This window comes from Panthera leo, chromosome C2 (genome assembly GCF_018350215.1).
Source record: "Panthera leo isolate Ple1 chromosome C2, P.leo_Ple1_pat1.1, whole genome shotgun sequence".
Taxonomy (NCBI): domain Eukaryota; kingdom Metazoa; phylum Chordata; class Mammalia; order Carnivora; family Felidae; genus Panthera; species Panthera leo.
In genome coordinates this window covers 99,936,989-100,009,077 of record NC_056687.1, presented here as the reverse complement: position 1 = coordinate 100,009,077, position 72,089 = coordinate 99,936,989, and the positions used below count along the sequence as shown (strand labels likewise).

The window sequence follows — 72,089 nt, the reverse complement described above, 5'->3', positions numbered from 1 at the left end:
GTAGATTCCAAGAATTTATTTATCTTGAATAACTAAAACATTGATACCTTTGATCATCGTCTCATTTTCTCCTGCTGTGGCCCCTGGTAACCACATTGTACTCTCAGTTTCTGAGTTTGACTACTTTAGATTTCACATATTAGTGATATCATGCAGTACTTGTCTTTTTGTGTCTGGCTTATTTCACTTAGCATGATGTCCTCCAGGTCCATCCATGTTGTCATAAATGGCAGATTTCCTTTTATAAGGATGAAAAATATTCCATATAAATATATATCCATATAAATATATAAATATAAATTTAAATGTGTCCATGTAAATATAAATATATACCTTAAATAAATATGTATCTGTATAAATATAATATATAAATAATATATATATCTTAAATATATATATATATATATCCATATAAAGATGCTTTAAAGATTACATTTTTATCTCTTCATCCTAGACGGACACTTAAGTTGTTTCCATATCTTGGCTCTTGTGAAAATGCTGCAGTGAACATAAGAGTGCTCTTAAGATTCTCCTGAAGATCAAGGATCTCTTCAAGATTTTGATTTCAATTCTTTTAGATAAATACTCAGAAGTGGAATTGTTGGATCATGTGATAGTTCTACTTTCAAAATGAACTACTTATATTTATAAACTTCTGTACTATTTTCCTATAATTGATTTAACAGTTTACATTCCCACACCAGAATTGTATGATTTTGTTATATATTTTTATAGTAACCTCTTATTAGATAATATGGCTTACAAATATGTTTTCCTATATTCTGTAGGTTGCCTCTTCTTTTGTTGGTAGTTTCCTTTGCTGTGAAGAAATTTTTTAGTTTGGTGTAATCCCACTTTATTTTTTATTATATTGACGTGATTTAGTGTTATGTCCAAAAAAAATACTGCCAAGACCAGTGTCAAGGAGCTGTTTCTCTGTGTTTTCTTCTCAAGGTTCTACTGTTTCAGCTCTTACATTTAAATCTTTAATCCATTGGAGTTGATTTCTGTCTATGGTAAGATATGGGTCCACTTTCATTCTTTTGCATATAGATGTCCAGCTTTCCCAATACCATTTATTGAAAAGAGAGTACTTTCCCATTTTGTATTCATGGAGCCCTTGTGAAAGATCAATTAGCTATATATGTTCATTTTATTCCTGAGGTCTCTATTTTGTTCCATAGATCTATATGTCTGTTTTTATACCAATGCAATACTGTTTGGCTTCATAAGGTTTGTAATATAATTTGAAATCAAGAAATGTGATGTATCTGGCTGTGTCCTTTCTTAAGATTGCTTTGGCTATTCAGGGTGTTAGTGATTCCGAATTTTAAGATTTTTTTTCTATTTCTCTGAAAAGTGTCTTTGGAATTTTGATAGGGACTGAATAATCTGTAGATCACTTTGGATACTATAGACATTGTAGCAATATTAATTTTTCAATCCATGAACATGAGATAGCTTTCCATTATTTGTGTCTTCTTCAAATTCCTTCATCAATAGTTCATAGTTTTCAATGTACAGATATCTCACTTCCTCAGTTAAATTTATTCTTTTTTTTAAATATGAAATTTATTGTCAAATTGGTTTCCATACAACACCCAGTTGACAAAGCAGGAAAGAATATCCAATGGAAAAAAGACAGTCTATTTAACAAATGGTGCTGGGAGAACTGGACAGCAACATGCAGAAGAATGAAACTAGACCACTTTCTTACACCATTCACAAAAATAAACTCAAAATGGATGAAGGACGTGAATGTGAGACAAGAAACCATCAAAACTCTAGAGGAGAAAGAGTAAAAAACCTCTCTGACCTCAACCACAGCAATTTCTTACTTGACACATCTCCAAAGGCAAGGGAATTAAAAGCAAAAATAAATTTATTCTTAAATATTTTTTTCTTTTGATACTATTATAAATGCAGTTGTATCTTAATTTCTTTTTTGAACATTTGTTGTTAAGGCATAGAAATGTGACTGACATTTGTGTGTTAATTCTGTATCCTGCAAATTTATGGAACTTGTTTATTAGTTCTAACAGTTTCTAGAGGAGTCTTTGGGGTTTGCTATATATAAAATCATGTCCTCTGCAAAAACAGATAATTTTGCATCTTAATATCTAATTTAGATGGCTTTGATTTCTTTTTCTTGTCTAATTGCTCTGGCTAGAACTTTGAGTACTATGCTGAATAAGAGCAGCAAGAGTGGTCATCCTTATCTCTTTCATGATCTTAGGGAGAAAGCATTCTACTTTTTCCCGTTGAGTATGATGTTAGCTGTGGGCTTGTCATATATGGCCTTTATTATGTGAGTTATATTCCTATCTCAAACTTGTTGAAAGTTTTTACCAATAACAAATGTTGAATTTTGTCAAATGCTCTGCATCTATTGAGACAACCGTATGACTTTTATCCTTCATTCTGTTAATGTAATGTACCACATTTATTGCTTTAGAAATGATGAACCATCCTTGTTTCTTAGGGATAAATCTTACTTGATCAAGATTTGTGATCTTTTTAATGTGCTGTTGATTTCAATTTGCTAGCGTTTTTTGAGGATTTTTGGATATATATCAGTAATACTGGCTTGTAATATTCTTTTTCTCTTTTCTTTTGTTTTCCTTTTCTTTTCTTTGTTTTGCTTTGCTTTGCTTTGCTTTGCTTTCCCTTGAATGGCTTTGGTATCAGGATAATGCTGGTCTTATAAAATGAGTTTGGGAGTGTTCTTGCCTTTCCTCCCCCTTTTGCATGCTGCCCCAAATAATAGAGGCATTCTGTTTCCTTCTGTGTCCTGGGTGGGAAAGACAGAATTGGTGTGTGCATGTGCAATAAGAATGCAACATAACTTCTACCCTCTTTTAAGTATTAAATACAGTATTATTACTTATAGGAACTATGCTATCTAATATAATTGTACCTTCTGCCCAGTGGCCCACAAGGCCGGAGAAGCCAGGTACTCACATAACATTCACTTCCCCCTGTGGGAGAAATCACTGGTCAAGAGGGTCTCTCTTGCTATTTAGCTGCTCTACATTCAGGGAGGGGTAACAGATAAAATGAAACTTTTTTTTTTACCTTCTCCCCGCATCTATCCTTGGATGTTTTGCTCGACTGAAGTGCTTGACTCTCTCAACTGGACTCTTATACTTCCATAAAGTTATTCTTGTCTATGGGTAACTTTTCAAATCAGTGTTTCTGTAGGGGGTTGAGGACTGAAACTTCCTAATACACTCTCTTGGTGACATCACTCTGAGCCTTTCTGTGGTTTATATATTGTATCAATGATTATTTATCTTTAAAAAATAATTATTTAAGGACACTTGGATGGCTCAGTCAGTTGGATGTCCACCTCTTGATATAGGCTCAGGTCATGATCTCAGATTCGTAGGATTGAGTCCTACATCAGGCTCTGTGCTGAGTGCGAAGCCTGTTTGAGATTTTCTCTCTCCCTGTCTCTCAAAATAAACATTTAAAAAATATTTATTTAAACTGCAATATGATTCTTGTTCTGTTGGAATTACATTTCCACATAATTTTAATTTTTTTTTTTCCAAACCAGTTTCAAGCTGCCTGAGGACAGGACCATTGTTTATTATTCCTCACAATGCCAAATAGCCTAAGATGGTGCTATGCCTAATAAAATATTCAAAATATGTTAATCTGATTTGATTTATGAACACTAAAATGAGTGTAGGTAGGATTGAAAAGCATAAGCACAAGGGTTATATTTTTTTCTTTACATTTCAAGTTTTTATTTAAATTTTAGTTAGTTAACATACATATAGCATAATATTGTTTTCAGGAACAGAATTTAGTGATCCATCACTTACATATAACACCCAGTGCTCAACACGAAAAGAGCCCTACATAGATTAAGTTTATGTTTTCTTTGTAAGTAATAATGGCATAATATAGCTCTCAAGAGTTTTTTATATAATTGTGCTATCAAAAATAACTAATAGTGAATGATTACGCATTTCATCCAGGAAAAAGTGGAAACAGTGAAATGGTGGAGATGATGCAATGGTGTGTTATTTGAAAATGTTGATAAAATTAAACAAAAGTTATTTTTTTTTAATTTTCTTTATAACTCTCTGTGCAGAAAAATCTTTTTATCACAGAAATTGACTTTCAAATGAACTATGTCTTCAGACCAAGTTTGATCAGTTATTGATGATACTTGATCCCCTTTTCATAAACCTGCTGCAGTGATTCAGGTCTTTTCAATCTCAGTTTTATTAGTTTTTTCTCTACTACCCTACTTCTCACCACTACTATGTTAAGTCATTGTTCAAAAGAATGATCACAACTGAAGTTACCTAATCTAAAGCAGATTTAGACTGTTAATCAGAGTCTGCTATAATTTATAAACACTCCTTGTTTCCAGAAATCCATCTTCATTTGCAAGTCCCCACAGCTATGGCTGTACAGTCTATTATCATCTATAGTATGCAAAGCCAGAATGTGATTACACATATAAGATGGGAACTGCTGAAAACCCAACCCACTAGTTATTTTCTAGTAAAGGCATATTAGTATGATACACATATAGCACCACAATGTATACTGTTATGTATCTAGTAATTAATTTCTTAGTGACTCACAAAATATTTATGGTCTTTTTTTACTTATGACAAAATCTTCAGTTTTCCCAAGAGCTATTCTAATTTAGGCAGATATTTAAATAGAATCACTTCATTATGCTTGTTTTTTCAGTTGTCTTGGGAACAATGTAATAACACTAGTAGGATGTTTTCTTCAGAAATGAAAAAGAAAACATTTGGAGATGTTTAAGCTGTGTAAATATCAAATTTGGAGACAATATAATCGATTGTGAGTAACATCCATGCACTAAGTGATAGACAAATACATAGATATATAGATACAAATATCTATATCTGGTGAATTTCATTATTGTGAATATACTGGGTTTCTAGTAAATAGTTTTAACTGCGGAAATGAATACTCTGATTGGAATGTATCAATTATTATCTGCATTGCATATGCTGCATAGTAGCAGCATTTTTAAAGAAGTCCCTAAATACCCAAGACAATGAAGCATCTATTCTAATAGATCTCTTAACGTAACGGTTTGCTTAGTGCACTGCCTGGATAACTTGCCTTAATTTCCTTGCCTGGATCAGTGTTAATGGTGTTTCAGTTTTGCTCTCAGAAAATCAAGTGTTATGCCCTGATATATCAGAAATGAAATGGTAATTCTTTATAGAAAAATGAGAAGGGGGTAGAAAACATGCCAGCTATACTTCTTCTGAGTAATATAACTTCAGATTTTTGCCTTCACAGAGGTATCCCCTTTAAGAAGATGATTGCAAAATCTGATCTGGTCTCATCTGATAGTTTTGTTCTTTGGTTTTCCCCCAGAACTGTGATCTGTAAATTCTCAGAAGATACTGAAGCACCCTGAATATGCTTACTTCTCAAGACACAAGGTAATTTAAAACCTTATAATATATAGACTTAAAAATGTCAAAATGTATGTATCTGCTGGGGTTTGGTCCTAAGACAACCCTTCTTTCTTATCAACTTTGCCCCTCTAGGTGATCTAACCAGTCCCATAGCTTCTACTGTTAATGTCTAGCAAACAGTCTTTATCTCTCATCTTGTCTTCAAATTTATATAAATGAATGTTTTTCTGATTTCTCCACTTAGGTCTCAAAACATAATTTCCTCTCATCTACCTGTTTTCCTCCCATCCTCCTCCTCCAGTCTTTCTCATATCAATAAATAGCATCACATCCACTCTGTTGATTAGACCAACCTAGGAATTATCATTAATTGTCTTTTTCTCGGCTCCCATACCATACTCATCCGCAAATCCTGTTGTTTCTTTCCAAAATACATCTCATTTGCATTGCTACTACCCTACTCCAAGAAATCTTCGCTCATCTGGGCTAATGCAATAGTCTATTTAATGGTTTGTCTGGTTCTACTTTTGCTCCCTAATTAGCCATTCTCCACACAGCAGACAGTGTGATCTTTTAAAATTCATGGCACCCTTCTGCTCAAAATCCTCCAATAGCTCCTCACTGCACTTAGAATAAAATCCAAGCTCCATACAAGTCTCTATATGATATGATCACTGCCTCTGTCTCCAGTCTTTCTGTTCATCTCTCTCTTTTCCTGATTGACATTGCTCTAACCACACTAGGATGCTGTAAGTTCCAGGAAAACACCAACTTATTCCCACTCTTGAAGTTTGCATCTGCTTCTCCCTTGATGCTTTGCATTTGCATTTCCCTTTGCTTGGAGCTCTCTGCCCTCTAATTTTTCATGCTTGGCTTCCTGTTTTCATTCAGTTCTCAGCTGAAATGTCATCTTCTCAGAGACCTTCCCTGAAAATCAATCTAAAGAACTACCTCAGTTCCTCTGTTTCATCCACTGTTTTATTTTGTATGTAGTAGTCATTGCCACCTGAATTTATCTTTCTTGTATATTTAATTTCTCTCTTCCATTTTGAACTGTGACCTTTCTATACTTCTATCACTTTATCTCCAACCCCTAGAAGAGTAATTGGAACATACTGGGTATGTATCCAGGGAGGGTAAGGACACACGACAGAGAAAGACAAAGAGAGATAGTTTATGTACAAAATGATATTGAAGTGCTTGACATTTAACCCACATTTCCCTTTAAACTGGTTTGGATAAATTCTAATCTATAGGATTCTTAGACAAAAAAGATTCTTTGGACAAATTAGTTTGGAAGATTCCATTAGAGATTTAAAAAAAAAATTAGTCCATTACTCTATAAGTTTTACAATAAGGAATCTTATTTAATTATATTTGATCAAATGAATCCTAAAGTTAGTTGGCTCTGGAAAGTGATTCCTGCCCTCCCCACCCCACTGCTTTTGACATAGTGACCTTTGGAACTGCTGATCTAAATCAAGACAGTGTCCCACTTAGAAGAGAATTAAGGTAACAATAGGGTAATATCTTTTTTTAAGGTGTTTAAAAAAAAGCCTCAGTGAGTAAGAAAGATATATTTGTTTTTGAGAATTTTGTAGGAATTAAAAATGGCTACATTGAGAGAAGAGACAAAAATATGCTAAAGAGAAAATTTAGTTAACAGCAGTTAAGTAAATTTAGGAATTCCACTTTCTGGGGCACCTGGGTGGCTCAGTTGGTTAAGTGTCATGATCTTAACCATGGTCTTCAGCTTAGGTCATGATCTCGTGGTTTGTGGGTTTGAACCCTGCGTTGGGGTCTGTGCTGACAGCACAGAGCCTGAAGCCTGCTTCACATTCTGTGTTTCCTTTTCTCTCTGTCTCTTTCTCTCTCTAGTTCTCTCTCTCTCAAAAATAAATAAACATTACAGAATTTAAAAAAAAAGAAACCATACACATACACCATATACAAAAATAAATTCAAAATGGATGAAAGACCTAAATGTGAGACAGAATACCATCAAAATCGTACAGGAGAAAACAGGCAACAAACTCTTTAGCCTCAGCTGCAGCAACGTCTTACTTGACATGTCTCTGGAGGCAAGGGAAACAAAGGCAAAAATGAACTATTGGGACCTCATCAAGATAAAAAGCTTCTGCACAGCAAAGGAAACAACCAACAAAACTAAAAGGCAACTGATGGAATGGGAGAAGATATTTGCAAATGACATATTAGATAAGGGTTAGTATCCAAAATCTATACAGAATTTATCAAAACTCAACACCCAAAAAACAAATAATCTAGTGAAGAAATGGGCAGAAGACATGAATAGACAGTTTTCCAAAAGAAGACATCCACATGCACTAACAGACACATGAAAAGATGCTCAATATCACTCATCATCAAGGAAATACAAATTAAAAGCACAACGGGTGCCAACTCACACCTGTCAGAATGGATAAAATTAACAAGTCAGGAAACAACTTGTTACTACTAACAGATGTTAGTAAGGATGCAGAAAAGGAGAATCCTTTTGCATTGTTGGTGGGAATGCAAACTGGTACAGCCACTCTGGAAAACAGTATGGACGTTCCTCAAAAATTTTAAAATAGAACTACCCTGCAACCCAACAATTGCACTAACAGGAATGTATCCAAAGGATATAAAAATGCTGATTCAAAGGGTCATATGCACCCCGATATTTTTAGCAGTGCTATCAACAATAGCCAAATTATGGAAAGAGCCCCCAAATATCCTTCAATGGATGAATAGATAAACAGAATATTACTCAGCGATGAAAAAAAATGGAATCTTGCCATTTGCAACAATGTGGCTGGAACTAGAGGGTATTATGCTGAGCAAAATAAGTCAGCCAGAGAAAGACAGATATTATTGTATGATTTCATTCATATGTGGAATTTAAGAAACACAACAGATGAACATAAGAAAGGGAAGGAAAAATAAGATAAAAACAGAAAGGGAGGCAAACCATAAGAGACTCCTAAAAACAGGGAATAAGCTGAGGGTTGACGGAGGGGAGGTGGGTTGGGGGTTGGGCTAAATGGGTAAGGAGGGCACTTGTTGGGTTGAGCACTGGGTGCTATATGTAAGTGATGAATCACTGGGTTCTACTCCTAAAACCAATACTACACTGTATGTTAGCTAACTTGAATTTAAATAAATAAATTTAAAATAAATAAATCCATAAAATAACAGTAGCAAAAATTAAAAAGAAAAAATGGACAATTAAAAATAGTTTCAGATGTAGAAGAATAATATTGGGAAATTTTGAGCAGAATGTAGTCAGATTTCTAAAAAGTGTAATTATCAAACTTGTTCTTTACAAAGTCTATAAAAGATGGGATAACATAAACATGAATATCCTGGTTCTAGTTAAGGAAAGTGATGTAAAACCAGACGTTCAAAGTTAAATCAAGAAAGATTAGGGAGATTAAATTGAGAGGAATAAGCCTGTGAAATTTATAATTAACCACAATGTAGAGGGATAGTTTTTAACAGCTGTTCTTTAAAAAATCCTGTTTTTAGCTCCATAAAACTTTACCTTATGGCTGTAGTGTTTTGAACTTTCATCACATATTTATACTTTGCTTTAAAGCTTATGAAGAGCAAATATGAAAGTTTGTCATAGATAGGGGATATATTATAACTCCTAAATGAAAAAAAATGTGTATTTGAATTCTAAGATCTTTATATACCTATCCACAAAATCACTGTTATGTTTTTAAACCTCATTCCTGGAAACACTGCAGATGTCAGATCAATTTAGAAGCCAAAGAGTACCTCTGGGAATGATATGGCAGCAACTGAAATAGTGTTTGGCCAAATTAAGCCTGTATGCCAAGGATGCCAAAAATCACAGTAACCTGGCAGGTAGATAGCTATTATTTAACTGTATGATCATTATTGGTTTCTCTACTGAAAAACTGTTGGCTGTTTATGCAGTGAAATGGAGCCCATGATTTAGGCAGAGTATCTCTCTGCTTTGATGTCAGTAGTAGCTGGTTGGGGATTGCACCCAATCACAAAATCGAATTTCTCAATCAAACTTTTGGGGACAAACAGAAAAAAAATAGCTTTTAACAAATTATATTATGACTCACTTAGAAACAGAAATGAGGGAATATCAATGTAGAGATTATTTTTTGCTATAGATTCTTAAAAATTTTTTTAACAGTTATTTATTATTGAGAGACAGAGAGAGAGAGAGACAGAGCATGAGCAGCGGAGGGGCCGAGAGACGGGGAGACACAGAATCCGAAGCAGGCTCCAGGCTCTGAGCTGTCAGCACAGAGCCCTATGGAGGGCTCAAACTCACAAACTGCGAGATCATGACCTGAGTGGAAGTCGGACGCTGAACCGAGGGAGCCAGCCAGGTGCCCCTGCTATAGATTCTTAATATTCAAAATGGTATTCATATTCTGCACTACTTCTATATTTCTTTCTCTCTGGTACAAACAGACTGGCCTGATCTTAGTTTGGTGCAGAGCTTTTCAACTTAAGTGTTTATTTTGTAAGGGAACTAATAAGATAATTATTTTTTTAAATAACTTTCTCTATATGTTCATAGTTCCTGGATCCCTGCTCTCTCAACTGAGTGCTGGTCATAGTCTCATGCTGCTTGGAAAGAACTTCATTTTCATAGTTCTTAAAATCCCAAATTGGCAAAAGTTGCCCAAGTACCTTGCAATGTAGCATGTGTTTTTAAATTTAGGAAATTAAAACTTCATTTTTGTAAGGTTGAAATGTAATGAAACAGTCTCATTAAACATATCCATTATGTAGTGGAAAGAACATTCAATTTGACCCCTGTGTACCTGGATGACTCAGTCGGTTAAGTGTCTGCCTTTTGGTTTCAGCTCAGGTCATGATCTCACAGTTTTGTAGTTCGAGCCCTGTTTCGGGCTCTGCCACCCTGCAGAGCCTGCTTGGGATTCTCTCTCTCTCCTTCTCTCTTTGCCCCCCATCCCCGGCTCTGACCCACACTATTTCTGCCTCTCTCAAAATAAATAAATAACCTTTAAAAAAATTTGACCCCTGTGTGTGATCTGCCTCTTCCAGGTAGAGTGTATTTGGTCAAGTCACTTCTCCTAAATTTACTTCTTTGGTTAATGATGTGAGTGTAATAACACCTGACTCTGAAATAGTGTTGTTTGTAACAAAATGCAAAGAATTATCATTATTATCATCTTCATCACCACCTATTTACATCGTTATGATTATTACAAAATTTAATGGGGTCCACGGAACATTTCAGAACTTCCACACTCACAAACATGTACAAATCTGAACCTACTATTTATGGGGTTAGAAGGCAGAATTCAGAATTAATGCACAATCAAATGCCAAATATAATTTTGAGTATTTTTTATCTTTTCTATACTTGTACTTGTCAAAATTTCTAAATTGCTGTCTTAGACAAATAAACGATACAGAAATATAAATTAGAAAATGTAAATGTTTAACTCAAGTAAAAGAAATTATTAGGTGCTTCTTCTGTTTCATGTCCAAGTTCAAATCACAGAAGAGGCTTTGGGCAATCACAAATAAATTGATGCTTTATTTATGTGCAAATTTAACTTCCCACATTGTATTATAAGTGATGAAGTTATGTCAGTTGTAGAAAGTGGCAAAGAGATTACATTTGCTAGAGTTCTTATAAAAGAATGACACAAAATACATTGTAATATAATATAAAAATTAGTTTAGATATGCAAAACTTTATGCCCTTTATGTCACATATGCTGGACAATGATAATCTAATGGAAAATTAGATTATTAGATTAGTAAACTAGAAAATTAGATTATTAGAGATGACTGGGTGGCTTAGTCAGCTAAGCATCTTACTCTTGATTTCAGCTCAAGTCATGATCTCACAGTCGTGAGATAAAACCCCGTGTCAGGCTCTGTGCTGGGTGTGGAGCCTCCTTAAGCTTTTCTCTCCCTCTCCTTCTGCTTCTCTCCCACCCACATGCAAGCACTCTCTTTGTCTCAAAAAAGAAAAGAAAAAGAAAATTAGATTATCAAAGAATCCAGAAATTCTTTCATTAAATACACAAGCACAAGTGTTCTTGACAGATTGAATCATCAATATTGTTGAGAGCTAACTTTCATATCTAAGAAGCAAAAGGAGAAAAAAACACACATCTGGGCAAATAAATATATCTGAATATTTAATCATTCTTTATCATTTTAGTTGGTGCATGATATCTTTTCTGAGTTTCGCAATGGTTTTATGTGTTTTTGTATAGCCATAAGAAACACATACCATGCTAAAATATAAATGAGTTTAAATAGGCTGTGAATAGTCTAATCATTCATTTATCCATCCATCCACTGAAGAAACAAAGATATCTGAGTATCTGTTTTTAATTGACATTGCCAATTAAAAACTAAATGTTACAGCTTGGCAGAGTTAAAAATAGTGTTTAAAATCTAGTATGATAAGTGCTACTACACGCACATGCACATGCACACACACACACACTCAACATGTATAGTGTTGGACAAATAAAAGTGTAATTTCAAATTTGCAACATGGACAGGGAAGGCTTTACAGAGGAAAAATCATCTGAACTAGGTTTAAGCCTACCAAGGGATTTTTAGGCACTTAAAAGACAATTGTTTACTTCAGGAGGGAGAAAAAAATCAGGAGCAATGGCAGAGAAGTTAGCATATAGCCTGAGTTGAATGAGGTGGGACTACATAAATGATGAAAACAAAGGCAGAAGCTAAATCATAGAATACTCTATAATTTCATCGAAGGACTTTGGCGTTTAGACTATGGCAAATATAGTATCCCTGATGTGATTGTAGCATTTGAATAACAAAATTGATTTTCAGTTTTGAAAATTCCTGCTAAGAATTTTCAAAAGAATTCCTATAAGAATTTTCAGTTTTGAAAATTCCTATTAATTCCTAACTAATAGAAAGTGTGTAGAGGCAAAGACATGAATACAGTAGGAAGTTACCACATAGGTTTGTAAGACACAGTGAGGACTTAAATTAAGCCAATGAAGTGAAAATAAGAAAATGTGTTGAAACACTTTGTGGACCACTCGGAGTCGGTGCTGCAGGCTGGTACCTTGCCTCCCAAGACTCTTCCCAGCTGTCTGCCCAACCCGGCCCCGTGATGCCCATAGACCTCAGCAAATGGTCCAGGACTGAGCTTATAGGAAGTGGATGAGCAGCCACAGCATCTGCTGCAGGCCAAATATGCCAGGGTGGAGGTTAACAGCTGGCCAAATTGCTGACACCCACCCAGGATAAGAACAGACCCACCAGGACTTCATGGGGTGGTCTTGAGCCACATAAACCTTACACCTTGGTCATGACAGATCCAGATGCTCCCAGATGGAAGGACCCCAAGTACAGGGAATGGCACCATTTTCTGGTGGTCAGAGTGAGGGGCAATGACATCAGCAGTGGCATAGTCCTCTCTGATTATGTCGACTCTGCGCCTCCCAACGGCACAGCCTTCAATTGCTATATCTGGCTGGTTTACCAGCAGAATGGGTCACAGAAGGATGATGAGCCCATTCTCAGCAACTGATCTGGAGACCACCATGGCAAATTCAAAGTATGAGCGCGGGCACCTGGTGGCTGGCACGTGCTACCAGGGTGAATGAGATGACTGTGTGCCCAAACTCTATGAGCAGCTATCTAGGAAGCAGAGGCATGCTAGGAGACAGAAATCGTCCCTGAGGTGTTGAGCAGTGTTCTCAAGTTCAGTGATGCATGTAGATTTCTCTGCTTCCCAGCTTCCCATTCTCACAGGTGAGGCCTGAGCCATCAGGTAGTGGTTTAGAGTGACTTTTCCTTCTGCCTAACCATAATAATTCTAGAGGTTCACACCCAGGTTTATGTTTTGAACAAATTTGAACTGTATTTTGGGGAATATTTTGGTACTAGGTTGGGGTCATCAAATTGTGAATATAAGAATAGCAATCCAGGGGCGCCTGGATGGCCCAGTAGGTTAAGTGTCTGACTTCGGCTCAGGTCATGATCTTGTGTTTTGTGAGTTTGAGCCCTGTGTCGGTCTCTGTGCTGACAGCTCAGAGCCTGGAGCCTGCTTCAGATTCTGTGTCTCCCTCTCTCTCTGCCCCTTCCCCGCTCATGCTCTGTCTCTGTCTCAAAAATAAATAAAAACATTAAAAAAATTAAAAAAAAAAAGAATAGCAATCCAGAATTTAAAGAAGAAAAAATGACCAGGTCTATAGTAACAGAGCAGAGCATCAAAGAATCCTTAAGAAAGGTTTAAAAGAGAGAGAGAGAGAGAGAGAGAGAGAGAGAGATTTGTTGCCTCTGCCTTTGTGATCCTGAGTCCAGAATTATGCATGATGGCACTTTTGGGAGTGTTTTCACTGCTATGTCCCTCACCAGGATAGCCAGAGACTGGTGTGGCCACTAACTCCCAAAGTGATACATCCTCGGACTCCTTACTAGGGGTCAGTGCCCCGCTCTGGCTCTTTGAAAGAGCAATACTGGAAAAAGCTATAGGGAGAATCGCTTTGTGGTTAAGGCAAGGCCATACAAATGAGCTTCAGTGCTGGGTGAGAGGTTGTCAGAAATCCTCAAGTCTGCACCTGTTAAACTGTTCACTCCCCGTCTGTATAAGAAACCCTGATCTGGAGTTGCGGAACGTTGTGTTAATTCTGCTGTTTGCTTACAGTTGAATAAAAATAAAATCATTGTGTGGGTAAAAAAAAGACAGAAAATGTGAAAAATTGGTAGGATATGGTAATTTTTTGCATGCGAGGTCAGGACTGTGAGAGAGAAGGAAGATCTGCCAGGTCCTATGATTTCACTTTTGAATAGGAAGACTGCATAATTTTTTTTTATCCAAATCCTAAAACTTACGAAAATAAAGAAGGTTCTAAAATAATCAAACCTTTATAATGTTGACTTTTATATATTAATGAATTTGTTGCTATTGTATTAGTGAATACATACTATTATTCAAAACTATTCTTACAAATAAAATTACTTGTACAAGTAAAAGTGCATACCTGTATATATCAAAACAAAGCAAAATATTGAAAAATTACATAAATAGAATTACTGTATTTGACTTATATTGATATACTTTAATAAGTTTCTTAGCCATATCTGTGTCTCAAACTATGTCGTTGTAGAATGATTTTTTTAATGTGTTCAGATAATTTTTTAAAATAAAATTGCTTGCAGTCTTTCTCAGAATTGTATTTTATGGTTAATAAATTTGAAGTAATGGGCTGCTTCTGTTGTTAAAGTTCCATAGGCCAGAAATATTTTTACCTGAGAAAAAATCATCTGTATTTTCCTAAGGTACCTGTAAACTCAGAGTTAATTCTACTAAATAAAAAATATTCTTCATTTTACGTTTTTTATTGGAACACATAAAAAATTTTAGCCCAAGTAGGGCACCTGGGTGGCTCAGTTAGTTAAGCTTCCAATTCTTGATTTTGGCTCAGGTCATGATCTCATGGTGTGTGATACAAAGCCCTGCATTGAGCTCTGTTCTGACAGCACAGAGCCTGCTTGGGATTCTCTCTCTCCCTCTCTCTGCCCCTCCCCAACTTGTGTATGAACTCTCTCTCTCTCTCTCTCTCTCTCTCTCTCAAAATAAAGTATTTTTACCAGCCCTGTTTTTTTCCTTTATTCAAAGTAACATTTTTCAACAAGTATTTTTGTATAACAAAATTCATCAAATATATGTCTCTATGATTTTTTTCAATATCTTGTCAAACTTGGATGCTCCAGTAAACAAAAGCTGTCTCAATTTCTTTCTATTCTATCACAGAATATTAATTTATTAAGATTAAAAAAGGAGAACTTTTAAAGTCTTTCTCAGAACCCAAGTTATTCTGCAGCTCAAGTGTAGATTTTCAAAAATAAGTTATGTACCCTTTTTGAGCTCTCATCATCTGATTTTCTAGATGTTTTTTGTTTGTTTCTGTCAGAAAAAAAATTATTCTTTCTATCTCCAATTTTGTTTCAATTTCCTGATAGTGTTAAACTTGACATTTTTAAAAAAGATTTCCAGCAAAAGAGTTTGAAAAAAAAAAGTAAACCAAAATTTAGAAAACTCTTTTACAAAATAGTTCAATACCATTGTAAGACACTTAGATTGTTTTATAAGGTTGTTTTAAAGGCTAAAACATTTCTACAAATTTATTGATGGTGGGGAAGAAAGAAAGTGTGAAAGTCTCTTTTGTAAGTGTGTTTTTGTTTTGTTTTTAAATTTTTTTAGCATTCATTCTTGAGAGTGAAAGAGACAGACCATGCATGGGGGAGGGGCAGAGAGAGAGGGAGACAGAATCAGAAGCAGGCTCCAGGCTCCAAGCTGTAAGCACAGGGCCTGATGCGGGGCTCGAACTCACGGGCTGCGAGATCATGACCTGAGCCGAAGTTGGACGCTCAACCGACTGAGCCACCCAGGCACCCCTTGTAAGTGTGTTTTTGTATGTACAGCTGCTGTAGTTTACAGCTTGATACGTTAGACTGGCAATATACTACAAATTGTTGGAGATAATTATTAAGTTTGTGTGTATACAACAAATTCCAAATATATTCACTCTCCATACATTTCTTAATTCAAAAAAGAATATTACCTTTACTATGACTTTATGATCTACAAATGTTTATATTTTTATTCACCTAAAGCTTATCATTTTAACCTTCAAGGTTGAAGTTTTAAGTATTTTAGAATTTTAGTCACAATAATCTCAGGTGTTTCACCATAGAATAATTACCTTCCAAAAGCTTTAGAGTCCATTGATTAAATAAAACTATAACTATTATTGGCATTAAAATTTCTATTTGAAATAACTTAAAGTCAATTTAAGCCATGTATCATTTAACCCTTTGCAAAGCTTTTCTTTGGAAAATAGAGCCAACCTATGAATAGTTGTTACTATATTGTTGTGTGTGCTTAAGAAAACTTGAGATTGAGGGGCGTTGAGCATGGAGCCTGTTTAAGATTTTCTCTCTCTCCCTCTGCCCCTCTCCTCCACTTGTATTCTCTTTCTCTTTCTCTCCAAAATTAAAAAAAAAAAATGAGAGTGAAAAAGTGAAATTAATTTAGAATAGTCATAGAATCTTTTTTAAAAAAATTTTTTAATGTTTATTTATTTTTGAGAGAGAGAGAATGTGAGTGGGTTAGGGGCAGAGAGAGAGGGAGACACAGAATCCGAAGCAGGCTCCAGGCTCTGAGCTGTTTAGCACAGAGCCCAACGTGGGGATCAAACCCACGAGCTGTGAGATCATGACCTGAGCCAAAGACCGACACTTAACCGACTGAGCCACCCAGGCGCCCCTAGAATAGTCATATAATCTAAATGAAAAGCTACATTTCACAGAGTGATATATAAACCCACTTTGCATATTAATTAAATCAAGATCTATTGGCATGGTTTTCTTTTTAAAATTTTAAACTAAATGCTACTGTTTCCCCTTAAGATTTGGTTTTCATGTGGTCTGTGATATTATGGCCCCACATGTGGTAGATGATTAAAGTCACAAATATTCTGTGCAACTCAGAGCAACCTTTAGTAGTAGATTTTATATTAAACATCTATTTCTTATAGTTTAAATGTTTTGGTTCTTAAAAGAGTTTATTGCAAAATGAAAGTTCCAGCAATCAGTGAAAAATTAGTTATAAATATTCAGCATAAAACATAAGCTACCCTAGAGATGGGAGACCGGTCCATTAGCTGATCTAAGAAAGGATCAGAGAATCTAGGAAAGAGATAGTTTTTAGTTACAATGATGAATTCAGGTTGGGCATCACTAGTTGTTGATAACTGTGGTACACACAGTTGGTGATGCCCACGAAATATTTGGTAATATTGCTTTGGAGTACAGGAGAGTGGTGAAAGACAGAAATACAAATTTGGAACTTTTCAGCATATGGGTAGTAGTTGAAACCATGTGAGATAAAAGTAAGACATTTTCAGCACTGATACTTGTTGAGGAGTTTCTGGGAATAGGACCAAAGGTCTTTGGACGTTGACAACAAAGGGGAGAGTATAATGTTATTACTTTACTCTAAATGACTTGTGTATTAGTTTCTTGTAGCTGCTGTGGCAAATTACCACCAACTTTTAAAGCAACAGAAATGTATTCCTTCACAGTTCTGGATGCCAGAAGTCCACAATAAGTATCACTGAGCCTGAATCAAGATATTTGCATGGCCACATTCCCTCTGGAGGCCCTAGGGGACAATTTGATTTTGGCCTTTTTCAGCTTCTGGGAGCTGTTGACATTGCTTGGCATGTGGCCACATTACCCCAATCACTGCTTCTGTCATCGTATTCTCTTTCTTCCTCAGTGGTGAAATCTCCCTTTGCTTTCCTCATAAAAATAAATAGGATAAATATGATTACAGTTAAAACCCCTTCTGATAACGCAGGATAATCTCTCCATCTCAATATCTTCAATTTAATCACACCTCCATCTCATTATCTTTACTTTAATCATATCTAGGAAGTCCTTTTTGCCTTAAAAGGTAACATTCATAGGTTCCAAGGATTAGGATGTGGATATCTTTGCAGATAGGAGGCTAATATTAGCCTACCACAGCTTGTATCTATCTGATCAACATTGCCCTTGAACATGGAAGACTTGGTACAAAAAAAGTAGTCTCATAATGTCTCATAATTTTTGATTGATTGAAATGACATCTTGGATATATTCTATTAAATATGTTATTAAAAGAATATTATATAAAACATTTTTTCAATATAGCTACTAGAAAATTTTAAATTGCAGGGTCCCTGGATGTCTCAGTCAGTTGCATGTCTGACTCTTGATTTCAGCTGAGGTCATGATCCTAAAGTCACAGGATCAAGCCCTGCATTGGACTCTGCACTGAGTGTGGAGCCTGCTTAAGATATTATCTCTCCCCAACACCTGCTTGTTCATGCTCTCTCTCTTTCTAAGAAAAAGAAAAGAAAAGAAAATTTTAAATTGCATATGAAGTTAGCATTGCATTTCTATTAGCACTGGTGTAGAGTGTGTATGTGTTTAAATCTCTTCATCTTATAGAGAAATTGCTGTTTCCTTAAAAATAAATAGTTACAAATCTTGAAAGCTGCACATTAAGTTAATTAAATGCTGAATTTTAATGGTGCCTGGGTGGCTTAGTAGGTTGAGTGTCTGACTTTGGCTCAGGTCGTGATCTTGCAGTTTGTGAGTTCAGGCCCTGCATTGGGCTCTGTGCTGACAGCTCAGAGCTGGGAGCCTGCTTCTGATTCTGTGTCTCCCTCTCTCTCGCTGCAGCTCCACTGCTCATGCTGCCTGTCTCTCTCTCTCTCTCTCAAAAAAAAAAAAAAAATTAATGCTCAATTTTATTCTATAGATGCACTTTGCTATATTGTAATCCATATTCAAACTGTTTATTTGTTGCTTTTCTCCATTTTACAGCAAGAAACCGAAAGGCCACCATGTGAAATTATTGACCACTTGTGTTTCCTCCGCCTCCATTAACCCCTAATCCTAGGCACCTGGGAGCTAAAGAACACCATAAAGAGCCACAGGTTCTCACTCTTTCTGATGAAGCATCTCTGGAAGGAAGTCTCACATGGTGAGTGCAGACTGACAGTCTCTTAGAACTGAGAAGAAATAAGGTACTTCTTAGGAGTTTGAAACTTTTTTTAAAAAGAGCTGGTATTCTAAAGGGTGAAAGGTGGTGAAGAAATAAGGGTAAAATGTTTTTAGTGGGGATCCATCCAAGGGAAACTTATAGGAATTGAAGAGTCTTCCAGGAAAGGAGATTTGTGATTTGAGAGGTCCCTATATGTGGGACTGAGGAAAGAGGTGGAAAAGAGTGATCAGAAGAGGAAATCTAGGAGATCCTAAGCAGTGAAGATCTAGTGAGAGGGAGAAGAAAGAACACTACTATTTATCAAGCCTCTACTACATGTTGAGTACCTTCATATATGTTATCCAAAATATATTTATAATATTCATTTTTGCAGGCCAAAAATTCGAGGTACAGAAAGATGAAATGATTTTCCTAAGGTCACACAAACAGTACATATCAAGGGCAAATTTAGGATCCATTGGTTAGTGGGTTGATATTCTTTAGAGTGTTAAAGGTGGATTAAAAGGTGAATCTGTTGGGGGTGACTGGGTGGCTCAGTCTGTTAAGCATCCGATTCTTGCTTTTGGCTCAGGTCATGATCTCATGGTTCATGGGATGTAGCCCCACATTGGGCTCTGCACTGACAGTGTGGAGCCTACTTGGGATTCTCTCTCTCCCTCACTCTCCATCCCTCTCCCACTCTCTCTCACTCTATCTCTCTAAATAAATAAATAAACAAACTTAAAAAAGGAAAAAAGTGAACCAGGGGCGCCTGGGTGGCTCAGTCGGTTGGGCATCCAACTTCAGTTTAGGTCATGATCTCGTGGATCGTGGGTTTGAGCCCCGCGTCAGGCTGTGTGCTGACAGCTCTGAGACTGAAGCCTGCTTCTGATTCTGTGTCTCCCTCTCTCTCTGCCCCTCCCCCATTCATTCTCTCTCTTTCTCTCTCTCTCTCTCTCTGAAAAATAAATAAAACATTCAAAAAAAGTAAACCAATGATAATGGAAAACATGGCCAGTGACTTGAGTAAATCTAGGAAATTTCAATGATAGGAATGAATCTATGTGTGATTGAAGTAGGCAAGAGGAAGAGGCAGGCCAGGGAAGTATTTGTACTTGGAACTATTTGTGGCAGTTGTGAAAACACATCACATCCAAAGGGCTCAGAAGAAATGGGATATTGGTTAGATTTTTAGCTCGTTAAGTTTTTGTACTTGACCAGTTCCTCAGCATTGCCCTATATTTGTAATAAGCATAAACCTTTTGATTTTTATGTAAGTACACATAGGAAATATAAGCATATTCAACTTCAACATCCCACAGATCTCAAAGAAACATAGCAAAAAACGAGTTCGAGTTTTAGTTAGTTCATCTGTAAAAAATGAAGGCAGTAGAACTATTCTAGCTCATAATGATGTGATTTAAAGGTACCATGACATCACCTCAGCCTCCAGAATTCCCAAATCATGTATTCCCAACTTATGCTAGTCTCCTTAGAAATCATTTCATTTTAGGGGCGCCTGGGTGGCTCAGTCGGTTAAGCATCGGACTTCAGCTCAGGTCATGATCTTGTGGTTTGTGAGTTCAAGCCCCACGTCGGGCTCTGTGCTGACAGTTCGGAGCCTGGAGCCTACTTCAGATTCTGTGTCTCCCTCTCTCTCTCTGCCCCTCCCCTGTTCACACTCTGTCTCTCAATAATAAATAAACGTTAAAAAAAAAAAAGAAATCATTTCATTTTCATTTAACCCAGAACCATTAAGGACTCAATACCTTTTCTTCAAATATTGGCATTCCCCTCATTTCAGTGGACCCTTCCATCCAGGGGCTCTGAGATCTGTTATGTTATTGATGCCCTCCCCTGGCATACTACTGATCTCTAATCACTGAAGCATCCAATCTAAAGGCAGATGACAGAGCAGCTGCTGGAGATGAGGGGGGAGAAGATTCTACATGCTAACAAACTTGACTCACCATAAATTTACAGAAACCAGATAGAACTTTCATTCTTTCTCCTCTTTGGCAGCCTTCTTTTATTAATTGCTGAGTGTTTTCCCTGTTCTGATTTCTCAAAATCTTTATTTCTAGCTGTCAGTCTTGCATATCATTTAGCCAAAACAAGACACATGACTTAGGCTCTCTCATTTCACCTCCGTGTTTCAATGGATCACTCTCTCAACATACAGAACTTCTCATCCTTCCATGATGTCTGAGAAAAATAAAGCACTTGAAAGCAAGTATCTTTAAGCTCTATTTCAGATTCCTTTTTGTTTTCTTAAAAAGGTGTTTCTCATTGTTTACTTTTCGTCTATTATTTTTAATTTCTTTTTTCTATTGATTCTCTTTTATGTCCTGATCAGTGGCTCACACTTTTTTTTTAAGTTTTGATAAATCAATAGAAGCTATTGATAATGAATATCATTATTATTTAAATTGACTTTTCTTGAATAATGTGATTAAATTTTTAAATATTCAGCAGCGATTTCATATTCTATCCAGTGAACTGTCTTTTGAATATCCATGCCACTTTTTCTATTGATAAATTAATATAAATTTTGCAATGTTTTTTAAACTTTTTAATTAATTAATAGAAAGCATTTTTCTATCACATTCGTGTCGAATATTTTTCAGTTTGTTGCATCTGACTAACATATAAGAATTGGTAGGAATTAAAAAAGTTTAATTTTATCTATCACATTGGTCATCATTTCTCTTTCTGATATCCTCAAATGCTTCTATACTTAGAATATCATTTGCTTTATATATTTCAATTAATACATGCTTCTATATTTGTATAATATATCTGTTTTTATTTTATTACTTTAAAGTTTTGAATTCATGTGCAATTATTTTACTCTTTATCATAATAATTTTGCAATTTATGGTAGGTCATCAAAATTGCAAATCATCTTTGACTTGTCCAGCTTAATTTATATTCCATGTCATTAACTTAGAAAGTATAGTTTTCCAAAATTAAATAAAATTTCACAGCCTTGCTGATTCATTTTATTAAACGACAAGCATAGTAAGGATAAGAATCATGTCATATTTGTTTCCTTAGTACATAGTATAATCCTTATGTATTATTTAATACTATGTATAATACATAATAGGCTTTTGATAAATGTTTACTGAATTCGATTACAAAATTGGGTTATCACACTATGTCAATGTCATGATAATTATTTTATTAATATAATGCTTTGCACAGTCTTCTTGAAACTATGCTTTTAAGCAAGACAACTTATATATTATTCAGTAGTCCTCATTCCTTACTTCTATATTCTTCCTTCTTTCTATGCTGCTTTAGATGATGTTGGCATAGTCTCTTCCCTGTTTCTCATTCTAGAATGCTGCTGCTTTGATAGCGTGTGTTAACCCAGTGTCTTTTCTTGTTTCTGACCACTTTCGATGATCACCTATGTTCAGTCCTTAGGACTCCCTGTATGCATGAGCTTTTCAATAGAACTGGCCTTATCCATTCAAAAATGTGGCAGTCTTCATTCAGCCAAAAGTCTCTACACTTTGGACTTTCTAATATCACCTGCAGTAAGAAGAACACAGAGACAAAATTGCTTGGCTAATTGCTTATTGACCATATATTTTATTTTGTGACAGTCCTTTCAAATAGTGCCAACTCTAGCAAAGACCAGGAGGGTCCAGAGATTTCTAATAGGAAATTATTAAGCAGATTGCATTTGCCAATAAATGGAACTCCATAGTTGATGTATAAACTTTCAAGAAAAATAATGAAAGAAAGAAAAGTGTTGGAAAGTGTTAGTGTTGGAAAACAGCTTCCTATGTAGTCAGATGATTAAACTTCTGAGAGGATATAGACTGAGTTCATAGTTTAAGACTTCCTGAAGCAGATATAGAGAATGGAGAGGAGGGACAGTCAGATGAATGCAAGGAACTAAACAAGGAAATAGTGTGAGGATCTCCATAGAATGAAATAAAGTACTAGTATTGCCTTCTATATTTTTTTATTTTTAGGAAATAGCCTTGAAGAAGGAAACGCATGTTGTTTTAAGACTAGTGAGAAGAAAAATAATGAGTCAGAGACTACAACTGTGTGGGTAAGCCATAAAGCAAAATTTGTAGAATAATCTGGAAGTTTGAGACTACACAGCTTTGCTTAAGGCTACCTCTATTTTTTTTTCATCTAGGCACTAGGTAAATAAGAGTAATGTAGAAGTATTTTCTGTCTTTTATAACAACATAGATTCAACTTTTTATAGAAACTATATCATAACTTTTATAGAAACTATGACATATTTTTACTGTTTAATAAGAAAATTACAGACTTTCAATGTCCCTTTTGTTCATTAAAAATAATAATAGCCAACACTTGTTGAGCACTGACTGTTTGTCAGACACTATGCTAAGTTCCTAAATAAATCACATTTTATTTTATCTTCACAGATAAAATACAAGTGTAATACACATGAGATGATACAAGTGTAATATGCGTTTTACAGATTAGTACACAGAGACTTAACTGGTGAGGGTCATACAAATGTAAGTGCCAGAGGCAGGAACTGAACCTAGGAATTTGATCACAGAGCCGCTATAGAACAAAACCCTAATAGTAAGTCACATAAAATCCAATTTCCAATATTAGTAATATAAGTTACTGGTTATGTTAAGAATATTTGTATATGTGATCACTTCAGCTTTACAGACTTAATCTTTTATCCATGGATTTAATAGTTGTATTTACAGAATGTATTTTTGTTTGCCTTCGTAAGTGATATACTAATAACAATTTGCATTTTCATTGATGAGTCCGGGCTCTGACCAGCCAACTAAAATAATGGAAATGATGTAGTTCACTGGATTAAATCTAAATATGAAAGGTCATATCTTCTATCTAGATCTCATGAATAAATCCATAACTCCATGACCTTTCGGTAGCCTTCTTTACTATAACTGCAGGAAGTAATAAGCAATGGGGATCTCTGTGAAGTATATTGAGTTAAGACTGAGACAGCTGTCTGCTCAGGTTTGCCTCAGTGGCAATACTCGATAATTCCAAAATTTAGAGTGGTGGATTATTGAAATATAATTCTACATTTAAAAAAACTCCTTTGCAAGTTTTGGGTGAAAAAAAGAGTATTGGAGAATAAGGAATATTATAAGGTGAGGCATGGGGATGACAAGTTTTTAACAGAGAGGGGCAGGAGATTTTATTGGGAAAGTAATTTTGCATATTGCTCCAGAGGAAATGCATGCAAAGAAAGTAGATAATGAAAAGATAGTTTTTGTTGGTTATTTTTGTTATACTAATTTTGATATGCCAGCTGGGAGTAACACGTGTTTCCATTAACCTCTGGTCCCTTGCTGCTGTTTGAAAACCCTCCAGATGGCCTTATGGTTAGAGAATGCTTGTGATCATCTGACATTGGGGAAAAAGGGCCTTTGTAGTCCCTTTGAGGATATTGTTCAATTTGAAAAACAAACCCTAAGAAAACCTTACTTGATTCTTTCCACTTCTTTTTATTTTGGTACAATGCATATAACATAAAACTTGTCATCTTAATTATTCTTAACTGTACAGTTCAGAGGTATTAAATACACTTGTAATATTGTGTAAGCATCACCACCATCCAATCCATCTACATAACTGTTTTCATCTTGAAAAACTAAAACTCTATACTCATTTCCTCATTCCTCCTCCTAGCCCCTCGTAACCACCATGTTACTTTCTATGATTCTGCATACTTCAGACACTTTATATAAGTAGAATCATGCAGTGTTTATCTTTTTATGACTGGCTTATTTCACAATCATAATGTCCTCAAGTTTCATCTATGCTATAGCTTATTTCAGAATATCCTTTCTTTCTAAAGCTAAATGATATTCATTCTATGTATATACCACCTTTGCTTATCTATTCATATGTCAATGGGCACTTGGGTTGCTTCCACATTTTAGCTATTATGAATAATGCTGCTATAAATATGACCACCAATATCTCTTTAAGACCGTGCTTTCAATTCTTCTGGGTAGGTAACCAAAAGTGGAATTGTTGAATCATATAAATAGTTCTATTTTTAATTTTTTGAGGAACCACCATTCTGTTTTCCACAGTGGCTTGACTATTTCACATTCCAACCAACAGTGCACAGAGGTTCCAAATTTACATCATTACCAGTACATCTTTTCTTTCTCTTTTCTTTTTTCTTTTCTTTGCTTTTCTTTCCTTTTCTTTTTTCTTTCTTTTCTTCTCCCTTTCTCTTCTCTTCTCTTCTCTTCTCTTCTCTTCCTTTTCTTTTCTTTTCTCATCCCTTCCTTCTCTTCTCTTTTCTCCCTTCATTCCTTCCTTCCTTCTTCTCTTTCTTTCTTTTTTCTTTCTTTCTCCCTTCCTCCTTTTCTTTCTTTCTTTCTTTCTTTCTTTCTTTCTTTCTTTCTTTCATTGTAGCCATCCTAATGGGTCTGAACTGGTATCTCATTGTAGTTTTGATTGGCATTTCCCTAATTATTAGTGATGTTGAGCATCTTTTCATGTGCTTATTGCCCATTTGTTGTATATCTTTTCTGGAAAAATATTCAGGTACTTTGTCCAGTTTTTAAGTCAGGGTGTTTGGTTTTTTGTTGTTGACTTTTAGAAGTTTCCTACATATTCTGTACATTAATCCCTTAACAGATATATAGTTTACAAATATTTTCTCTGATTCTGTGGTTTGCATTTTTATTCTGTTGGTATTAACTTCCAATGTGTAATTTTTAAAAATTTCCATAAAGTCCAATGTGTCTGTTTTTTTTTCATTTGTTGCCTGTGCCTTTGGTGTCAAGAAATTATTGCCAAATTCAATGTCATATTACTTTTCTCCTGTGTTTTTTTTCCTAAGAGTTTTATAGTTTTGCATTTTATATCCACGTATTTGATCCATTTAAGTTAATTCTTGCATATGGTTTGAGAAAAGGGTTCTACTTCATTCTCTTGCATGTGGATAGTTTCCCCAACACTGTATGTTGAAAAGACTGTTTTTCCCCATTGCAAAGTTTTGGTATCTTGTCAAAAATCATTTGACTGTGTATATGAAGGTGTATTTCTGGGGTTCTGTATTCTACTCCATTGCCTTTATGCTAGTATCATACTGTTTTGATTACTATAACTTTGTTATAAATTTTCATATCAGGAAGTATGCATTCTCCAAGTTTGTTATTCCTTTTCAAAATTATTTTGGCTATACAGAGTCTCTTGAGATACCACCTGAATTTTAGAATAGGTTTTTCTATTTCTTCACAAAATGTCATTGGAATTTTGATAGGAATTACATGAATCTTTTGGTAGATTGCTTTGGGTAGTACTGACATCGTAAGAATATTGAGTCATCTAATTCATAAATGTAAGATGTGATTCTATTTATTTATATCTTCTTTAATATTTTTCAGCATTGGTTTATAGTTTTCATTTTACAGGTCTCTTATCTTCTTGCTTAAGTTAATTTCTAAGTGTTTTATTTTTTTGGTGCTATTATAAATGGAATTGTTTTTGTACTTTCCTTTTCAGATTGTTTTTTAGCATATAGAAATGCAATTTTTGTATGCTGACTTCATATTCTGCTATCATATATATACTGCTGAACTCATTTATTAGTTCTAACAGCCTGTGTGTGTGTGTGTGTGTGTGTGTGTGTGTGTGTGTGATCTTTAGGATTTTCTACATATAAGATGATATCATATGAGAACAGAGATCATTTTACTTCCTCTGTTTCAATTTGGATCCCTTGAATTTCTTTTTTAATTACATAATTGCTCTGCCTTGAATGTCCAGTGTTATGTTTTTTGCTTTGTTTTGTTTGACTTTGTATTTATTTTTTTATTTTTAAATTTTTGTTTAAATTCTAGTTAGTTAACATTCAGTGCAATATTGGTTTCAGGAGTAGAATTCAGTGATTCATCACTTACATACAACACCCAGTGCTCATCATAACAACTGCCCTCATTAACAACCATCACCCATCTAGCCCGTCCCCACCCACCTCCCTCCAACAACCCTCAGTTTGTTCTCTATTGTTAAGTGTCTCTTATGGTTTGTTTCCCTCTCTCTTTTTTTCCTCCTTCCCATTTGTTTATCTGTTTTGTTAAATTCCACATATGAATGAAATCATATGGTATTTGTCTTTTTCTGACTGAATTTTTTCACTTAGCATAATATACTCTAGCTCCATCCATGTCATTGCAAATGGCAAGATTTCATTCTTTTTGATGACCGAGTAATATTCCATTGCATACATATACCACATCACTTTATCTATTTGCCATTTGACAGACATTTGGGCTCTTTCGAGAGTTTGGCTATTGTTGACAATTCTGGTATCAACATCGAGGTGTATGTACCCATTCAAATCTGTATTTTTGTATTTTCGGGGTAAATACCTAGCAGTGCAATTGTTGGGTCATAGAGTAGTTCTATTTTTAAATTTTTGAGGAAACTCCATACTGTTTTCCTGCTCAGTATGTTGAATAGAGGTGGCAAAAGTGGGCATCCTTGCCGTGTTACTGATCTCTGGAAAAAATCTTGTGGTGTTTCACAATTGAGTATGAAGTTCACTGGGGTTTTTCCTATATGGCTTCAATTATATTGAGGTAGTTTACTTCTGTTCCTAATGTGTTGAATGTTTTTATCATTTTTTCTGCATCAACTGAGATGATCATGTCATTTTTTTCTCTCATTCTGTTAATGGTATTTTATATTGCTTGATTTTTTATATTGAAACATCTCTGCATTTCAGCAATAAACTCCATTTGGTTATGTTATACAGTCCATTTAATATGCTGCTGAATTTGATTTGCTAGTTCTTTTTTGAGGATGTTTTATCTAAGCTTGTAAGGGATGTTGGTCTATAGTTTCTTTTCTTGTAGTGTCTTTGGCCTCATTAACAGGCTAATGCTTATCTCATAGAATAAGTTAGGAAGTGTTCCCTCCTCTTTAATTTTTCAGAAGAGTTTGAAAAAGATTGGCATTTTCTAATAATACCTAATTGGTATTTTCTAATGTTTGGTAGAATTCGCCAGTTAACTCATCAGATCCTAGGCTTTTTTTCATCAGGGGATTTTTGATTACTGATTTAATCTCCTTACTAGTTAAGAGTCTATTCAGATTTCCTATTTATTTATTATATAGTCTTGGTACGTTTTGTATTTCTAGAAATGTATCCAAGTTATCTAAGTTATACAGTTTGTGGGTATACAGTTGTTCAATAGTACACTCATGTTTTTATTTCTATAAAATTGGTAATAATGTCTCTACATTCATTTATAATTTTAGTAATTTGAATGTTTCTCTCTCTCTCTCTCTCTCTCTCTCTCTCTCTCTCTCTTTAACCCATCTAACTAAAAGTTTATAAATTTTGATGATCATTTCAAAGAACAAACTTTTGGTTTCATTGACTCTTCTCTATTGTTTTTCTATTCTTTATTTTTTGTCCTTGCTCTAACCTTTATTGTTACTTCTATTAACTTTGAGTTTAGTTTGCTCTTCCTTTTATAATTCCTTAAGCTATAAAGTTTTGAGATTTTTTTTATATATATATTTTTTTATTTCTTAAAATCAGTTTTATTGGGACATAATTAACATTAAAATTATAAGATATTTGAAGTGTGTGTTGTGGTGATTTGATATATATGTGCATTGTATAAAGATTCTCCATCTAGTTAATTAACATACCCATTACTTTATTTACTTATTTACTTACTTCTTTATTTATTTTTGGTGAGAACATTTAAGTTCATTTTCTTACCAAATATCAATTATACAATACTGTGTTGTCAACTATAGTCACCATATTTTATGTTAGATATTCATACATTATTCATCTGATAGATGAAAGTTTTTACCCTTGACCAAACTCTCCCTTTGGGGCAACCAGAAAGAAGATGAGTAGGAAACAGAAGTCTTTAAACAACACAATAAACCAACTAGATCTAATAGAAAAATACAGAATACTTTACTCAACAACATTCTTCTCAGTGGTACATTTTCCAGAAGAGACCATATGTTAATCCATAGAGTAAGTGTCAATAGTTTTTAAAAGACAGGTATCATATAAAGAAAACTTCTTTGACCACACAAGATGATGTTAAAAATCAACAATAGAAGTAAAACTAGAAAATACACAAATTTGTGGAAGTTAAAAAGCCTCCCATTCTTAAATTATTAATGGATCAACAAAGAAATCACAAGAAAAATTAGAAAGTACTTAGGGATGAATGAAAACAAAATGAGACATACCAAAATTTAATGAAACAGTGAAAGCAAATGCTAAAGAAGAAATTTACAGCTGTAGACATTTACAGTGTTTGTCCCTTATTTCTTGCATTATTGTCTTATTTTGTGTTGTTTTTTAGCAAAATATTTAAATTTTTATTTCTCCTTTTGTCTTGAGCATATTACATAGCTAATCTCTTTATATCTACCACAAAGAACACATTTAACATCTTAAAGTTATAACACACTGATTTGAATTTATACAGTTTAACCTCAATAACATACAAAAATCAGTTCTTTTACAGCTTTTCCCTGAACCCTTTTAGTTCTTCATAACACAGAATCACATTTTTATACATTGTATGACTCCAAAATAAACTAATAATTTTTAAATGCATTGATCTTTTAAGTTAGTGTTGAAAATAAAAGGTGGTGTTATAAACCAAAGTGATAATAATACTAGCTTTTAAACTTATAATTGTTAGGGTTTTTCTTTTTTGTATTAGTCTTTTACACTTGTACAAAAACAACTGAAGTTGCAAATTACTGTTACTATTTTACTAGCTTTTACAATTGCTCATGTATTTATGTTTATTGATATCTTTATTTCTTCACTCTGCTTCAGGTTACTGTCAAGTGTCCTTTCATTTTTACCCCGCAAGACTCCCTTAAGCATTTCTTGCAGGGCAAGTATAGTGATAATGAAGTCCTTCAGCTTTGGTGTATCTAGGAATGTCTTAATTTCTTCTTCACCCTTGTAGGACAGTTTGCCAGGTATAGAATTTTTTTTTTGTTTACAGTTTTTTCTATTAGCACGTGAATATACTAGCGCACTAGCTTCTTCTTACTAAAGTTTCTGATGAGAAATCTGTTCATATTCTTGTTAGGGATAGCCTATATATGATGAGTCACTTCCTTCTTGTTGCTTTCAAGATTTTCTCTTTGTTTTTGGACAGTTGGTCATAATGTGTGTTGGTATGGGTTTTTTTGAGTTTGTCTTAGAGCTTCTTAAGCTTCTTAGATGTTTTTACTCATGATCTATCAAGTCTGAGAAGTTTTCAACCATTGTTTCTTCAAATATGTTGTATGCTCTTTTCCTTTTCTTTTTCTGGGACTGCACAACACATAGGTCCTTTGGTGTCCCATAGGTCTCTTAGGTTCTGTTCACTTTTTATTATTTTTTCCTTCTGTTTCTCAGACTCAATAATTTCTATTGCCTTATCTTTAAGTTCACTAATTCTTTATTCTGCTTGGTCAAATCTGTCTATGAATCCTTGTAATGAGTTCTTCATTTTAGTCATTTTTACTGTTCATCTGTATAATTTCTTTTCAGTTCCTTTTTTAGGTTTTCTATCTTGTTATTGATATTTCCACTTTGTTCATATATCAATTTCTTGACTTTTTGTACATATTACCTTGTTCGTTCAATAGCTTTAAAACAATTGTTTTAAAGTCTTTATCTAAGAGATCTACCATCAAGTCTTTTTCAAGGGCAGTTTCTGTTGATTTATTTTTTTTCCTTTGAATGAACTATACTTTTCTGTTCTATGCATGCCATGTTATTTTTTGTTGGACATTTGAATGTAATAATGTGGCATCTCTAGAAATCATATTTTCTTCTTTCCCCAGAATTTGCTGGTTTTTGTTTTTGTATTATTGCTATAGGCTGTCTCTGTGCTGAGAATCACCCTGAGATGGAAACACTGACCCTGTGCCTTTCCCTGCTTTGGAATATCCTAATCTTTATGTCTGGCCTACAAAAGGAGAAAAATAAAGGGGAGAAAAAGCCACTACCCTTTAAATCTCCTTGAAGTCACTTTAGCTTGAGGTGAGGGTCTTGCAGTGATACGAGGAAGTGCAACAATGGCCACGTGTCTCTTTGTCCATATCTCTGAGACTAAAAGCAAAAATCAGCTCTGAGAGAACAATTCCCTAGTATTTGGAGGACAAAGTTGTTTTGTCCCACCCTGGCTTCTGCAAGGTGTTTATAAGCTGCTCCAAGACCATCTGCTCAGCTTCCTGCCATGGAGTTTGGGGTGGGGTATCCGTAGCTGCTATGGTGCTGAAAGCTAAAATTTACTAAAATTAACCAATTTGCCATCTAAGCCTTCCCCTGGATTTTGCAAGTCCTCAACAGATGCTAGAGATCCAAAATAATTACATCAGATAGATCCTGCCAGTGTAATTTTTGTCTAGGTGGGGGGAAAGATTCCTGGTGCTTCCTGGTGTCTCCAGTCCCTCCCTTGTTTGATGTTTTAAAGTAGCTGCAGACTTAGTTCAGCTACCATAGTGAAGACAATATTTTATTTATTTAATTATTTAATATTACTTCAAATATGATAATTATATGTATATTACATGCTGAGGAGTATATGTCACATCAATACATTTTTTAAGCTATTTACTTAAAAGCCATACTTCTTTCACCAATAGTATAGGGGATTGTGCATTTTTCTAGTCAATAAGAAAGAAAATATATACAATGTAAAAAATATTGAGTGTCAATTTTTAGTCTGAAACGATCTTTTCCTATACAATATTATCAGCTAATCATTAAAGTTGGATTAATGTAGAGGAAGAAACATTTAGACATTTGGCAACTGTCTCTGTTAATCTAGTAGTTATATCAAGCACAATCACTTACCCCAACTTGGCTTCTTCAGTCATTTTTCTACTGATACAGAACAGTGTCATTTATCCTAATGTGCTTACAAGGTTTTTATCCTAAGTCAGAAACAATGACAGTCTCAGCCTGTTATTACACTGACAAGTTTACAACTTTGCCAAATGCAGAAGACATTTTAAAGGAAAATGTTTTTCATTCATTCATTATACATCGAACTCCTAAAATGCTTACTAAGTGCCTGTAATATAAAGTTACTGCTTGAAGCACCAAAGATGTAGAAGAGATCAAGACATGCTATCTACCTTCAAAGAACTTCTAGACCAGTAGTAGTGAGAAGTAAAGTTTGTTAGCTTTACATGTGGGGTCAAGAAAGTCTTCACAGAGGAAGTGACACTAAGTGTCCTAGAAAATGCAACAGCTTTGCAGGAAAAGTGACTGGGGTTTAACAAGAAGCCTGAGGAGCTAACATTCTAAATAGAGTAACTGGAATGGGGAAAGGCAAAAAATCTATAGAGAAAACACAGGAGGCCTAAGACAAAGAAAGTCTGAGATTCTGACCACAAAATCCTGCTCCCAAAGAAATCCCCTTTTCCAAGTAATAAATATTCTACCCCCTAGTTAACAACAAAAGATAGAGACCCAAATCCCAGGGGTGTAGCTCTCCCTGGAGCTCACCCACTGTCATATTTCCAGAGCACACTCTCCTTTAATCAACTCTTCACTTATACTACTGGAGCACTGTGTCTGGTCCACAACTGAATTCTTTCCCACCAGGAGAGGAGACACCCAGTGACATCTGGGAATGGGCTGGGCAGAGGCCTTAGGGCCAGGGGTCTCCTCACTTCACCTGGCAACACATATGCTGCTTAACTGAACCTAGATTTTAATTTTCTTGTACATATACTAACTATGCTGTCAGTGTTTTATACTGTACTGAGTTTTCCAAGCATACAAGTGAAGATAAAGTCAACACTGAGGAGACATGGTAGATAGTCAGAAACAACCTGGTGAACTCACTTGGGGCTAAACCAACTGATTCACAAATTGCTCTCAGTTATACACCCGATTACGTGTGCCGATACTGGTTAAGCCCATTTGAATATTTTTTAAATACGCGGCCGGAAGCAACCTAAAAGTTTGGCACAGGGATTTATTATGATTTGTTTATCTTGAATTATTTATGCTATTTCTACATTTCCTCTTTTTTTTTTTTTGCTATTATATGACATTGTGATAAATAGCATTATAAATGTTTTCTTATGAATTTCTCTGATTACTTCCTGAGGATTAACTCCTATAAGGAAAATTACTAGGCTAAATTCTCATTCTCTTTCTCTTTCTCTTTCTCCTTCTCTTTCTCTCTCTCTCTCTAGCTTACTTCTCTTTCAGCTTTTTATACATTGCTAAATTAATTGCCTCTTAGAAAGGTGGTACAATATCCATTATTATATATTCATAAATTTGCTTTTGAAACCTATGGAAATAGATTTAGATGACATTTGATCTTTTTCCAACTATCACTCTATTAAAAATATAAATGGGTCCAGGTGAGTCTCTATTCCTTTTTTTCAGTTGAGAAAATTATTGAAAAAAATCTCAAAGATACTGAGTTTTAGAATTCTCTTAATGAGGAAAAAAAAACAGTAGATATGAAAATAGGAAATTTCCATAGAGATTTTGGTGCTATCCAAAGAAGAAATAATTTAAGTGATTTAACACTTAGTTGTAAATGTTGAACTCTAACTTTTCTTTATATCTGGCTTTTACTATATTATATAAATAGGGAAGGGGAGCTTATCTAGAGTTGTTAATGCTGTTGCTGAGATAAGTAAAGGAATATCAATGGGGAAAACCAGAATGAGTCTATTCTCTGTGCATTTAAAACCTCTCCCCTTCTGACTTCCATTTTCTTTTCTTGTCAAATTCTCTGTACTTGTCAAGGACACTCTAACAGTAGAAAAGCACATTTCAACATAATTTAGAATGACAAAACAACTCTCTTGGCCTGCCCTGAGATAGGCCTTCAGTTTTGTGTATTGAAATGGCTGCTTAGAATGAAAAAATAGAATTCTATATTATAAAACCCTCAATTGTTATATTGTTTGTTGTCTGAACAGATGGAAAGATATGAGCGATGGCTTCCAGGTTAGAAATACCTGTGTTTAAATCTGTGCCTGCCACTTCATTATTTTAGTGATATTGGGAAAGCTAATTATATATTTTTTTCAATATATGAAGTTTATTGTCAAATTGGTTTCCATACAACACCCAGTACTCATCCCAAAAGGTGCCCTCCTCAATACCCATCACCCACCCACCCCTCCCTCCCACCCCCCATCAACCCTCAGTTTGTTCTCAGTTTTTAACAGTCTCTTATGCTTTGGCTCTCTTCCACTCTAACCTCTTTTTTTTTTTTTTTCCTTCCCCTCCCCCATGGGTTTCTGTTAAGTTTCTCAGGATCCACATAAGAGTGAAACCATATGGTATCTGTCTTTCTCTGTATGGCTTATTTCACTTAGCATCACACTCTCCAGTTCCATCCACGTTGCTACAAAGGGCCATATTTCATTCTTTCTCATTGCCACGTAGTACTCCATTGTGTATATAAACCACAATTTCTTTATCCATTTATCAGTTGATGGACATTTAGGCTCTTTCCATAATTTGGCTATTGTTGAGAGTGCTGCTATAAACATTGGGGTACAAGTGCCCCTATGCATCAGTACTCCTGTGTCCCTTGGGTAAATTCCTAGCAGTGCTATTGCTGGGTCATAGGGTAGGTCTATTTTTAATTTTTTGAGGAACCTCCACACTGTTTTCCAGAGTGGCTGCACCAATTTGCATTCCCACCAACAGTGCAAGAGGGTTCCCGTTTCTCCACATCCTCGCCAGCATCTATAGTCTCCTGCTTTATTCATTTTGGCCACTCTCACTGGCGTAAGGTGATATCTGAGTGTGGTTTTGATTTGTATTTCCCTGATGAGGAGTGACGTTGAGCATCTTTTCATGTGCCTGTTGGCCATCCGGACGTCTTCTTTAGAGAAGTGTCTATTCATGTCTTCTGCCCATTTCTTCACTGGGTTATTTGTTTTTCGGGTGTGGAGTTTGGTGAGCTCTTTATAGATTTTGGATACTAGCCCTTTGTCTGATATGTCATTTGCAAATATCTTTTCCCATTCCGTCGGTTTTCTTTTAGTTTTGTTGGTTGTTTTCTTTGCTGTGCAGAAGCTTTTTATCTTCATAAGGTCCCAGTAGTTCATTTTTGCTTTTAATTCCCTTGCCTTTGGGGATGTGTCAAGTAAGAAATTGCTATGGCTGAGGTCAGAGAGGTCTTTTCCTGCTTTCTCCTCTAGGGTTTTGATGGTTTCCTTTCTCACATCCAGGTCCTTTATCCATTTTGAGTTTATTTTTGTGAATGGTGTGAGAAAGTGGTCTAGTTTCAATCTTCTGCATGTCGCTGTCCAGTTCTCCCAGCACCATTTGTTAAAGAGACTGTCTTTTTTCCATTGGATGTTCTTTCCTGCTTTGTCAAAGATGAGTTGGCCATACGTTTGTGGGTCTAGTTCTGGGTTTTCTATTCTATTCCACTGGTCTATGTGTCTGTTTTTGTGCCAATACCATACTGTCTTGATGATGACAGCTTTGTAGTAGAGGCTAAAGTCTGGGATTGTGATGCCTCCTGCTTTGGTCTTCTTCAAAATTACTTTGGCTATTTGGGGCCTTTTGTGGTTCCATATGAATTTTAGGATTGCTTGTTCTAGTTTCGAGAAGAATGCTGGTACAATTTTGATTGGGATTGCATTGAATGTGTAGATAGCTTTGGGTAGTATTGACATTTTGACAATATTTATTCTTCCAATCCATGAGCACGGAATGTTTTTCCATTTCTTTATATCTTCTTCAATTACCTTCATAAGCTTTCTATAGTTTTCAGCATACAGATCTTGTACATCTTTGGTTAGATTTAACCCTAGGTATTTTATGCTTCTTGGTGCAATTGTGAATGGGCTCAGTTTCTTTACTTGTCTTTCGGTTGCTTCATTATTAGTGTATAAGAATGCAACTGATTTCTATACATTGATTTTGTATCCTGCCACTTCGCTAAATTCATGTATCAGTTCTAGCAGTCTTCTGGTGGAGTCTCTCGGATTTTCCATGTATAATATCATGTCATCTGCAAAAAGTGAAAGCTTAACCTCATCTTTGCGAATTTTGATGCCTTTGATTTCCTTTTGTTGTCTGATTGCTGATGCTAGAACTTCCAACACTATGTTAAACAACAGCGGTGAGAGTGGGCATCCCTGTCGTGTTCCTGATCTCAGGGAAAAAGCTCTCAGTTTTTCCCCATTGAGGATGATATTAGCTGTGGGCTTTTCATAAATGGCTTTTATGATCTTTAAGTATGTTCCCTCTATCCTGACTTTCTCGAGGGTTTTTATTAAGAAACGTTGCTGAATTTTGTCAAAGGCCTTTTCTGCATCGATTGACAGGATCATATGGTTGTTATCTTTCCTTTTATTAATGTGATGTATCACATTGATTGATTTGTGAATGTTGAACCAGCCCTGCATCCCAGGAATGAATCCCACTTGATCATGGTGAATCATTCTTTTTATATGCTGTTGAATTTGATTTGCTAGTATCTTATTGAGAATTTTTGCATCCATATTCATCAGGGATATTGGCCTGTAGTTCTCTTTTTTTACTGGGTCTCTGGTTTAGGAATCAGAGTAATACTGTATTCATAGAATGAGTCTGGAAGTTTTCCTTCCCTTTCTATTTTTTGGAATAGCTTGAGAAGGGCAGGTATTATCTCTGCTTTAAACGTCTGGTAGAACTCCCCTGGAGCCATCTGGTCCTGGACTCTTATTTGTTGGGAGATTTTTGATGACTGATTCAATTTCTTCGCTGGTTATGGGTCTGTTCAAGATTTCTATTTCCTCCTGATTGAGTTTTGGAAGAGTGTGGGTGTTTAGGAATTTGTCCATTTCTTCCAGGTTGTCCAGTTTGTTGGCATATAATTTTTCATAGTATTCCCTGATAATTGCTTGTATCTCTGAGGAATTGGTTGTAATAATTCCATTTTCATTCATGATTTTATCTATTTGGGTCATCTCCCTTTTCTTTTTGAGAAGCCTGGCTAGAGGTTTATCAATTTTGTTTATTTTTTCAAAAAACCAACTCTTGGTTTCATTGATCTGCTCTACAGTTTTTTTAGATTCTGTATTGTTTATTTCTGCTCTGATCTTTATTATTTCTCTTCTTCTGCTGGATTTAGGCTGTCTTTGCTGTTCTGCTTCTATTTCCTTTAGGTGTGCTGTTAGATTTTGTATTTGGGATTTTTCTTGTTTCTTGAGATAGGCCTGGATTGCAATGTATTTTCCTCTCAGGACTGCCTTCGCTGCATCCCAAAGCGTTCGGATTGTTGTATTTTCATTTTCGTTTGTTTCCATATGTTTTTTAATTTCTTCCTTAATTGCTTGGTTGACCCATTCATTCTTTAGTAGGGTGTTCTTTAACCTCCATGCTTTTGGAGGTTTTCCAGACTTTTTCCTGTGGTTGATTTCAAGCTTCATAGCATTGTGGTCTGAAAGTATGCATGGTATAATTTCAATTCTTGTAAACTTATGAAGGGCTGTTTTGTGACCCAGTATGTGATCTATCTTGGAGAATGTTCCATGTGCACTCGAGAAGAAAGTATTTTCTGTTGCTTTGGGATGCAGAGTTCTAAATATATCTGTCAAGTCCATCTGATCCAATGTATCATTCAGGGCCCTTGTTTCTTTATTGACCGTGTGTCTAGATGATCTATCCATTTAAGTGGGGTGTTAAAGTCCCCTGCAATTACCACATTCTTATCAATAAGGTTGCTTATGTTTGTGAGTAATTGTTTTATATATTTGGGGGCATTTGGTGCATAGACATTTATAATTGTTAGCTCTTCCTGATAGATAGGCCCTGTGATTATTGTATAATGCCCTTCTTCATCTCTTGTTACAGCCTTTAATTTAAAGTCTAGTTTGTCTGATATAAGTATGGCTACTCCAGCTTTCTTTTGACTTCCAGTGGCATGATAAATAGTTCTCCATCCCCTCACTCTCAATCTGAAGGTGCCCTCAGGTCTAAAATGAGTCTCTTGTAGACAGCAAATAGATGGGTCTTGTTTTTTTATCCATTCTGATACCCTGTGTCTTTTGGTTGGAACATTTAGTCCATTTACATTCAGTGTTATTATAGAAAGATATGGGTTTAGAGTCAGTGTGATGTCCATAGGTTTCATGCTTGTAGCGATGTCTCTGGTACTTTGTCTCACAGGATCCCCCTTAGGATCTCTTGTAGTGCTAGTTTAGTGGTGACGAATTCCTTCAGTTTTTGTTTGTTTAGGAAGACCTTTATCTCTCCTATTCTAAATGACAGACTTGCTCGATAAAGGAGTCTCGGCTGCATATTTTTTTCTGTTCATCACATGGAAGATCTCCTGCCATTCCTTTCTGACCTGCCAAGTTTCAGTAGAGAGATCGGTCACGAGTCTTATAGGTCTCCCTTTATATGTTATAGCACGTTTATCTCTAGCTGCCCTCAGAATTTTCTCTTTATCCTTGTATTTTGCCAGTTTCACTATGATATGTTGTGCAGAAGATCGATTCAAGTTACGTCTGAAGGGAGTTCTCTGTGCCTCTTGGATTTCAATGCCTTTTTCCTTCCCCAGATCTGGAAAGTTCTCAGCTATGATTTCTTCAAGTACACCTTCAGCACCTTTCCCTCACTCTTCCTCCTGTGGAATACCAATTATGCGTAGATTATTTCTCTTTAGTGCATCACTTAGTTCTCTAATTTTCCCCTCATACTCCTGGATTTTTTTATCTCTCTTTTTCTCAGCTTCCTCTTTTTCCATAATTTTATCTTCCAGTTCACCTCTTCTCTCCTCTGCCTCTTCAATCCGAGCTGTGGTTGTCTCCATTTTATTTTGCAGCTCATTGATAGCATTTTTTAGCTCCTCCTGGCTGTTCCTTAGTCCCTTGATCTCTGTAGCAAGAGATTCTTGCTGTCCTTTATACTGTTTTCAAGCCCAGCGATTAATTTTATGACTATTATTCTAAATTCACTTTCTGTTATATTGTTTAAATCATTTTTGATCAGTTCGTTAGCAGTTGTTATTTCCTGGATGTTTTTCTGAGGGGAATTCTTCCATTTCGTCATTTTGGATAGTCCCTGGAGTGGTGTGGGACTGCGGGGCACTTCCCCTGTGCTGTCTTGAATACTTGCGTTGGTGAGCGGGGCTGCAGTCAGACCTGACATCTGCCCCCATCCTACCGCTGGGGCCACAGTCAGACTGGTGTGTGCCTTCTCTTCCCCTCTTCTAGGGGCGGGATTCACTGTGGCCCATCTGGGCTACTTGCACACTGCCAGGCTTGTGGTGCTGGGGATCTGGCGTATTAGCTGGGTGGATCGGCAAGGTGCACAGTGGCGGTAGGGGCAGGCTCAGCTCGCTTTTCCTTCAGAGATTCGCTTCGGGAGGGGCCCTGCGGCACCAGGAGGGAGTCAGACCCACTGGAGGGATGGATCCGCAGAAGCACAGGGTTGGGTGTTTGCGCAGTGCAAGCAAGTTCCCTGGCAGGAACTGGTTCCCTTTGGGATTTCGGCTGGGGGATGGGCGAGGGAGATGGCACTGGCGAGCGCCTTTGTTCCCAGCCAAGCTGCGCTCTGTCATCCGGGGCTCAACAACTCTCCCTCCCTTTGTCCTCCAGCCCTCCCGCTTTCCGAGCAGAGCTATTAACTTATGACCTCCCAGATGCTAAGTCGAGCTTGCTGTCGGAACACACTCCGTCTGGTCCCTCCGCTTTTGCAAGCCAGACTCGGGGGCTCTGCTTGTCCGGCAGGCTGCCCCTCTGCCCCGGCTCCCTCCCGCCAGTCCGTGGAGTTAACACCGCCTCTCCGCCCTTCCTACCCTCTTCTGTGGGCCTCTCGTCTACGCTTGGCTTCGGAGACTCCATGCTGCTAGTCTTCTGGAGGTTTTCTGGGTTATTTAGGCAGGTGTAGGTGGAATCTAAGTGATCAGCAGGATGCGCGGTGAGCCCAGCATCCTCCTACACCGCCATCTTCCCAGGATCCTCCAGGAAAGCTAATTATAATATCCCTAAGCCTCAGGAAGATTTAGCGGTCAGTGAAAATTTATATAAATTTATTTTTAAACTATTGTTTATTACTTATGTAAATATGGTTTCACTGTTCAGTCGATGTGTGTGTGTGTGTGTGTGTGTGTGTGGTGTGTGTTTGCATATACAATTTAATAGGTTCCAGAAGCATAAGCATATACAGTGGCCATTTTTTCTAAAGGAGAGGACTTATTGAAGGGAGATTCAGTGTCAAGTTTCAGATCTACAATCCATTAGCTACATGACCTTGGATAAGTTACTTAATTGCTCTTTTGTTTTATGTACCACCCGAGTTCTTTCCCTATCCTGGCCAGTTGAAGAAGTTCCTTGCGCAAAGTGAGTTTTATTCCTGGAGCAGATTCTTTATCTCTTCCAGACCCTTTATTATACCCTAGCTAACCATCTCATTATGCACACTGCTAAGGTCAGAGAAAGGATGTCAAACAGCAAAAACCTCCTTTTGTCTTTCAGTGTCACTACCACACATGCAGTGTATCTTTTGCATTGATACTAAACCCCCACTTATTTAAATTTCTTTCTTTGGTCTGTCAATACTGGTATAACGACTGTGAAATTTTTAAAAATTGTGTGCCAGTCTGCTTAGAACATATGCTAAACTATTCCTGCAAAGCACGGGGTGAACCAGTCCTCAAGAGACATCTGTATTGAATCAAAACTCCCTGGGGATGTGAATATTTTCTTTTGTTTCAGTAGTTTTTTGTCTTTTTTTTTCTCCTTCATAATCTTTACTTGGGAACAATTCACATTGAATTCACAATCAGACTTATTCTGCTCTTCCCAATACAACAGTGGAAATAAAATAAAATGTATAACCAACATATTGTCAATTCACCGTTACAGTAATGCTTATGAATATGGCATTTACCTGCCTGACAGATGTTCGCCTATGTGATTATCTAGAATTATATTTTCCATCGCTTTTCTTTAATGTCTATTAACAACAGAAAGCCAAGAGCTAAAATTTTAACTCTGAATAAATTTTTCACTAAAAAAAGTATAAGAAATGATTAATTTTTATTTTTATTTCTATTACCATCAATTACATATGATTCTGACATTAAATGCCTGCCAGAAGGTAGATCACCTGACTACCCATCACTTACTAAAGATGAGTCCTTCATACCCCTTTTCCACCAACCACCACCCACTAAAATATCTTCTATTCCACAGTAAATTTCATTTTATATATGAAATGTATTTACATCAAAACTATTGTTTATTATTTATGTAAATGTGCTTCACTGCTAAACTAATACATTTTTTCTAACTGTAGAAAATTATATGGGTGTGTTGGGTTAGAATGGGATGTATAATATTTTTTCCATAAAAATTACTAGATGTATGTGCTTGTGTGAGCATATGTGTGTGTATAGACAAATTTTTCAGAACTAAAATTTGTTAACTAAAAATGGGTATCAATTAATCCCTGAGAGATTCAGAAGCCAGTATAACTTTTACTGTCTATAAATGTAATTTCCTTTTTGAATATCATAAAAGAAGTTTTCCATTAAATGTCATTAGTTATTACATTCTATACATAGCAAGCTACATGCATAATAAGACATAATGTTACAAAGTATACACTTAAGAAACACCCAGGTGTGCTTGGATGACTCAGTCAGTTGAGCATCCAACTCTTGATTTTGACTCGGGACATGATCCCAGAGTTGTGGAATTGAGCCCCACCTCAGGTTCCATGCTGAAAATGGAGCCTGATTGAAATTTTCTCTCTCCCTCCACCCTTTACCCCTGCTCATGCTTGCGCTCTCTCTCTCTCTCACTCTGTTAAAAAAAAAAGGCATTTGTATAATAGTTATAAATTTCAAAATATTATTTGCCATATAAATAATATACAAATCTTAATATACTGTCTTTAAAAACATAATTTTACAGTGGCAAAATTTGATAATAGTATGTCTGAGTTAAATATGTGAAACAGAAAACTATTGGCACAGAGTCTAGCCTTTCTTCTTAGAAATTTAGGATTAAAAAAAATTAATGTTTATTTATTTTTGAGAGAAAGACACACAGAGCATGAGCAGGGGAGGGGCAGAGAGAGAAAAAGACATAGAATCGAAAGCAGCCTCCAGTTTCCAATATGCCAGCACAGAGCCCAATGCGGGGCTCAAACTCACAAACCACAAGATCATGACCCGAGCAGAAGTTGGATGCTTAACTGACTGAGCTACTCAGTCTCCCCGAAATTTAGGCTTTTTCAAAAAATTGTCTTAATTTAATTTTTTATGCTATGATGAAGTGAAAATTCAAAATCATCTGTGATACATCTACTTGTAAGCGAATTTTCCCTACATCCCACTGTTTACAACAATGGTTTCTTCTATGAAATCTCCCTAGAAATATGTTATTTTAGAGGCAATAGTGAAGATATGAAGGCTTCAACAGCACTTGTGCCTTTGTCATTGTAAACATGGATAAGCCATAATTTGGATAGTAACTTTTTATATCTGTCTGTTCATCTGCCCATCTGTCCATCTATTCATCAATCTATCCCTACCTACCTATCTACCTATCCTTTATCTGCATTAGGTAACTTCATTTATTTAAGGAAAGTATATTTACTCAAAGCTCATTAAGTGTAGAAAAAAGTGCATTTGACTTTGCTTGAAGAGGGCTCCATAGAACCTCCTGGATGGTTCCATGCATTACTATTACATAAGTTTTTAAATTGCAACAACTTAAACTGTGTAATAAAAATACACGTTGCTTTTGCTGTTTTGTTTTGTTTTGTTTTGTTTTTACCAAGGGCTGACTGCATCAACATTTCAGATAGAGGCCACAATTGTTAAAATATAAACCCTCAAAATAACTAAGTTACCAGACTCAGAGAAGAATAACAAGAAATATTTAGTAATTTTGTTAACGTATGAAGGGACCATAGATTTTTACATGTGGGAAACATCTGCTGAAGCTAATTACAGAGTTAATACTAAGATACTGATTTAATGGCTTTGGTATTAGGAGAACTGGACTCTTATTCTAATAATAATAAGAGTGATAAATCACAGTGATATTAATGTGAATATTAGTATTACTATTACCGTAGTTAATACTTGCCAAACACTTAAAACTGGTCAATATGCTAAGCATTCTGGCTTAAGAATTTTATTTGATTTCACATCCCCAATGTGAAAAACACTATTGTTACCCTTCTTTTATCAGTGAGGAAGTGAACTTAAAGAAATTAAAAGAAATGTACCAACAGTTTCTCAGCCCATAAACTGGGGATCTAGGGCTCAAAATCAAGTTGTTTGACTCTAGAAATTACCTTCTTAATGACAGTTGACCACAGTTAAGAAGTTGGAATAGTCAACTTCTCAGGACCTTCATTTATTTATCTGTAAATGAGAATAATCCATTAATCTCCAATTCCTTTGTAAAATCTATAGTTAAGCATTATAATGTAAGTGAAGTTTTGGGGCTCCTGGGTGGCTCAGTCAGTTAAGCCTCCGGCTTCTGCTCAGGTCATGATCTAGTGGTTTGTGGTTTGAGCCCTGCGTCAGGCTCTGAGCTGTCAGCATAGAGCCTGGAGCCTGCTTTGGATTTGGTGTCTCCCCTCTCTCTGCCTCTCCCCACTTTCTCTGCCTCTCCCCCATCACGCTTTGTCTCTCTCTCTCCTTCAAAAATAAATAAACATAAAAAAATTTAAAAGATAACGTAAGTGAAGTTTTTAAGGAGAAAAATTGGTTCTTTTTATTCTCTTTGACAGCACAGTGTTTGTGGCCTAAATATTTATACCCACAATACCTTATGCCTTTCCTCTATCTATGCTTACGGAATTAGGAAATCGCTTTATGCATGTATAAAGAATACTAAAGCTACAAATAAGTCTTCTTCTCTTTTATTTTTTTTTAAAGTTTATTTATTTATTTTGAGAGAGAGAGAGAGCTTGCAAGAGTGGGGAAGGGGCAGAGAGAAAAGGAGACAGAGAGAATCCCAAGCAGGTTCCACACTGTCGGTGAAGAGCTGGATGCAGGGTTTGAACTCATGAACCATGAGATCATGACCTGAGCCTAAACCAAGAGTCAGACACTAAACTGCCTGAGCCACTCAGGAGCCCCTAGTCTTCTTTTCTTTTAATTACACTTCTCTCATTTACTGTTTTGTCGTCATGGTTTTGTTTTATTTCAGTCCAACTGAGATTTTGAGATTTTTCTTATTTTTATTTTTATTTTTTGGTGATAGGTTTTGTAGCCTGTTATGTATTATGTTGTTAACTGATATGAAATTATATTAATATTTTAAAATAGGCATTCCATTATTGATCATTATTAATTCCCTATTAACATTTATAGCAAACTATCTTCCTTGTCTCAAATTGCTTAATTATGCATAATAGAATCTCCTTTTCCCATGGTTCAGACTATCCATGGTCAGCTTTTTGAGGTCGAAATCACTCAAGTAGCAACTGAAATTTCTAAGATGTTTTAATAAAATTTTATTCAAGTAGCTGAAATAATGGGGGAAAAAAGCAGCAATATTCCACATTATACTTTATATACTCAGATTAGTCTTAGTGTTGTCACTCTGAGATTGTCCAAAAAACATAGATCTTACTAATGGCATTGAAAGTGATTACTATTTTTTCTTTTAAGTTGTGGAGCAAGAAAGGTCTCTGCAATTCTCACTCCTTCTTGCCCTCTCAGTGACACCAATTGTTACCTGGACCCTGACATAGTCCTCTTCCTACAGCTGACAAATGTTGGCTTAAGTTGTTATACCTTGAAGAAGAAACTGTTTTCACAGGGACTTGGGGACACCTACCTGCATGGTGAGGTCTTGTCTTCCTCATCCTGAGAGTCCCATAGAGGTGCATGGCAGGGAAAGCACACTGATATTTGGGAGCTAAATACAATTGTATTGAAGAGCCAGAAAGCACATCTCTAATGGTGGAATTAAAAAAAAAAAATGTTTATTTATTTATTTTGAGAGAGATAGAGAGAAAGCAAGAGAACACATATACAGGTGCAAATGGGAGTGGGTGGGGAGAGAGGGTGGGAGAGAGAGAACCCCAAGCAGACCCCATGCCACCATGAAATCAGGACCTGAGCTGAAATCAAGGGTTGGATGCTCAACTGAGCCACCCAGGTGTTCCTCTAATGGTGGAATTTTAGGCCAGCAGGAAAGGTTTAATTTTGAGAGGCTTTCCCAGCGCTTCCCAAGCAAATGCCAAGGTGTAACTGCCTATACAAAGACCCCGTCTTCCATCATCACTGTATAGAGTCTTTGGCACTGAGACCATTACAAGGTACCAGGGAGATGCATGGTACAGAGAAGTTGTTTAGAGAAGTCTCCTCTGGTGTTCTGGCCCTAATAATTCCAAACTGAGAGCAGCCTGGGTTTCACTTGGGTCCTCCTCTCTGAGAATACAGGGAGGCTAGCAGCCCAACAATCTTGGACAGCATCAAGAGCTCACAAGGGGGATAAATACTCTCCCTGAGCAAGGCATCCCTCAAATGTCATCATGGAAAAGGTGTAAGAGAGAAGCAGGACTGGTTCCAATGTGAGTAGGACTCAATGGGATTGAAGAAGTCAGTCTGACCACCAGATATTTAGAGCTTCCTTACCCCATCTCCAATATCCATTCACCTTTTAAAAATATTTGGATCTTTTTGAAGAAAGTCTACTGAAGAATTTTTACATGAAAATGGTACAAACATTGCCCTTTGCAACTTTAGCTCAAAATCGTTTTACAGATACGCCCTATCCCAGAGAAGAGCCCTGAAAAAACATAGCATATGTTTAATCACTGCTTCCTCTCATTCATTTCAACCACCTGCTCCCTGACTAATAACCAGATCTTCATTCATTCACTCATTCACTAAGTATATACTGAACACCAGCTTTGGATCAGGCAATGAATTAATCCCAGAAATTCAAAGGTAAACCCAACAGAGATTACCTTGTCCTTAAGGAGCTTATACTCTAATTATCCTACTCTTCTGTCCCCTCCCCAATTCAGAAAAAAAGCAAACAACCAACTCTGACACTCTGTGATTAATGTTAGAATCCAGGCAGCTATCAGGTGTATCTAGACATCCTTAGGAGACACTCTAGGGAAGCTTCCTGGAAAGCTAATTGTAGGGTGTATTAGTTTGCTATTACTGCTATAACAAATTACCACAAACTTAGTGGCTTAAAAGCTTATTATCTTAAGGGCGCCTGGGTGGCTATCTTGGTTGAGCATCTGACTCTTGATTTCAGCTCATGGTTCTTGATTTCTATCTCATGGTTTGTGAGATCGAGCCCTACATCAGGCTCTGTACTGATAGCATGGAGCCTGCTTGGGGTTCTCTCTCTCTCTCTCTCTCTCTCTGCCCCTCCACTGCTAATGTGTACTTTCTCTCAGAATAAATAAGCATTAAAAAAAGAAACTATTCAAAAAAAGTTTATTTTCTTACAGTTCTGTAGATCAGAAACCTAACATGGGTCCCACTGGGCGAAAAATCAGTCATGTTCTTTTCCGAAGGCTCTAAGGAAGAATCTGTTTCCTTGCATTTTCCAGTCTCTAGAAGCTGTTTACATTCCTTGGCTCATGACCTCAATTTTCTCACTTAAAAGCCAGGAGTGTCAAATCTCTCTTACCATTCTTGCATCACCACATCTCCCTCTCATTAATCTAATTTTTTAATTGAAGAATAGTTGACTTACAATATTGTATTAGTTACAGGTGACCACATAGTGAGTGATTCAATATTTATATACATTACAAATGGTCACTACAATAAGTCCAGTTACTATCTGTCACCATACAGAATCATTGTAATATTGTTGAGTATATATTTCCCATTCTCTATATTACATCTCTGAGTTTTATTTGTTTTATAATTGGAAGATTGTACCTCTTAATCCCCTCCATCTATTTAATATATTCCCCCTACTCACTTCCTCCTCTGGCAACCATCAGTTTGTTCTGTGTGTCTCTGAATCTGTTTCTGTTTGGTTTGTTCCAAACATGTGATATTTATCTTTCTTTGACTTATTTTACTTGGCATAATACCCTCTAGGCCCATCCATGTTGTCACAAATGGCAAGATTTCATTATTTTTATGGCTGAGTAATATTCCATTGCATATGTGTGTGAACAGATATTGATATGAAATGTGTTATTATACAAGAGATATAAAATGGATTTTTTTTTTATTTTTTCTTTTCTACTTGGTTAATATAATAGCTGCTATCACTGTGCTACTTACAAAATCAATTACTAGGTAAGGAATTAAAATCTAGGAGATAAATTTTAGAGGACACTTTGAAATAATCCACACTCTGAGTTTAAGACTTCACCCTCTAGGGTAACATTTCAGTGTGTGATTAATGAAATCTATACTTAACTATACTACACATATGGAATGTGTCTTATTCCTTGTGCAGTACATGGTAAATCTCTTCTTTGTTGTTTCTATGGTAGCAAGAAGTAAACTTTATTTCTTAAGAATATAAAAAATGAATTGGACTTTTTATTTCCCAACAGCTAAACCACTTAAACTGGACCAAACTAAAATGTGAAAAAGCTTTAGTGAAGAGAACATATTTCAAGTCTGGGATTTACTTTCCCTGATCACAGCTAAATAATGCTAGTTTTATGAGAAATAAAAATAATTCCAGTATACTCCTGTGTCTTTAAGGTTCCTTTTTCATTATTATTTTAAACAACTGTGGTAGAAAGCATATTTCAGAAATAAAATTTATCCTCAGTTTACTATTCCCTCTTTATTATTGAACATAGACACATTGTGTAAAATATTGCACATAAATATTCAGTAGCTACAGTGTTAATGCATTTTATTTTTATCATAATAAATTTTTATTAAAAAGCACCAAAGATAAATATAAATCCATAGGTGAATTAATGTCATCCTGATATACCATTACCATTTTCTAAACTCACTTGATATGACTTGTAATTCTATTTAAATATGCTTAAAATACCAATATATAATTTATAAGTAACATCTTACTAGTAGTACATGTTAAAATATGATCTATTGCAAATTGCACATGACCAAGTCTATTACAATGAATGTAATGACTTTACTTGGAATATATTTTCACTAGAATGGGTTAATTCATTGTGAACATAATTATTTCATTTACAAAATAAAGCCTATTAGCCAAAATATTTAAAATTATCAAATAAATAAAAAATACCAAAGAAGAACTGAAAATCTCTTTATAAAATATCATCTATATTATATTAGTTCCATTTGTACTGTCAAAAAGCTTTCGTGGTGCCATAATTTTAAAACACACACAAGATAGGGGTATCTGGGTGGCTCAGTCAGTTAAACGTCTGACTCTTGATTTTGGCTCAGGTCATGATTTCATGGTTTGTGAGTTTGAATCCTGCATCAGTCTCTATGCTGACAGTATGGAACCTGCTTGGGACTCTCTCTCTCCTTCTCACTCTGCCCCTCCCCTATTCATGCTCTCTATCTCAAAATAAATAAATAAACTTAAAAAAATACACAAGATAATTTTGAGTCAATTTTTAATTTTTTTAAACATTTATTTGTTATTGAGAGACAGAGAGAGACAGAGCATGAGCATGGGAGGGGCAGAGGGAGGGTGAGACACAGAATCCGAAGCAGGCTCCAGGCTCCGAGCTGTCAGCACAGAGCCCGACATGGGGCTCAGCCCACAAACCTAGAGATCATGACCTGAGCAGAATTCGGACACTTAACCAACTGAGCTACCCAGGCTCCCTGAGTCAATTTTTAAAAGTGAAGAAATAATACAAAAGATAGCTTGGATCATTTAAACTCTCAATATACTATGGGTAGTTTGACGACAAATGAGATAATGTGTTCAAATCTCTCCCTCTATGTTGGGTTATAATAAATATAGGTAATCAATTTCATAGAGAATTCACAAGTCTCTTCTTTAGGAAATATAACTTTCTAATATAAAATCTGTACTTCCCATTTTTATTACTTATTTTCTGTCACTGGGAGTTTAGTGATTAGAAGAAGGGGATAGATTAGGTTTACAAACTACACTTAAAAAGATTACTCAAGTTTCAAGTACCTGAGTTATGCATGTTGGATTCATAGCTTTACATCAACAGATAGGGGGGAAATGTTCAGATATGTATTCAGCTGGAAGGGATTGTGTTCTACCGTGGCCTATCCATGTGAGAGACCTGGCAAGAGTGGTGCACAGATGCTTAGAGCAGAATTGGAAAAATGACAAACATTTGCATGTCAATGACATCAATGCTGGACAACTTATAGTCACAAATTAAAAAGAAGGCAAAAAAGGAAAAGATAAAGTCCCTTAGGCTCCTTCAGCAACCTAAGCAGTTGCTGAAATCCTTGCTTTTGGAGAAACTGATTTTTCCTGGCAACAAAAAAGAGGTATCTGTCAAGAGTGTGAGAAGACAAACTGCAGACTGGGAGAAAACATTTGCAAGACACATATCTGATACAGGATTGTTATCTAAAATATATAAAGAAGTCTTAAAACTCAACAATCAGAAAAGGAACAACCTAATTTTAAAAAATGGGCAAAAGATCTAAATAGACATCTCACCGAAGAAGATAAACATATGGCAAATCAGAATATTTCATTAAAATAATGAAATGAAAACAATTATGTATCACTACACACCTATTAGAATGGCTAAAACTAAGAACACTGACAACACTAAATGCTGATGAGGAAATGGAGAAACGACAGGAGCTCTTATTCATTGCTGGTGGGAATGCAAAATGGTACAGCCACTTTGGAAGACAGTTGGCAGTTTCTTACAAAACTCAACGTGTGCTTACCATGTGATTTGTCATTCATGCTCTTTAGCATTTACCCAAATGAATTGAAAACTTAGGTCCACACAAAAAACCTTCACACAGATGTTTATAGCAGCTTTATTCATAATTTCCAAAGCTTGGAAGCAAGCAAGATGTCCTTCAGTAGGTGAATGGATAAAATATTTCATTGTCTACTTGTACCACATTTTATGATACAGTTTTATCAAGCTATGGAGAGATATTGAGAAACCTTAAATGCATATTATTATTAAGTAAAAGAAGTCAACCTGAAAAGATGCATGCTATATAATTCTAATTATATGATGTTCTGGAAAAGGCAAAACTACTGGAGAGAGTAAAAAGATCGGTGGTTGCCAGGGTTTGGGACATGAAAGGGTGATTATGCAGGGTACAGAAGATTTTTAAGGCAGTGAAACTCCTCTTCATAATCATATAATGGTGGATACATGTCATTATGCATTTGTCAAAATCCACAGAATGTACAATACCAAAAGTGTACTATCATGTAAACTATGGGATTTAGGTGATATTTTAGTGTAGGTTTCTTGATTGTAACAAATGTATAACTCTGGTAGGGGATGTTGATAGTGGAAAAGGCTATACATGTGTTGGGGAGGGGTATGAAGAAACTCTGTACTTTCCACTCAGTTTTGCTGGGGAGAGAGGGAAGGAGGTGAGAAAGAAGAGGAAAGAAGACAGGGGAGAAGAAGGGGAAGGGAGAGGAGGGAGGTGGGGAGAGAGAGTTCTCTGGCAGCTTTTGAAAAGTAGGGGGTGCCTGAGTGGCTCAGTTGGTCAAGCGTCTGACTTTGGCTAAGGTCATGATCTCTTGGTTTGTGAGTTCAAGCCCCACGTCGGGCTCTGTGCTGATAGCTCAGAGCCTGGAGCCCGTTTCAGATTCTGTGTCTCCCTCTCTCTCTGCCCTTCCCCTGCTCATGCTCTGTCTCTCTCTGTCTCAAAAATAAATTTTAAAAAAAAGAAAAAAAAGAAAAGTAAAGCCAGCCAATGAAGGCAAGAGAAAAAGAAATCATAATAGACCAAGGAAGCCAGAAGTGACAAAAAATTTGCCACAGTTTTTTGAAGTCAGATTGGATATAGACATGTTCCTATTGGACTAGGAAATATGAATTAACTACCAAGTGCTTGTTTCCTGAAAATGATGAGGTTAGCCAGAAGAGTTTCCTATGTACACATGCAAGGAAGGGAAGCCACACATCATCCCCTAAGTTATCAGAAGGGAATCTTACACTACACACAGAAAAAGAGATGGAGAAGAGTCAGTGTGGGACTATGGATGCAAATGAGCACTCGCTATCACTGATTGGCATTTTATCCTCCTCTGTGGAATACTGCAGTGATTTGACTCAATGAAAGATGAAAAGAGAAGGTTTTCACATGTGTGTTCAGTACTTTTTTCCTTCCTGTGGCCACTAAGGAGACCTTTGCTTCTCTCTCTCATTTCTTTTTTCTACCACCAGAGAACTGTTGTCAGCTCACCCCACCACACAAAGGACTCGAGAGAGCTGGAGAGTTTCATCTTGACTTGATTAGCTCTAAGCCATGTCTATATCAGAGTAATAGCTGAACTGGAAGTGCAAGTGGGAGAAAATCACTGCCATCCTCATCATAATCATAATCAGATAGAGAAAGGAGAACAGAGCTAGAGAGAATAGCTGGAGTCTGAACAAGGTGGATTGGGAAAATGTTCATTTGAGGTTATTTTGAGGGAAATTTGAGGAAACTATCCTGTTTATGAGGGCGAGAAAAAAAAACACAAGGGAATTTTATGACATGTTGTCCTAAAAAATTACTAAAAGTAACTCTATAATTAAAGAAATAACTTTACTGACGTTTTCTATAGAAATTGTGTTAAAGATTTAAATTGCTTTCAATCATATCTTGATCGTCAAATTGTGTTCTTGTTGCATATATTTTGTAATAGCAGTAATAGTCATAGTAATAATAATGTTATTAATATTATTATTTTGAAAATACTGAATGCCAGGAGTTACCTACAAACTGATAGGAGTTAAATACAAACTGAAAATTAAAAGTGTTAAAATCTCATATAGTTAAATCTGCATTATTATGTGATACCAGGGATTGCTCTTTAATCTACCATTGTGTCTCAGCTCACATTTGGAAGTTGCTGGCAAAGGGAGGGACTTAGAATATTAGTAAACCTAAATGTAGCATAGATATAAATTCATGGAAGCTAAATTCACTTATTGAAAACATTTTATGATGTGAGTCATTTCATTTTTCTTCTTGGTGATGTAATTCAGAGTTCTAAAGGCAGGGGCACCTGGGTGGCTCAGTTGGTTAGGTGTCTGACTTTGGCTCAGGTCATGATCTCCCAGTCTGGAAGTCTGAGCCCCACATTGGGTTCTGTGCTGACAGCTCAGAGCCTGGAGCCTGCTTCAGATTCTGTGTCTCCCTCTCTCTGTGCCCCTCCCCTGCTCCCGCTTTGCCTCTCTCCCTCTCTCTAAAATATCAATAAACATTTAAAAAAATTTTTTTAAAGTTCTAAAGGCAGTATACTGTGGCACTCAACACCCTTAGAAAACATTAAGGCTCAAATAATAAAGCAACAAAGCAGACAGCTGTGAGAGTTGATATATTTCAACTTTACAAAGTTTTCTTTTTAATCTTTCAGTAATTGATGATGCTATTAGACATATTTTACTATCTACCAGCTCCATCAAAAAGTAGACAAGACAGACAATATGAATGGAAATCACTATTTCTTGTGGATTATATTTGACATGATATACTATGGTTTTTTGAATACCCAGTTTTATATATCTCTGCTGAGAAATGGAAATCTTTATTTTGTCTTTTTTATCTGATTTATAACACTATTGAATTCAGAAATTGTACTCAATCCAATATGATTCCTCATCTGTCTTTCAATTTAAAAATAACAACCCAAACAAAATCAATGACTGTTTAAAAAAAAGAGAGTGAGATATAACCCTCCCTATCATGTAAGAAAAAACTGGAAAGCCTTCTATTTATACGAATATAATCTATCCAGGGAGAATCATGCTCCAGGGTACTTGTCTGATAGACACTGATGTCTAGTTCAGTATTAGTATTTTGTTGTTAGTTGTGACACCTTAATATTATAAAAAAAATTCATGTTACCCACAATCATAAACCTTCCTCTGTTACTAGATATTGAAGTGAGAGTATATCAATTGTATGTTGGGCTGGAGGGATGAATTTTGCTTCCATCTTTGAGACATTTTGTGACGATGTTGCTGAAAGCCTGTTCCAGGACTAACTATATGAATCATTAGTTAAAGAAAAATCCTGAATCCCATCACTAATCCTACAGACAAAGAAACTTCAGGAGTTACATTTTTATTTATTTTTATTTTTTTAATGTTTATTTGTTTATTTTGAAAGAGAGAGGAAGAGAGCAGGTGAGGGGCAGAGAGAGAAAGAGAGAGAGAACACCAAGCAGGCTCTGTGCTTTCAGCTCAGAGCCCCATGCAGGACTGGATCCCACTAACAGTGAGATAATGACTTGAGCTGAAATCAAGAGTCAAATGCTTAACCAACTGAGCCACCCAGACACCCCAAGAACCTACATTTTTAAAAAGTACCTTTTGAATGAGAAATACTGGTCTTTGTTTCAGAATAAGTCCATATTTGACAGAAATTTTTATCTTAATGTTCTAAGTAACTAGGGTTAATAATTAAGAATGTTGCAATTAATAATAGCAGATAATTTATAATCAATATTAACTAGAATTAAATTTTATGTTAAATTCATTTTTAAATAATACTGTCTTCACATTTTAAGCAATATAACAAAATATTAATCAATTCAGAAATGCACATTAAATATTTTTCCAGTGATTGGAAATCCAGTTAAAATTGAGAAATGTTACATATAACTTGTGATATTAAATTTTGATATTTAAGGGGCGCCTGGGTGGCTCAGTCGGTTGGGCGTCTGACTTCAGCTCAGGTCACAATCTCGCGGTCGGTGAATTCGAGCCCCGCATCGGACTCTGGGCTGATGGCTCAGAGCCTGGAGCCTGCTTCCAATTCTGTGTCTCCCTCTCTCTCTGCCCCTCCCCCATTCATGCTCTGTCTCTCTCTGTCCCAAAAATAAATAAACGTTAAAAAAAATTTTATAAATTTTGATATTTAATAAAATTTAACATTATAGTGACATTATATATTCCAAAACAGGTTAGTGCTTAATGTTCTCTACATAAGCTTTGTGTCAAGGAATTTATTTTTCAAAAAACAGAGTTTATAAGAGATTATAGATAGAAGGATTCCACCGGTCCAAAACTTCCACCTTAATAATGAGAAAAGAGAAGACCAAGTAGGTAGCAGAGCTAGGGCCAGCACTAGGCCCCTCAGGGCAATTTCTGTTACCCAGCCTGACATTGTGACTTGTTATATGTGTGCCTTTCAAATCAGGAAGAGGATGGTCGTTTTGAATATAGACTTTGAAGTCAGAGACATCTAGATGAGAGTACTAATCTGTTTTTTGTAACATTAGGGAAGTTACTTAATTCCCTGTGTCTCAGTTCCTCAGAAATTTAGGAGAAAGTAGAACCTACCGTATTGGATGGATAGAAATATTAAATGACAAGGGCACCTGGGTGGCTCAGTCAGGTAAGCATCCATCTCTTGATTTCAGCTCAGGTCATGATTTTGTGGTTCGTGAGATCAAGCCCTGTGTCGGGCTGTGCACCATTGGTGCAGAGCCTGCTTGGGATTCTCTCCCTCCCTCTCTCTCTGCCCCAGGCCCCCCTCAAAATAAATAAATAAACAAATAAAAAGGAATTTTAAATGACATACAGAATTTCAAGTGTCTGACTCCTTATTGCTATCTGCCTTATATATATTTACATGTTTTTATATTTATAAATGTTTATATTTTGAATTTAATATTTTCCATAGGTAATGTACTCAAACAGTTTTTTTAAAAATCAAAGCAATGTAAAAACTATACAGTAAAAATTACCCCTACAAGTCTCCTTCCTCTCACCTGTGGACAACTACATTTATTTGTTTGCATATATATGCCTGGTTCTGCATTTTCTTTATGTAAATATTAACAAGTAAAAGTCAATATATATTGTTCTTTTTCCTTCATATATTAATGGTGACCACACACAGCCTTATACATTTTTTGTTTAACTTAACGTTATATCTTGGAGATCACTCCATGTCAAAATGCAGAAAATATCTTCATTTCTCTTTTACAGCAGAATCATAATAATGGCCAAAATTTTTGTGGTAATTAGCATGCACAAGGTATTATTTTAAGTATTTTACACATAGTAAGACATATGTAATAGCATATTCTTCAGAACCACACTAGGAAATATATATTTATTTAATTCCTATTTATAGATGCAGAAGACATATTTATGAATCTTGCTGCAAGTCTTACAATGTCAAGGTATAAAGTAAGGATTTAAAACTGTTAGTCTTGCAATTTGGGCTCTGAAACTTTACACCGTAATACATCTAAGCTTCATAATATCCCATTCTATAGATGAATCATAACTTATTTATCCAGTACTCTACTAATACAAAATCATGTTGCTTCCAAATTTTCTTTTTATTACAACTAATGCTGCAGTAATTCTTGAACAGAAAAACATATGCAGCTATATCTATAGCAAAAATTCATAGAAGTCAGATTGCTGGCTGAAAATGTAAATGCCTTTGTAATTTTGATAGATGCTGCCAAATTACTCTCTTTAGTGATTTTTAATGTGTAGTTCCACCAGCAATGTATTAGAATCTTTATTTCGCCATAGCCCTGCTAACAGATATTGTCAAACATTTAGGTTTTGTCCCCAAATAGGACAAAAACGCTATGTCACTATAGTGACATGTCAAGAGCATATACTGTCACATGGTTTATTACTGTTGATGTTGACCTTGATCACCTGGCCAAGGTAGCATTAGTATTAATTTTTCATTAGAAATTAGAGTGAGCATGTTTCCATTTGTTTCAAGACAAATATGTATTTCCTTTTCTGTTCATAACCTTTACTCATTTTTAGAAACTGGACAGTTAGTCTTTTTCTTATAAATACCTAGGAATTCTTTTAATGTATTCAGGAGGTTGATCTTTTAAATGCAAAGTGATTTGAACATTTTTCAAGTTTTCATTTTTTTAAATAGACTTTATTTTTTGAAACAGTTTTAGATTACAGAAAAACTGAGAAGATAGTACAGAGAGTTCTTGGGTATCTTATACTCAGTTTCCCTTATTATTAGTATCTCACATAGTATGGCACATATGTTACAATTAATGGACTAATATTAATACATTATTATTAACTAAAAGCCGTATTTTCTTCAGATTTCCTTAATTATTACCTAATGGGCATTTTGTTTGTTTTGTCTTTGTTTTTCTCTTTCAGGATCCTATCCAAGCAACCATAATACATTTAGTTTTCAGGTCTTTGTAGGCTCTTTCATCATTCAGACTGCTATAAGTAAATACTACAGACTGGTGGCTTAACCAACATATATTTATATCTCATAGTTCTGAACACATAGAAGTCCAAGATAAGGATGCCAATATGGTGGGATTCTTGGTGAGAGCCCCCTTCTTGATTGGATCCCTTCATGGGCTTTCCTTGGTTTGTGCACTCAGAGAGAGAGGGAAAAGGAGGAAGGGAAGAAGAGAGAGACAGAGAGAGAGAGAGAGAGAGAGATCCTCTCTCTTCCTATTTTTTAAGGGCATTTATCCCATCATGAGGCTCTACCCTCATGATTAGATCTAAAACTAATTATTTCCCAAAGGCTCCACCTCCAAATACCATCACATTGGGAATTAAGCTTCAATATGTGAATTTGGAGGGATAGTCAATCCGTATCAGGCTTTCTTGACTGTGAAAGTTTGTGAGATTTTCCTTGTTTTTGTTGATCTTGACAGTTTTCAGGAGTATTGTTTAGATACTTTGTGGGATGCCATTTTATTGGAATTTTCTGATTTTTTTTTAAGTGATTAGTCTGAGGTTATGAGTTTTGGGAAGAAAAACAAGGGTATATAGTACCATTTTCATCATAACATGTCAAGAATATATACTGTCACATGATTTATTACTGTTGATGTTGACCTTGATCTCCTGGCCCAGGTAGCATTTGTGGGTTTCTCCATTATAAAATTACTCTCTAACTCCACCTACTTTCCATACCAGTTCTTTGGAAGAAAGCTACTATGCCCAGTCCAGACTTAAGCATGGGGAGTTATAACCCTCCTACTCAGGGAGAGGAGTATCTGTGTCTATTACTTAGAATTGTTCTGCATGGAGATGTATTTATTATCTTCCCTTTATTCATTTTTTATATCTGTATGAAATCATAAGCTTTTGTTTGTTTGTTTTTTGTTCTTTTTTTTTTTTTTTTTTTTTTTTTTTTTTTTGTACTTTGAGTTAAACCAATACTATTTTATACATTTTGTTGCTCAGGAAAGCTTTGTCCATTAGAAGTTCTTTCACTTGGCTCCTGTGTCTTTTTGAAATAACTCCATCAATGTCTGGTTTGTTTGAGTACTTCCTCACTTTCTAGCAATATAAGATGCTCTAGGCTTATTTTGTGTATTTACTGCCCCAGTCCTAGAATCAACCATTTCTTCAAAGAGTCCTTTTGAAGGTTCCTTTTATTGTAGAATAATGTTAGAAACCAAGGTCTGGGCACTATATTTGCTTATTGCGAGGGTGGTATTGTTGCTTTTACTCCTTCTTAGGGGACAGAGTAAGAAAATATATGTGTGTATACTGTCTTGTGTGTGTGTGTGTGCGTGTGATTTCTATATGCAATCATATGTAACCATATTAATTAAACATGAATTTAAAAAAAAAAGGAAAAAAAAACCCATGAGTTCATATAGATGTCTCCAACTCTAATCCCTTACCACATGGATCATTCTAGCCCCCTTCCCTTGATTAGCTGTAAATTCCCACTCCAACAGTGAAAACTTTGGTTTCCACAATTTGCCATCCACTTACTCTATTTTTCAGTTCCAATGTATGTATAGCAGTATCAAAATTGTAACTGGCCCAGAAAGCCTAAAGTACCTTGCTTATTTGTAGTCCTCTTCCCATTAGTTGTGTAGACTCAATCAATTTCCAGAGTTACTTAGGTCAGCACTTTTTCTCATCTCCTTTAGTGAGGTTATTTCATACATTTGTAATACAGTTAGATTCTATTGTCATACTCTGTCTTCCTTCTTGGGATTCCCCAACCTCCTAAATGAATTTTTAAATTTGCATACATTAAGATTCACCTTTGTACTTTAAAGGTTGATGAGTTTTGACAAGTACATAATTTTATAACACATTACAATATTATACAAAATATTATCACTAAAAAATTTATCACCTAAAAAACTTCATGAGCTTCACCTGTTTAATCATCTCATCCTGAGGATTCCCAGAAACACTGATCTTTTTACTGTCTCTATAGTTTGCATTTTCCATAAGGTTGTATAATTGGAATCATATAGCATATAGCTTTTTTAGACTGGCTTCTTTACTTAACAATATGCATTTAAGTTCCATCCATGTCTTTCCATAGCCTGGTGGCTCACTTCTATTTTATTGCTGAATAATGTTCCATTGTATGGATATACCCAGTCTGTTTAACTATTCATCTACTGAAGGACATCTTGACTGGTTCGTTTTTAATGATTATGAATAAAGCTATTATAAACATTTGTGTAGGTTTTTTATGTAGACATTAGTTATCAAATAATTTATGTAAATACCTGGGAGAATGATTGCTGAATCATTTGGTGAGTGTCTTGTCAACAACTACCATACTATCTTCCAAATGACTATACCATTTTGTGTTCCCGTCAGCAATGAAAGGAATCATTCCAAAAGCTTGCTAGAATTTGGCATTGTCATTTTTTTTCATTTTAGACATTCTAATAAGTATGTAGTCGTATCTAGCTGTTGTTGTAATTTGAAATTCCTTAATCATAAATGATATTGAACATCTTTTTGTATGTTTGTTATTGCTATGTCTTCTTTGGTGAGGTGTCTGTTTAGATCTTTTTCCCATCTTTAATTGGGTTGTTTACTTATTGAGTTTTAAGAGTTTTTCATATATTTTGGATAACAGCTCAAGTATTTTGCAAGTATTTTCTCCCAGTCAGTGACTTTTCTTTCATTTCTGTAAGGGTCTTTTACAAAGCAGTTATTAATTTAGTTAAAGTCCAATTTATCAGTTTTGTGTTTGTGGACCATACTTTTTGTGTTGCAGCTAAAAAACCATTACCAAACACAAGGTTATCCAGATTTGCTTCTATGTTTTCTTCTAGAAGGAGTATCATTTTGCATTTTACATCCAGGTATATAATCATTTTGAGTTGATTTGATTTTTAGTGTTTTTTTTACTTGTTTTTAGCATTTCTCTTATTTCTTTGTTTACATTACCTGTTTGTTCTTGTATGTTGTCAACTCTTTACATTAGAACCCTTAACTTATTAATAAATAATATTCCCTAATAATCCCCAAATCTGTGTCATATCTGATGCTTTTTTTTTTTTCCCTTCAGACTGCATTTTTTTTTTTTTTTGGTCTTTTTTGCATTTCTAGCAATATTTTGTTGAAAACCAGACATGATGTATTAGGTAACAGGAACTAAACTAAATGGGCCTTTAGTGTAAGGTATCATGTTAATATGGTTAGGGGTTGGACTGTTTTTAATGTTAGCTGGGGTTATAGTTGCTGGAAGCTTCAATTTCCTTTAGTATACTTGCTTTTGTCTCTCCTGTTGTTTTTGAGTTTCCAAAAGAAATCCTCCTTAAATGGAATCTGGCCTTGTAGGTCTTTGAGTTGTAATCCACAGTCGATGCATAGAAAGTGTACCAGAGGAGAAACATTCTATGGTATTATGACTTAATCTTTTTTTTTTTTTTTTTTTTTTTTTTTTTTTTTACTATGGCTATATCACAGAACTGTGACCTTTACAAGTATTTCTTCATCTTTTCTCCCCCTTAGATGAGACAAGAAGGCTAGAGGGGCTGGAATGGAGTAAGTGCCCTTTCCCCAGATGGGATAAGGCTCTGATAAAGGCTCTTCCCCTGAAGAGGACTTTGTTATGGAGATTACTCTGGCTGTATTTTAATGTTTTCCTCCCATTCCTGCAGGAGACCTGAGGGAATTTTTCTTAGCTTTTCTTTGATAATCTTGTGGAATTCTGGAGATAAAAGGCCCAAAAGCATGAGGGAGGGCCTTCCTAAAACTGTGGCTTCCAGAAATTTCTTGCACTCATACTAGTCCACAGTCAGCCTTCAACAATTTGTCAAATTAATTATTTTCTTATTTGTTTATTGCCCCAGCCACTTCTGTTCCATGTAAACTGACCTCAACTGTGATTCTTTATATTTACCTGCCTCATCAGGTTTCTAGGTTTCTCTTTCTCCGATGGGTCCAAACGTAGTTATTAATGTTGTTTGTTTCACTTTTTTTTTTCCTTTTTAAAGTTTATTTATTTTGGGAGAGAGAGCAGGGGGTGGCAGAGAGAGAATGCGAGACAGAGAGAATCCCAAGCAGGCTCCTCACTGATACAAGGCTCAATCCCACAAACTGTGAGATCATGACCTGAGCTGAAATCAGGAGGCGAATGCTTAACCGACTGAGCCACCCAGGAGCCCTATTTTTTTCTTAATTGTAAAGACAGGGGTGACAACTTCCAAGACATGTTGGAGCTAAAACCCAAAGTCCTATCATTTGTTTTTTGACCTTTTAGAGTGTTTGGGGTTTTGTTTTGTTTGTTGTTGCTATTGCTGTTCTATCATGTAAAAATTTCATTATGGAATGCAGCAAATCCCAAACAACTTTAATTATCGAGATTTTATAAAATATTTGAATTTGAATATATAGTAGGGTTACTCCACTTTTTTTTAATCAGTTATCTATTGCCATATAGAAAATTAGTCCCCAAACATATTGACTTAAAGCAATAAATATGTTTGCTTGTTGTTGTTGTTGTTGTTGCTTTAAATCTCACATAATTTCCATGGGTCAGAAATTCCGGAGCAACTTGGTTGACTCAGAGTCTCAAAAGATTTCACTCAAGGTGTCGGCCAATACTGTTGTCATCTTAAGGTTTGACCCAGGTTAGAGTATCTGTATTCAGATTGGTTCTCATATAACTTGGAAGTTACTGCCAGCTATTGCCATAGGGCCTCAGTTTTTCACCACCTGTACTTCTTCACTGATACTGCTTGAGAGTTCTTACAACCCGGTGATGACTTCCCCCAGAGATTGTAATCCAAGAGACAGCAAGGAGAAAGTAGCAGTATTTTGTAAAGTATCCTTCTATATGACACACCATTATAACCATATATTCAACTGATAGTATAGGTCAGCCCTATTCAGTATGGGAAAGGACTTTATAATAGCACGAATACTAAGATATAAGGAACATTGGACACCATATTGAAGGTAGGCTATGACATACTTCTTCAATTGTCATCTTCAGAATATTAATTACTTTTGCCAGTTTAATTCTTTATGTGAAATTTAGATTCAGTTTATACATATTTTTGTGTGTGTGCGTATGTGTGTGTATGTTTGGTGAATATTAAATTTTAAAATTAAGAGAGAATTGACACCTTCACAAAGTTGGGTCTTATACAAGAATATGACTTTCAGTTTGTTCAAATATCCTTTTATGCCTTTCATGTTTTAATGTTTTCTTCATAGAAGTTATCTGTATATCTTATCTCGTAAAATATGTTTTAGGTATTTTATCTATTTTTGTGGCTATTTCAATAGGTTTATTTCTTTTTTAACAGTTTTTTTTAATGTTTATTTATTTATTTTGAGAGAGAGAGAGAGGGAGAGAGAGTGGGGGAAAGGGCAGAGAGCTAGGAGAGAGAGAATCCCAAATTAGCTCAGAGCCCGACACAAGTCTTGATCTCACAAACCGCAAAATCATGACCTGAGCTGAAATCAACAGTTGGATGCTTAATCAACTGAGCCATCCAGGCACCCCTAGGCTTGCTTCTTCTAATATACTTTTGATAATGATTTTGTGTGATAAGATAGCTATTGATTTCTGTATATTTTGTACCCTAATACTTTATCACATTATTTTATTATATAAGCAGTTGAGTAGTTTACTCTCTGGTATATTCCAGACATAGTGTTAACATATGCAAATAGTGAGAGCATTAGGTCTCTATTTCAGTTTTTGTAACTTTAAGATTTTTCTCTTCTTTAATTTTTTGGCTAATATCCCCAGTTCAGTGCTAAATTATAGATATGCCTGTAAGCGTCCATGCATTGTATGAAACCCTGCCTTTGTGGCTGACATGTTGTTAAAGATATACCCATTGATTCCTATTTTATTCAATATTTTTAGCAAGAGAAGTTTGAATTGTGTTAAATTTCTTTGTACTATTTATAGAGATGATGGTATGATTTTTCTCTTTATATCTGTTAATCTGATTAATTACTTTAATAGACTTCATAATACTGAACCAATCTTGCTTTATAAACATAAACTGCACTTGGTTCTGATAATAAACATTATAGTATGCTTCTGGATAATATTTGGGAAAATTGCATTAATATTTATGAGTGAAATTGATCCGTGATTTTCTTTTTGCAGATTCGGCAAGTTTTCACTTACTGATGCATCTTTTTGAGCAAAATTTAAAAAATTTTTTGCATTTCTAATTCATCACTTTGTTTTTTGGTTAGTGGTTTTTGTGCCTTAATATATTTTTTTACCAGTTTTAAACTTGCAAGATATTCTACTATGCCTATTTCTAGAAGCCTTATAGCTTTAATTTTAACATGTAGTATATGCTCCATCTCAAATTAACTTTTGTTTAAAGTGCAGTATATGTTGATGTGAAATAATAAGAAATATATATATATATATATATATATATATATATATACACACACACACATGTACATACATATATATGTATATATATATATATATATGCCACTTGTTTTTAACACAGGGCTCCAAAAACTCTTGTGATATCCTACCCTAAGTGATAAGAACACTAGGAACATCTCTTGTTCTGATATTTGTCTTTGACTCCATCCTCGACATAGGGCTCCTAAAACCCTTTTATTTATGCATTTTTTTTTAAGTTTATTTATTTATTTTGAGAGAGTCAGAGGTAGCGTGAGCTGGGAAGGAGCAGAGAGAGAGGAAGTGAAAGAGAAGAATTCCAGGCAGACTCTGGGCCACCAGCACAGAGCCCCATTTGGGGCTTGACCCCATGAACAATGAGATAATGACCTGAGCTGAAATCAAGAATCAGATGCTTAACTGCTTGAGCCACCCAGGCACTCCTTAAACCTTTTGAAAACCCTAAGTGATAACAAATTAGGAGCATCTTTTATTCTAATGAGGTGACTCTAGGTGGGTCTTGGGTGGCTCCTGGATGGGGGCTGGTAACCAGAAAGACCAAGCCATGTTCTTAAGGTTGGGATTTTCAGCCCCACCCTCATTCTACATGAAGAGGCCTTTATAAAAACCCCATAGTACAGGGGCGCCTGGGTGGCTCAGTTGGTTAAGCATCCAACTTCGACTCAGGTCATGATCTCACCACTAGTGGGTTCAAACCCCCCCCGTCAGGCTCTGTGCTGAAAGCTGAGAGCCTAGAGCCTCCTTCCAGTTCTGTGTCTCCCTCTCTCTCTACCCCTCTAGCACTGATGCTCTGTTTCTCTCAAAAATAAATTTAAAAAATTAAAAAAAACAAAAACAAAAACAAAACCCCTGTAGTACAGGATTCAGAGAGCTTCCAGGCTGATGAACATATCTACATGGGTGGGGGGTTGGGAGACATACCCCAACTCCACAAGGACGGACCCTCCTGTGCTCTGTACCCTCCTCCCAGACTACTCCCTGTGTATTTCTTTATCTGGCTGTTCATCTGTATCCTTTATTATATCCTTTAATAAACTACTGACCATAACTAGTTTCTTTGATCTGCTCTATCAAATTAATCAGAAGCAGCTGGATGGCTCAGTCAGTTGAGCATCCAACTTCAGGTCATGATCTCACCATTCATGAATTTGAGCCCCATGTCAGGCTCTGTGCTGACAGCTCAGAGCCTGGAGCCTGCTTCTTATTCTGCGTCTCCCTCTCTCTCTGCCCTTCCCCCACTCACACTCTATCTCCCTTTCTCTCTCTCAAAAATAATAAAAAAATTAAAAGGAGGGAAAGGTGGGGTTTTCCATTTTAGTTAAGGTAATTTCTTTTTTTTTTTTTTTTCTGTACAGATATTTAATTATTCCAGTTCCATTTGTTGATAATACTTTCCTTTCAACATGGAATAATCTTGAATTCCTTTCCAAGTTGCTTAAACTTATGTATATTGATCTATTTCTGGACTTGCTTTTTCTGTCCTGTTGCTCAGTTTGTTTTGCCTCGTATCAGTACCAAAATATCTTCTTTATTATTTAGTGCAGCTTTTGAAGTCAGACAATATAAATTGTCCAATTTTGTCCCATTTTCCCAAGATTGTTTCAGCTATCCTAGAACCTTTGCATTTCCATATAAGTTTTAGAATCAGCTTCTCATTTTTTTTTTACAAAAGAAAAAAAAGCCCATTATTATTTAGAGGAGTGAGATTGCATTGAATCTATGGATTGAGCTGGGGAAAATTAACATGTTAACAATCTGTGAAATCTGTGAGCATGGTATATCTGCTCTGCTCATATATTTACATCTTCCTTAATTAGTTTATACAACGTTTATAGTTTTCATTGATGAATCTTAATCCAACTTTCATTATATTTATTCCTAACTTTTTTATGGTTTTGATGTTAATAAATGGTATTTTTAAATGTTTATATTCCAATTTTTGTGTTGACATACAAAAATGCAATTTGTTGGGGTTTTTAAAGTTTATTTATTTATTTTAAGAGAGAGAGTGGACATGTGTGCAGGAGAGGGGCAGAGAGAGAGGGATTCTCTGGTCTGTCAGCATGGAATCTCAGGAACTATGAGATCATGAGCTGAGCTGAAATCAAGAGTCAGACGCTTAACCAACTGAGCCACCCAGGCATCCCTACAATTTAAAAAAAAATTTTTTTTTGAATGCTTATTTATTTTAGAGAGAGAGAGACAGAGCACAAGCAGGAGAGGGGCAGAGAGAGAGGGAGACACAGAATCTGAAAGCAGGTTCCAGGCTCTCAGCTGTCAGCACAGAGCCTGATGCAGGGCTTGAACAGGGGAACTATGAGATCATGACCTGAGCCAAAGTCGGATGCTCAACCGACTGGGCCATCCAGGCTCCCCAGAACCCTACAATTTGTTTTTTTAATCTTGACCTTGTATCCTAGGACTTTGCTGCATTCACTTAATTGTTTTACATACCTTAAGATTTTCTAAGTATAGGTCAAATCATCTCTGAATAAAAAGTTTGCTTTTTCCTTCCCAAATTTTGACTGTTTGTTTGTTTGTATTTAACTTGCTTTGGCCAGGAAACCCAGTACAATATGGAATAGAAATGATGAGAGTGAATATTTGGTCTTGTTTCCAATCTTCTGGAGAAGTATAAAATATTTTACCACTAGCTATGATGTTAGCTGTAGATTTGTCACAGATGTCTTCTTAGATTGAGGAAGTTTCCTCCTATTCCTAATTTGTTAAAGATTTTTTTAAGTCATGAATTAATGTTAAATTCTGTCACATGCCTTTTCTGCTTCTATTTAGATGATAATATAATTTTTAAATTTTTATTCTGATGATGTGATAAATTGTACTAGTTGTTTTCCAAGTTCTAAACCAATCTTTGATCTCTCCATTAAGCCCTGTATTCTCATGATGTATTATTTATTTTATGTATTGCTGGATTTGATTTACTAACATTTTGTTGATGATTTTTACATAAATGTTTGGGAGATTGATATATAATGTTCCTTTGTGGAAATGTCCTCATTAGATTTTGATATCTGAGTTAGTCTGGCCTCAAAAAATGAGTAGGAAAATAGCCCCTTCTCTATTTCCTGAAAGAATTTGTGTAATATTGGTATTGATTTCTTCTTATACACTTGCTAAAATTCATCAGTCAAGTCACTTGGGCCTAGTTTATTTTGGAAAGGTTTTTTATTTTATTTATTTACTTTTGTTTTGTTTCACTTTTTTTTTTTTTTTTTTTAATGTTTAGTTTTGAGGCAGAGAGAAAGAACGCAAGCAGGGTAGGGACAGAGAGAGAGGGAAAAAGAAGATCCTAGGCAGTCTCTGTGCTGACAGCAGAGAGCCCGATGCTGGGCTCAAACTCACAAACCCTGAGATCATGACCTGACCTGAAGTCAGATGCTTAACAACTGAGCCACCCAAGTGCCTTTTTTTGGAAAGGTTATTAATTACAATTTCAGTATCTTCCGCATCCCAAATTTTCTTTTTCTCCCCCTTGTGTTGGTTTTCAATTGCATTTTCCAAGATATTTGTCCATTTTGTTTAAATTCTTGAATTTATTGGGGAAAATTTTTAAACAATGTCTTATTATTCTTCCTGTGGTATATGTAGGGTATTACCTCTTTCCTTTCTGATACTGGTAAATCTCTCCTCCTTCCCCTTATTTCCCCCCACTCCTCCTTCTCCCATTTGCCCCTTCCCCATTCTTTTCCTCCTCTTCCTCTCCCTTCTTTTTCACTTTTTCTTTAATTTGCCAGTTTTATTAACCTTTTAATGGATACTTTTTGACATTGTTAATTTTCTCTATTGTTTGTTTTCTATTGCACTGATTTCTACTTCACTCTTGACTTTATATTTCCTGTCATGTGTTTTCATTATCATTCTGTTGAACATAAATTATAATTTACTTCTGGTCTGTTTAATATGTTCTTATTTAAAAGTACATTTCAGGGACACCTGGGTGGCTCAGTCATTTGAGAGTCTAACTCTTGATTTCAGCTCAGGTCATGATCCCCAGGGTTGTGGTATTGACCCCTACTTTGGGCTCCTCACTGAGCATGGAGCCTGATTGAGATTCTTTCTCTCTCCCTCTGCCCCTCTCCCCCACTTGTGCATGCTCTCTCTTTCTAAAATAAAAAATAAATTAATTAAAAAAATAAAAGTATGTTACATAAATTATATCCATATGGGGATTTCTATCTTGGTTTTCTTGATTTCTAATTTAATTCTGTTGTGATAAGAGAACATACCCTGTATACTTCAGAAAGTATGAAATTTATTGAGGCTCATTTTATGGTCCATATTACAGTTGTTCTTTGTATGTGTTCTATCTGTGCTTGAAAAGAATATGTATTCTGCTGTTGGGTGGAACATTTTATATATGCAATCCTTATAATACTTAGGTCAAGTGGTTTGGGAGTTTCAGTCATATTTTCAATACCTTCACTGATTTTTTAGTCTATGTTATCTACTGAAGGAGGGATGTTAAAAATACTTAAGATTATAGATTTGTTTATTTCTGCCTTCAGTTCTGTCTTTAGTTCAATTTTTGCTGAATATGTATTAAAGTACTGTGATTAAGAGTTAAATATTCAAGATTGTTGTTTATTCTTGGTGAAAATTGAACTTTTATCATTATACAAGTGACTCTTCTCCATAATAGTCCTTTCCTTTAAGTCTCCTTTGTTTTATATTATTATAATCAAACTAGGATTCTTATATTTAGTGCTTGTATAATGTATCTTTTTTCCATATTCTTTTATTTGCTACTATCTAAGTTTTTTTTATTTTTAGTCATATCTTGTAAACCATATATAGTTGGGTCTTATTTTTTATCCAGTCTATCAATCTGTTTCATTTAGAAGTTTAGGACACTTAATTTTTTTTAATAAGATGTTTTTAAAGTTTATTTTATTTTTTTTTGAGAGACAGAGAGAGAACACAAGCAGGGCAGAGGCAGAGAGGGAGGGAGGAGAGAGAGAATCCCAAGCAGGTTTCACAATGACAGTGGGAAGCCCAATGTGGGGCTCAAACCCATGAGCCATGAGATCATGACCTGAGCCAAAACCAAGAGTCAGGCGCTCAACTGACTGAGCCACCCAGGTGCTCCTAGGCCACTTAAATTTAATCTAATTATTGATATGGATGAATTTGAATTTACCCTCTAATTGTTTTCTACTTGTCCCACTTGTATTTTATTTCTTTTTTATCTGTGTGAGCACAATTGAGCTAAGTATCTTTTAGTATTTCATTTTATCTCCTCTACTGACTTTTGAGCTATTGATATTTATCTATGGATTAAAAATGTACATCTTTAACTTACTACAGTCTACTTTCAATTGTTTATTATAAACCTGTATTGTATAATGTAAGAATAATACAAATTGTGTTTTCCTTTTTTGCACACCTGCCCTTTCCATCCAACACACACACATACACACACACACACACACACACACACACACACACACAGTTTAGGAACCAAGCATTGAATGGGAGCTGTGTCGACTAGGAATAAAGAAGCAAAAGCCTTAGTTTCTGCAGGAGACCACTGCACAGGCAACACGTGTGAAAACTTATGCAAATAACTTTCCTGAGCAGGCAAACACAAAGACAAGCTCCAGGCTCTGAGCCATCAGCAGAGCCCAACATGGGGCTCGAACCCATGAACCATGAGATCATGGTCTGTGCCGAAGTCAGATGCTTAACTGACTAAGCCACTCAGGTGCCCCTAAAGCCAAAAAATTAAAAATATGATGTTAGATTAAAATTATTAATGTACCCATCACTTGGATTTAATACATGGTAAGATTTGTACTTCTGATTGATTTTCTTTTTAATTTTTTTTAATGTTTATTTTGAGAGAAAGAGCACAAGCAGGGCAAGGGCAGAGAGAGAGAGGAAGACACAGAATCCAAAGACTCCAGGATCTGAGCTGTCAGCATAGAGCCTGACTCGGGGCTGGAACTCACGAACCATGAGATCATGACCTGAGATCATGACCTGAGGTGAAGTTGGATGCTTAACTGACTGAGCCACCCAGGCACCCCTTGATTTTTCTTTTTAAAACAATTAAATGTTACAAATACATGTAAAGCCTGCCCTTCTCCACCTTATTCTTCTCTTTCTCTTCTTTCTTATAATTAGAATGCATCTTTCTGGATCATGGTTAAGAAAGGAAAAAAGAAAGTATATCCTCTAATTGTCTGTGATATCTGTTAATAGTGTGGTTCAAATAGTTTACATCCTTTCTAATTTTTTTAACATATTTAGTCTTTCAGTTCCTAAGACATGCATTAAAATCTTTCACTATGGTTTTGGATTGTAAATTCCTTCAATTTAATTCAGTGTTTCAAATATTTAAGATTATTCCATTAGACCACAGGAGATCATGATAGTTGCATCTTATTTTTTCTCTCTCTCTCTTTTTTTTTTTTTTTTTTTTTTGTTACTCTATATAGTAACCTTATCCTTAGATTCAGTGTAGGGAAAAGTTTTAATTTTAACCTTATCACTAACTTAGGTTATTTAATGTCTCTGCATTGCAGTTTGAATATATATAAATGGGGGTAATTATATAACCTTTTAGTAAAATGGAGGATTAAATAAATGAGTTCAGTTTAGTAGTAGTTTGAGGATTAAATGAGTTAATACACATAAAGTATTCAAAAAAGTGCTTAGCTTGTGATAAGTACAAATATCTATTAAGGTGACAGGATGCTGTCACTTTTCTATGGTCTCAGAGTTTAGGCAGAGGTCTCTACAACCAAGAATATTACAACAGGTATCAGTGTCCCCTCATTCCATAGTAAGGTGCCAATTCATCTATATAGGACATAGTAAGAGTTTGACCTTTTAACTAACTTTTGATCTTTACTCACCTTGAAATTGTATGAAAGGAAGGAAGTTGAAAAGACCCATTGCAAATTTCTTTATAAAGTTATCAGAGTGGCTCCATTTCTAATCCTGGAAGGGCCTAAAACAGCAGTTCGTTAAAGGAAAAGAAATTAGACCAATAAAATAAAGAAAAGAAATCACCCAAGCTTCCACATCATAGATGATTTGATCTAAGATAGGTTATAGTTGGCGGAAGTAAGCTTTAATTATGTGGACGCTTGGAGGTTTTAAATTGGACAGAAATTTTCACTCTCTAAGTGACAGAAAAACCTATGGAAAAAATCCTCATTCAGGAGACAGAAGGAAAAGTCCACAAATAAATACTCAGGGAGAGTAACAAAAGAATGAAGTTGCTTTTCCTCACCTTTGACTGAATCTACTTATCAATAAACCACTGATTAGTCTAGGTTTTGGTCTTTGGTATACAGTCAATTAGTTTAAATATGTCCAGGAAAAATAGAACAGATTCTTATTGAATTTATATAAACAATTACATTACCTTGCTAAGTAATGAGACTCAGAAAAAGTATGTGTTTCTGAATTTTGAGGAGATAGAATCAGATACCATTTAGAAATGTTTCATTTCACTTTACAAAAGTATGGTCTTATAAAATTGAAGGTTAGAGATAAGTAAAGAAGAAAGTGACTAAACCTTTTTATATATACAGAAAAGAATATAAATTAATGTAATTCTAACAATATTCCTAACAAATAACCAAAATAAAATTCCCTTTGTCCATTTATTCAGACCAATATTAATTCTTGTTTTATTGACTCTTGGGTTAACAGTGAACTTTGATGGAGTATGTTCACTTTCAGACTGACAAGGGTCCAGGAAATTCTGACTCAGTCCACTAGTACAGTCTGAAAGTTTTCTAAGCAGCATAAGCTTAAAGCTATTTACCCAAGCATATATTCTTTGAACTATTGAAGTAACAATAGTTCAGAGTATCTGGTATAGTCCTTTTTATGAGGTGCTAAAACTGTCTTTGTTGAAGATACTAATTCTAGTCTGAAACTTATAATATATATAGCAGAGCCTTCTGGCAAATATCAGGAAGGAAAAACCTGTTGGATAATAAGACTCAATTTATTATAATAATCAAGAGTATGAAGATGAGGAAAAGTAAAATTCTCTATTGGGGTATAGTAAATAACTATAAGAGTTTGATCAATATTTTAAATGAAGGGCAAGAATATCCTATGGATAATGAGGACATTAGCAAAACTCCAGGGCCTTCTCCAAAAGAACACAATTTGTGAAATATTAACATTAATATCATTTTCCCTATAAACTTAGGAAAGGTAACTTAGGATATTTAGGAGTATCTCTTCTGACTTGATAGTTCTACCTGGGTAGTTCTAACAATGGTATCGAGCTAATAAAGCAATATGGAGCCTGATCATTCTAGAACCCTCCCCCATTATAAGGTGAAATACCAAATTTTTTAGGTTTCCTGGGGTCCTCTGGGAAAATAGTTTTCTTATTTCCTCTGAAATAGTTTAAGCTGTAAAAGAAAACCAGGAAATTTTATTTCTAGCCTTTAACTTAGGATCTGAAGACAAAATTAAAAGAACTGTTAAATGATATGAGGTCATTTAATCAAGTTAAGATCTTAGGTGCCTGAGAAATTATACTTGTTTACCTACTTAATCAAAGTGATGAAATGTTTTAAAATAAACATAATGAAAGTAGCAATATTATAAGTAACTCTAGTCTTTCACAAGGGAGAAACCTTTGTTATTTGTATTTTTGTGTATCATTGTCTTTATTTTAAGTATTTAAGGATGTGATAAAGTTAACACGAAATAGAGACAATTATTCTAGAGAGACCTGAAACCATATGTCTATCTGGGTAAATTACACAGAAGGTAAAGAGTAATTTCTACCATTCTATGTTAATAACTCAAGAGTCACCTGGGTGGCTCAGTCCTTTAAGCATCCGACTTCAGCTTAGGTCATGATCTCACAGCTCCTGAGTTTGAGCCCCATGTTGGGCTCTGTGCTGACAGCGCAGAGCCTGGAATCTCTTTCGGATCCTGTGTCTCCCTCTCTCTCTGCCTCTCCCTTGTTCATACTCTGTCTCTCTCCCTCTCTCAAAAATAAATAAACATTAAAAAATTAAAAAAAAAAAAAAAGAAACCTCTAAGACCAATTTATCATTTTAACAGAGATAAAGTCAAATACAATATTTAGGAATAAAGAATATAAGCTTTCTTTCCTTATGAATAAACCCATCAAAACTGAGCCACCTTTGGCAAAATGTTACCACATTTCATTTCTTTTTTTCAGACTTTAATGTATGCAGATATTTTTAACCAAGGCAAGTAGAAATAATTCTTTTTCTGCCAACTACAACTTTTTATAGCTACCCTAGTTTTGTTTCACTATCCCCTTTCACATTCTAAACTGCAAACAATTTAAGATGAAACTACTCTTTTTATCTTGATGAACTAAAATACATTCCATTACCTTGTCTACACATTCATGTCACTGTCACC

General features: G+C 35.5%; 1 long non-coding RNA gene and 1 pseudogene across 1 annotated transcript; one reads left to right on the top strand and one right to left on the bottom strand.

The window, feature by feature from the left end:
• The first annotated feature begins 12,558 nt into the window (after window positions 1–12,558).
• On the top strand, window positions 12,559–13,138 carry LOC122229317 (annotated as a pseudogene).
• Window positions 13,139–22,184: 9,046 nt separating this feature from the next.
• On the bottom strand, window positions 22,185–58,025 carry LOC122198548. The gene is made up of 4 exons (XR_006193041.1): window positions 57,863–58,025; window positions 44,788–44,906; window positions 43,292–43,361; window positions 22,185–22,530 (listed from the first exon to the last, which is right to left on the bottom strand). It is a non-coding gene; the product is annotated as an uncharacterized LOC122198548 (long non-coding RNA).
• Between the last annotated feature and the right edge of the window lie 14,064 nt (window positions 58,026–72,089).